Source organism: Sturnus vulgaris, chromosome 15 (genome assembly GCF_052056855.1).
Source record: "Sturnus vulgaris isolate bStuVul1 chromosome 15, bStuVul1.hap1, whole genome shotgun sequence".
NCBI classification, from domain to species: domain Eukaryota; kingdom Metazoa; phylum Chordata; class Aves; order Passeriformes; family Sturnidae; genus Sturnus; species Sturnus vulgaris.
In genome coordinates this window covers 12,414,205-12,475,152 of record NC_142257.1, presented here as the reverse complement: position 1 = coordinate 12,475,152, position 60,948 = coordinate 12,414,205, and the positions used below count along the sequence as shown (strand labels likewise).

Here is a 60,948-nt window from a genome sequence, read left to right as displayed (position 1 = left end):
AAAACTGTGAAACCATTTTCTGAGTCGGGTCAGCCCATCAACTCCTGATTGCAAAGATTTAAAGAATGGCAAGTACAGCTTGTGGACTCCTACCAAGAATAGAGTTAGCCCCTGACTTGCTTATAAAGAAACAGGGACACATAAATTCTTTCCCTCAGGGCTTGCAAGGCAGCAAGGCATGGTTTGTCCAATCTCAGAACTTGTCATGATAATGTTTGCAGCAGGCCAGCCCCATGGCTTTCCATTGTCACTCCCATTGAGAAGCAGGTTCCCTGGGGTTTCCAAGCTGCAGGGCTCCTGGCTGTTGTCACACCAAAGAAAAGAGCTTCGGGAAGAACTCAGAGAAGCGCAGCCAAAGCTCAGCATCCATACTAAATCTCTGAAACACTTATGTTCCATTTTCCTATTTGCATACACTGCCATGAAGAATCAGAACATGACATAATGCACTGAGCAGAGAATTCAGTCATTCCTCTGGTTAGAGATGGGCCTTTATTTTATTCTGAAGCAAAACTGACTTGGGGAAGATTCTGTCTTTGAACAGCCAGAGGGAGGTGACCTTGTAGAGAAAGTAGTAAAAGCTCTTGTTGAAACTTGTCAATTTTGGGTAATTAGGTGAGTAGCAATGAACACACCTTCAACCAAAGCGACAACCATCAGTGCTGACCTTGCCAGAGATGGAGAGCAAGCTGTATTCCACGGGCAGAGCTGCAGCTATTCCAGAGAATCTGCAACTGGATCTCCCCTCCTCAGCACACGTGCAAAGAACATCACAACTTTATTTTCACTTTTAAAGCACAAAATACATCAGAATTTAACTGTGTGGTGTTCATTTAAATTCTTTCAAATTATGGTGATTCCTAAGTCCAGGCACAGAAATATAGAAATGTTAAGTTTAAAAGTCTCACCGTTTCAGACTCTGGCTAAATTTGTTACAAATCTTCAACAGAACATGATATGAAGGAAGGAACTACATTTTCAGACACCTACACTGAGCTCTATCAAGTCAGGCAGTGTATAATGTAACAGGTTAGGCTGTCTATAATATGTAATTACTTGGCATTCTAATGAACACAGGAGCCTAGCGAGCTGACACTGCATTTCATGATCTCAGAGCACTGGTCAGTGTTCTTCTTTATCCTGTAGAATGTTTCCACATACTCAGAACGTCCCAGAAGTTCAACAAAATCTTCATCGTGAGTAATCACCAGAAGCTGAAAGTTGCGTTGATGTAAGCGGCTCTTTATTATCCTGCAAAAAGGTATCACTGAGTGTGTATTTACCTAGATCCCATGTTAGCACTAGAGAACTTGCAAATACATAGCACAAAAATACTTCAATATTGATAACGAATGACATGAAACATCAAGTAATCTAATGCTGATTACCCACTTTTTTACCCACATAAAAACCCCCTCAAATTATGTAAGAAATACCTTTTTCTTTTCCAGATAGAGAGGGAATCTAAAACTACTCACAACAAAGACATACCGTCTTAAAATATAATTCATTACTGCCAAATGGGTATTGAAAAATACCCATTGTTAAACACCACAAGGTTGACCTCACTTACTCTACCAGGGCATGTGCCAGAGACTCAATGTTTTCTCGATCAAGGTTGGTTGTAGGCTCGTCCAGGGCCAGAATGCCACAGTTGAGACAGAATGTTTCTGCTAGAGCAAGGCGAATGATGAGAGAAGCAAGCACCTGAGGGAAATGAAAAACCACAAAAATCTCAAGCTTCAAACTGTTTAAAGAGGATCTACATGTAATAACCTGTTTTTTAATGCCATTATAAACTGTGATTGAAGTTTACAGAACAATGTGCTGACAGCTCACAAAATGACCATAACTAACTAATTACTGAAAAACTACATTGAAACCTCTAGTTTGAATTCAAAGACTGACTCTGCAAAGAAGTACTCAAAATTCAGAAGACACTGGAACTAAGTATTCTAATCTTAGGTAAAGACGCTATGACATTGCCATTCACATTACCCCTACACTCTGCCCAAGCCCACCTCATTGCAGCAGGTGGAAATCTGTCTGCATATTAGTAAGTTTGAGTTACTGAATTCCTGACCTTTTACTAAAATAGAAGACAGTAGGATTTACCACCTTCTATGTTAGTTTTGCATCAACATGCATAATCATATTTACAAGATCTTCTGAACTACTAAAAACTACAGAACACTCAATGGAAACTGTGCTGCCAAAAACATTTTCCTATTATCATAACTGCTGACATCACATTCCATGATCAAAGAAGAATTCTCAGAATTTTAGCTAAGAAATTTGTTCAAGTTTCACTCTCATTTACATAGGACTCCAATGCAACATCCTAAACTACACTAGGAGAGGACACATTTAATAGATCAGACAGGTGGAAACAACCTTCAACATGTGTGGGTGTGGTTAACTGTGATGAACCTCTGACCACAGGTATTATCACAGCTGGTGTGTCATCAGGCCTCTTGGCCAGTGTGTGTTACTGAAGCTGAATGGGTAAACCACAGAGCTGTGAGCTGACAGCACAGGAGGAAATGCAATGCCTAGAAGTATAGCTAGCTGTGATATTGGTGACATGAACTGAAAGGTTATAGTCAGCAGCAGGTGAAAGCAGCATAACTTGGAGGAAGAGAAGTCCTATCAACTAAGAAGTAAATGCAGTTGCAAAAAGAAGACCAAGGGCTCAGAAAGAAGAAAAAAAAACGGGGAGCAATTCAACAGCTGAGGTAACCTCAGTGGTAACTAGGAAGAGACAAAATGGGAGGACTTGAACTTGAGGACAGAAGGAAGTCAAACCCTTCACTCCTGCAAGGCATCAGCCTAGTGCCCATCTGAAACAATGGGTTTTGGCAGCCCAAAGCAGGGTTCAGATGTCCAATCATATATTGTGTAACACCCAGACAGAGTGAAGCTGTACATAATAATAAATTAGAGTTGGAGCTGCCTGTTCTTTGATAACTTGACTTCTCTTCATTCGAGTCAGTTTTCAGAATCTGTGTTATTGTGTACTGAAGATGAAGAATCATTACCTTTTGCCCAGCACTACATCTTCCTCGCATATCCAGTGCTGTATCTCCCTTCACCATTACTACCCTGTAATTGTAATTTCTCCTTTTGTCAGTGGCAGAGACATTCTCATCTACATCAGAGCGAATTTCTATGTATTCAATATCTGAAAATGGGAAGGAGACAGCTCGTACATTATCAAAAATCCTGAAAAAGTTCATAGGATTAATGGGAGATGAGAGATATAATATGTAGTAACAACAAAAATTCCATCCAGAACTCCCAACGATAGATCTATCTTGCAAATTAACTTCTCCAAAATGGAAGGAATGAACTCATGCACTGTCCTGTGTCAAAGAAACCTAACCTTTGGAAACCACAGAAAAGTGAAAATTAACTCTATTTATCCTGCAAGTTACTATATAACGTGCAATAAAAAGATTATAGTGGTGAAGAACAGATATAGTCTTTAGAATGGAACCAGCTATTCCCTATCCTGAGAACAAACACTCTTCCAATATGCAGTGCTCAATATCAAATGGATACATAGGGGTAAAACTTTTAAAAAAAATTATTACATACCTTGTCCTCTGTAAATGCTTCGCCATAGGTCCCGAATTATTTTGTTAATTTCTTCCATTTTTATGCTATGAAATGTCATTATTGCTCTAAAAAACAACAGCAAAAAATGTAAATTGTTAGATATGCAACCATGGACTGCTACGGACTGCTAGAGGCTTTAAGGCAGGTGGCAGCTCCCTTTCCATTCCCTTTATACTTTCACTAAAAATATAGAAAATACTGTTTTAATTTATTTTGGACAGAGATGTACCTAAGGAGTAACAACATGCCATTACGTAAATAATTCTATGCCAACAGCTCGGTTTTAAGAAGTAGGAAAGTAATGACAACTTATATATTTGCAATCACTCAGTGGAGAATGACTTTACCTAACTTTTTAAGAGATTATGATTTATATGTGAGGTTTCTTTTCAGCCTGACACCAAGAAGATGAATCTGATGTTAGGCTTTCCAGAACAGGAGTGTTACTCCTTGGCACAGTCCATCAACAGGGCAAACAACAGCAGGAAAGAGAACATGAAGTCTCCTCAGAGCAGAGAATTACTATCAAGAATGTAATTTGTAATTACCTAAACAGACATTATGACAAGAACTACTTTTCAGCAGCAAGAGTAACACAGGATACCATTAATAATTTTTATTTCTCTGATTAACATAGCAGCATGACTTTAGTTCATTAACAGATGAAATCTTACAAAACACTCAGAAAAGGAGAGGACACTGCATTTCTAACTCGGCTTTTTACAGAAAAGCTACTCTGTAATGAAAAAAATGCTCACTCACTTTATGGCAATGTCTTTTTTCAAAAAATGTGGTGGAAATAAAATACCCTTCTGAAATGGACTTTTACATATGCTTTTTCTACCTTTGCTCTTCCACTTGTTCTGGGGAATACTGAGGTATCAACTCTAATAGGTTTCGTTAAGTAAAAATGAAGTGTTTTCAGCTATTTACTTAACCCCAAGAATGCATTCCTCATCAATATTTATCATAAATCTCTAAATAGAGTCAATAAAGATCTGATAGCATGGAAGACTCAAAATGTTGGTTTTCCCAGCCACAGATACAGCTTTGGCCATTAGAGTTAGCATTTTGTCTTGCTGATTATTCAGACGATTACCACTAAGTGATGCTTATCTATTTTTCTTGAAATTACAAGACTGTTTTCCTGTTTAGCCTTAAATAGAAACAATAGATGACTTGATACCATACCAAAAAATTCTAAAAAGGAAATTCTTGGAGTGCATTTCCATTTCAACTGAAAGGAAAGACACACCCTCCCAATAACTTGTATATCTCCACACAATAAATTCCGGATTAGCATACATTCTAATATTATGTTTACTTTATTTAATGCTATTATCAAACCAGCTTAGAACAGGGCTTCTCTAAAATGTCCTTTCAACTTGGAAAGTTCTCATTTATTTTGTTTCTCTTCTTGACCATTATATTGTATCCTCAACAACATACTCTTCCATGCTCCTTTTTCCAGCACTAGTAAACCTTTTCAAATAGAAGGCTAAAATTCCATAGTTTATTCAAGACTGCAGTGGTCAAAATGTTTCTCTTTCTCTCTCTTTTTTAATTCCTAATATTCATCTTTTTGCCACAGAGCACCAGTTTTCTATTTCCTGAAATGCATCCATTGATTCTAAAATCCTCTCCCACTGTCCATCAAGTTGTTCACTGCTATTCCATCATTATAACCAAACAAACAGGGTATTTAGGGAGACACGTTTTATTTTGTATACGGTTACCAATTTTGAGATGCTCTTCTTGCTCAGTCAATCCAAGACTAGCAAACAAGCTTCCAGAGGAAACAGAAACGAGAACAAATTTGCTACACTTTCCATCAAATGCCAGACATGTTTCTTATGATCTTATTTTCTTTAATATAAGCACAAAACCACCCACACTGGAAAAGGGCAAAAAACCCCCACTGCACTGTGATATTCTTTAAGACACATTCACCTGAAAAAATGCCATGGGAAACAAATCTACCTGGCATATCTTATGCATGTTAAGATATGACCACAAGACGCTAAAATATATTGCTACAGGAATTAAAGTAGAAGGGCTCAAGTTAAAAATGAAGGATTTAAACATCGATTTTACCTTTCCTTATCTCTCTCCTATTGCTGTACTGCAAATTTAAGTCCTAACACGTACAACCAAAAATTCCAAATAAGTATTTCAGAGAATTGGGAATTCAAACATCAGACTTATCTATAATTGTATTAAATTCCAATCATTACCATCAATGCATTTAACATATGTACATTATAGACACTAATTTACAAATTTCCTACATCATACCAGTGATGTGTAATTTCCAGTAGAGTTTCATTAATTTACTTAGGAAGTCTCACCTTATGTTTTCTTAATATTTAAACGCCAGAATTTATAAAGAGAAATTATCTCTCTCAAGAAATCATATCAATTTACTCTAAGTTACCCTGGAAGCCTGAAATTTAAAGCGGCTTTTGCATCAAGGTTATCAGTAGTAATAAGGATGAAAACATTTAAGAATCTCCCTCATTTGGCAATACTTACTTATCAAGAGCCTTGTAATAAAGGTCCAGATCTTTGTTCACCAGCTCTGTTGTTCTCATGACAATCATCATGTCCCTGTATTTTTCTTCTGCATCTTTGAATTGTGGCTCTTTAAGCTCTTTTCTAAAGCGAACAATCTCCTCCTCAAACCCATGCTGGCGGCCAAGTGCAATGTGATGGTTCCTTTTCAGAGATTCTATTTTTTCCTCCAAATGTTTTTGTTCACTGTGAAACCATAACTGATATTCAATAATTGAAAGTATTTTGTATTTAGTGCTTCAATTTTTTAATCAGGGTTTTAATTTTGAGTTTATGTTAAACAACAGTTCATTGTATCATATCTATAAAGTCCATAACAGTTAAAATTATAGTACTAATGCCACTGAAATGAAGACACTATTGAAATAAAAAGTTTTAAGTTTATTAAGAACATATTCTAATCACTATTCTGAGTAGAGAAGCAAGCTGTCAAGTTCAAATGCTAAAGCGCTCTATGTAGAACAAAAAAAAAAATTATAGAAAGATACTTAGTAAAGTAAAATTAATTATTGGGTAAGCTCTAGCATGTTAAATAAATATTTCACATGCAAGAACCAGCAAAGGGGTAATTACTTTTCTAAAGTGTTTATTATCTAAGCAATTATTACTAAACTACTGAAGTAAATATAAAATTTGCTGCTGGGAGCTAAGTGAGCAGACTGAAAACAAAAACTAAACACTCTCATCCAGAAGCATGAATTATTTAAATGTGGATTTCTCAGTAAACATCATGAAAAGGATTGGAACAGGTATGAGCAGGTATCTCTATTTTTAGCCAGAAGCAGTGTATAATTTCACTGAGTCATTTACACGGTCGTCATAGGGATATGAAACAAACAAAGGTGTGAAGGAGGAAGCGGTCCACATGAATGGGGCAAAAAGAGAATCAGGACACACTAAAACACAGTGACTACAACATTCCTATGTTCAATGAATTCTTGTGCAAAGCACACCATTCTGTTTTGAAGGTGCTTACCTTTTCATCTGGGGGACTTTCATTTCTCCCATCTCCTTCATAAGCTGTTTTATATTGTCTTCAACTTCTTTCAGCTCATCATTCCGCTTCCTCAAAGTGAGATTATCCTCCAGCCACCTTTCCTGTATCTAGCACCAGAGAAAGCAATAAATTGTATCATGTTTCAGTATGTTGGTTATCAATTACAATGTATCAGTTCTACACAACTCTGAAACATGCTGCAACCATAAAATAATTGACAACAACAAAAATTGTCGAAGTGAGAACTTTCCTTGCCCTAGAAATAGAGTATAATGGAAATCAGCAGTATTGTTTCATCTTTCAAACTGGAATAACACTTAGCAGTGTTTACTATCACAAGTGAACACAAGAGTGATTCTTTTTGAGAATATTAATGCATGTTTCAACCAGGACAAGTAGTTTTAACCAAGGATGAGATTTAACCAAGTTCCCTATCAGTTCTACAACAGTAGAGAGTAACTGAAGGGGTAGAATGGGGAAAGACATATTTCCTATAAGGAATGAAACATACACACAAGAATTTCAAGAACATGATCAATCTAGAGTAGCAAGCAACTTTTGGTACCTGCAGTTTGTACTTTACTTATAAATGCAGGTATCCTCCACTTAAAGATACTCCTGAGAATGCTGACTAGTATCCCACCAGGCTTAATTCTTAGAAATACCACATGATGATAGTTAGAGATAAATGGTTTTTAAATTTGCAATACAAATCTCAAGACTATTTTCAGCCTAATGCATGTACAGTAGCTATCCTTACTAATAACTGATCAAATAAACCAAGAAGAAGCTAATTTCACACCACTGCAGACATAGGCAGACAAACCAAAACTAGGAATTATTTCAAATGTGCCAAATATACTTTAAATAATATATCCACCTTTTGAGTGTCAATATCTTGTCGGGTCATTTCCATCTCTTTACTTATCTTTTCCTTTTGTTTCTCACAGGCAGCCAATTGAGAATTTACTTCATCAAGTTCAAACTGCTTTTGCTAAAAAAATATGAAGAAAATGGTATATGATTTAAAAACTAAAGTGCTTTTGATGCTAACTTTTTATTGACTGTTTTTTAGATTACCTTTCTATAGTCTTCTTTTCCTTCTTGAATATAGTTTTCAATTTCTTTCATGTACTTGTTTATATCTTTAACTTTCTCATTTATGCCATTCATCTGCAGAGAAAAGATTTCAAATGAAATACTGTCTTATGTCCAAGAAGAGATAGGCTCTGTATCAAAGATAATGCGTAACACTACCACCGAAGTACAATTCCTTATTGTAACTTCCTTTAGTTTTCTAATAAAGTTTTTAGCTTCTAAAATCCCAGTACTTCTTTTAAGCATGAAAATATTTCCCAAAATGAATGAGGGCCACTTAACCTAGGAATAACAAGTGTGTTTCTTGGCAAGGACAGGTGATGGTCATCCCTGCTGTTCCTCTTGGGTCTATTAGGAAGGGCTTTTGAATGCCATCAGCCACTAAATAGTCAAATGTCCCAAGAAGTCTTTTTTCAAGACTACCAAAGATTAATTACAATTGAGTTCATGTCCTGACTGACATCTCCTTTCCTTCCCTAAAAGCTCTATCAATCTATAGCATCTCCTGGAGTCACTGATGTTTCCTAAAAGCAAACTCAGTATGACAGCTTCCACCCAAGCCTGAAAAACAACATCTAATCCTATCTCACAGCTATGCTGAGAGGAAACAAACCTTCTCTTGTGTTTCTTTATTGCTTGCAGTCCTTTTATTCACTAGTTCCTCCTTTTCCTGCTGCAATTTGTCTAACATTGCATCCAAAGGAAGTACCTGCTCTTTAGCTTCCTGTAAAGTAGTTGGAAAAAGTAGATTTTCATATTCTGGTAAAGATCAGTAATTGTTCAAGCAGTAAAAAAAGTAATGTGGTTTCTTAATTCTTTTTTGTGTGTAATAAAACAAGGAAATGTGAAAATATGAAAATATGTATTTTAAACGTTCTGGAAATTCCCGAAGATACACAATAGCAACACATTTAAAAATCCATCCCATTGCCTAGGACTAGAGAAAATATTAAGTATGACAAAATTATTATTTTTTATTTCAAGGCCAGCAAAGCTAAGTGTTAAACAATTAAGAGTATTTCTAACCTTGATCTCTCTGCATAAGGACTGAACCTCAGTGGTTAACTCCACAGCCTGCTCCTCCAGCTGCCGCCGCCGCTGCATGCTGCTGACGATCTGCAGCTTCTCTGCTTTGAGTTCATTAAGTGTACTCTTCAGCTGCTGAATCTGGCTTTGCTGGTCCTGCTTGAGTTTTTGATTTAACTCAATTTTACCAGTAACTGCAGCCGAAAACAAACAGCCAATCTCTTATTAAAACCATTATTGCAATCCTTATGAAAATTCATCTCTAATTTAAGCTGTTACGACTCCAAAAACCAGTAACAATGAACTAGGAAAATACAACTATTTGAGAACATAAATAAAATAAACTAAAATTTTAATGGCAAGAATTTTGGAACATTACTTTTAGTATAAAAATGAAATAACAGGTTTGTAAGACCTACTTGTATCCCACAAGTGTTTTTTCTCTTGTTTTTCTTGGCTTACTTGAAGCACTGTTCTACTTAAATCGACGCCTAGCAGCTTAGCCTCCTGCTGAGCAATTTTTCGTTCAGCATCCCTAATATCAATCTGAAAGTACAAGAAAAAGTACCATTACTACTGTATTATTGTTTAACAATGTATTTTTTCACCTCTGGAATAGAAGAATAAGCCCAGGGCTTGAGGCACTCACGAGCTTCAAATTTACCTTCTCCTGTAGAGCAATGGCACATCATTAGCAGTGGGGTTATGTCAGCTGCTAGGAATTAGAATTCCTAACTGTAGATGGAATAAGTCAATAAGGATGCCTTTAACATCCCCAGCCCACATCAGGACAGTTCCATGTGCAATCTATCCCTGCAACACTGGCAGTGTTGGAGCCTCAGGAGTTGCTGACGTCTCCACCTTGTGAAATGCTCTTAGTCTCAGCCGGGCCCCAGGTTCCCTCATTGCTCCTCTGAAGGTTCTTCTCAGTCAACCAAAGATTTTGTGTTGGCAATAAAGGCATGAAAACTGCTCAAGACTGTCTCCTATGCCAGAATAATAAGAAGTGCAGGATTTCTCTTACCCTTTACCATATATTCAGATGGCACCAGAACCAGGAAACACATGTGAGATGCTGAGAATACAGTGACCTATAATGACTATGAGGACTGAAAACACTTTGGTGTACTTGTGGTTGTGCTCAGTTCTGGATTACACCTCTTTTTTCAGTTCATATAGCACAGAATTGAATCAAAACTCAAGGGACTCTGTGGTGCTCAAAAAAAACTTTCATAAATTGAAGTTTTCTTAGTACAAGTTCATCTATGTTATACTGCTTTCGGAAATATTGTAAAATACAAGCCTCAAAGTTCTGTCATATTACTGAATAACTACATATTTAAATGCAAGTGAGTATCTTAAAAATGTTACCAAAGCATACCTGATACCTTTCCATCAGAGTTATATCCTGTAAATGTGCTTTAGCACCTTCTTCCTCAGACAAAGCTGTCTGGAGGAGTGATTCCTGTTCTTCTATCTCACTCTTCAGGCCTGTTAAATCTCTGTTTGCATTCTGGATCTTGTTCCTCAGGTCTGGAATTTCCTTATCTTGGAGTTCAACTACAGTTCGCCTTAAATAAAATATAAATCCCTAAAATTCCCTTGGTCAGAAACAGGAGCATAAATTGCAGACACTCAAGATCACAAAATCCATGATATGATTTAGTAGTGGAGGACTAAATTTAACTAAAATAGTATCTCCTTAACCTTGCCCACATTTAACTAAGCTTATGTTACACACCCAGCTAAGATAATAAATCTCTCATTTCAGGTGAGATTATACAAACAAGCAAACAAAATCTCTTTTGGTTTTTAACTTACAGCAAGTGCTCAGAAGGTACAAAACACTAAACAAGAGTGCCCTCTTGTGAACAAAAGCTCAACCCTCATATATTCTCCAATTCTCCTAAAATACTGATCCCAACAATGACATTTTGAAATTAATTCATCAGCCCTAGAATAAAGCCTCCTTGATGTCTGCATAGTTTTTTATAATCAAAACCCAAGCATTTGAAAGAATACAGCCTGTAACAATATGGTTTCCTTAGTACTTTACCGCAGTGGTTTAAGACTCATCATTTCATCACGTTTTTTCTCTTTTCTTTTAAGCTCAGACTCTGTTGACTTCAGTTTGTCTGGGGCAAGGCGCAGTTTAGACTGCAGATCACTAATGACATCTTGCAGTTCAGCCTCTGTCTGAAAAACTCTTTGGCAAACTGGACAAGACTGGTTCTCCTCTGTCAGTTGTGTAATGAACTGTGAATAAACTGCAGTGGCTCCAGCAAGCACAGCTGAGTGAAAAACAAAGAGAAGACTTACATTGAATAAACACTGCATAATCACCTAAATTAGTATTTCAGGGGAAAAGGTAAAACTATACATTAATTTACCTCGCTGCTTGGAACTTTTTTCAATTTCATCTTGAAGTCTGCTCAGGTCACCGTCAAAATCCTGACTTCCACAAACATCAAAAAGTTTTGCTTCATGATAGGACAACTGGGCTTCTTTTTTTTTTAGCTCATTACTGGCATAAGTTTTATCATATTCTACTGATGCCAGTTGCTTGCTGAAATATTAATGCAAAAACTCTTTTATTACCCAAACACAAAGATTAAGACTGTTTAAGCAAAACCAAAGACCATGGGGTAATCTGAAATTGGAATTACAAAACTATTCACCAGTTCCTCTTCATTGATTTTTCAGACAATCTAGAGCATTAACTTTTTATTCATCCAAGTACAGCGTGTTTAATTTTAAATCCCTTTTGTTTTCTAGATTATTACTGATGAGAAAATTCCTACGCTTTCTGTTTTATATAATATTTTTATAATCCAGTGAAGCCAGGAACAAGTAATCACACATGAATTTGTGATGTAGTCACTAACCAGTCTGTGACTTATAAGAAAGTCAGATGACCAGCACTTTCGAGCCCCAGATACATTCATTCAACTAGAATTAGTACAAACAACTGAGGATGCTCCAGATCACTGTTTTGCTATCTGCTTTTAGTGCTGCCTTTGACACACTACAAATGTTGTGATTTTATTAACCAGCACAAACTATCAGCTCTATATCACAGGAACTCTGCAGGATGTTTTCTCTGATTTTGCAGATACCTAAATAAACACTAATGAATTAAAGTAAAAAGTATTTTGAACATATTAAACTTTCTAACACTTGAATTCATAATTACATAAAAACTTGTGGAGAAATAATCGATTAAATTAATACCTACTTAAGATTTGCAAGAGTATCCCTTGTCTGATTAATCTTTTTATTTTTACCATGAAGCCAGTCTTCAAGCTGTTTTCTATTGGGAAAGTATCCCAGCAGTGATGTTAGCTCCTCAGAATGTCTTGACTTTACTTTTCTAATCTGATCTTCTTTCTCTGCCTGGGGAAATGAAGCATTTTAAATTAAATTTTCCTATCTTCAGGTTTATAACTGTCAATGCATTTATTAATAGCTAATAGCTATTTAATAACAGCATTTATTAATAGCTAATTTAGTAATAGCTTATATGAAGTCAGACAGAACCTCTACATCTGATTGTTGATAAACACCTGAAAAATACACAAATGTTGGAGGGACTGTATCAATTTCATATCCCTCTCTTATGAGATACTGATAAAAAAATTACTTTGTCTTTCTTCAGCATCTCCATCTGGGTAATTGTTGTGGTGTGCAGATTCAACTGCTCCATCTCTTGATCCAGCCGCCTAAGAGCTTTGTCCAGATTTATTTTCTCATTTTGCAGAGTCTGTACTTCCTGTTCCAGTGTTTCTGCATTGATGCTCCTCTCAGCCTTCTCCAGCTCATGTTCCTATACAAAAATTAAAAGCCCAGAAGACACAAATAATTAAAAAATCAATAAACTTCTAGCTAAAGAAACAGAAGACACCTCTTCAGCTGCCTGGCAGGAGCATCAGTAGCTTTACAGGAAAGACACAAGATTTGTAAAGAATACATGCAAAAGGACAAAGGCTGTGACATCGGTGTGGGGCAAGGAAAGCTCCAGGCAGATACTGGATGCAGTCCTGGAAGTACTGCCCCAACTTGCTCATGGTTTTACCAGAAGCTCACTCATACTTAGTTTGATTTTCTGCATATTAGTATCTATTGTATATTAAATTTGGAATTACCCTAGTGAGGAGGCTAGAAAAAACAGTCAACCAGAATTCACACTCTGGTAACAAACATAAAATTTTTGGCTACAAAGGCATAATCAGCTGTTCAGTTGGAACATAAAATGTTTGTAACTTAACTTGCCTGTGAGATGGATTAGTTGGTTATGACTGTCTTATCTGAAGTAATCTCCAAAAATGTAGGTAGTATGGAACTTTCAATTCAAAGTCCCTGGACCAATAATTTCAGAGCAGCCAATCTCCTAATTGCCAGTTGTGCTATTACCCTGTTTACAACTCACCAAGCAGAAACAGCACATTCTATGTGTGGACTATACAAAAACAAGGTAGTGGACAGACCCTGCCCCAAAGGGTGCACTATCTGAACAGACAAAACATATAGGGTATTAAAAGGGCAGAAACACATCTGAAAGAGTAAACATCAAGTGGGGGGGTTATGGGTTTTGGTATATTTTTTTAATGATAAAGCCACAAATTTTTGCTTCAAGCTTCTATAATTTCTTCAATTACACACTAACTTACCATCTTGCCAATCTCCTCATCCAACTCACTAATCCTGTCTGAAAACCCCTCCAACTGCTGCAATTCACATTTTACATTCTTCAGCTCTGCTTGTTTCTTTTTCTGGATGTCTGATTTCAGGTCAATGGTACTTTCTAATCCAGTTTTCTTGTCTCTTATTTCATCTACCTGTTTTTGTTTCATTGCTTCTTTCTGAGCAAATTCTCTCTGAAAGAAGATCAGTAATAATATATTCATTATTTTTTCACGGGAAAATATTTTAAAATACTTTTTCACACTAGTGTGCCAATATACCACAGTAAAACATTGTAATAACTGAGAAAACAACTTGTCCAAAATTATCTGCTGAAATGTTTTTAATAGGAAAACGCAGATGCATCATACCAGTAGTGTACTGTGACACCAACTCTATTTTGAACATAACTTCAACAAAAAGTTGTTTATTTTTATACCAGTTGCCCACTGTAATTCTTCCTCAGGTTTTTGAGCTTATCAGTGATCCACCTGCATGAAGACTGCTAGAAAAACCTCTCTGATAAACTGCCTGTTCAATAGCCTTGATGATCATTCCTAATTCCAATACTAACTTCCATGGAAAAATGAAGACGACACATGAGCAAGAATTCTAGAAAAGCCAGCTTCAGTTCCCCTCCATCAATACTTTCTTCTCAGCACCATAAAGATCCATATGGGCCAATAAAACACCAAAGGCCACACAAACTACACTACTTAAACAACAAAATTCTTACCATCACATGATCTGCTGCTTCTGTATCTCTCTCCTGTCTGTCCTTCACCAACCTGCAAAAACTAGCAATGTGCCTTTCAGTTAAAGGTGCTCGCTCAAACCCATCTAATTCCAGCTGAGCTGCCAGAGACTGAATTAAGGAATCCCTGGTCACAATGTGCTCTTGGTGACGATCTGCCTGCAGTTGAAGACGACCTCCACGAAAAGAAAATGTGACATAAATGTTGAAAAGCTGAGGCAGAAGACACACTTAGGATTCAAAGAAAGTTGAAAGCCTTTGAAACATTCAGGTATTTTTGAACAACACAAAAAGCTACAGAATTAAAAAAAGCTCTAGGTAGAGACTGCTATTTCAGGTAGCTGAATTTTTATTAATGAAATAAATCAATAATTCAAAAGCAAGCCCCTAAAATCACTAAAAATATTATTCTCATAAAAAAAGGAAGCCTGAACATGTTTGATGTAAGCATATATTCTGTGACTCAACTACTACAGCTTTCCTGAAATTCCCATAATTGATCAAAGAAAGGATACAAAATTGAAAGAGCATTACCTTCAAGCCCTCCAACTTGTCCCCAGCCCCCATGCGAAACATGGAGAATACTGGGCATTCAGCTTTCATGCTTTTTCTCTGTTATATGACAAAATGTACTGCATGCTATAATTATAGCTCAGAAAAAATGCACATTAGAAACTCCTGGAGAAAAAACACCAAAACTCATCCACCAGCAAAATTCTCACACCCCACTGTGAAGCTTAACCTGAACTAATACACATTTTTAGGAGTTTTGTCCAATTCAGAACAGTTAAATTATAAGTAGTTCCATTTCAGACCTTAATTTCATTAGAAAACATACAAGACTATAAATGAAGTTTAAAATACCTCGTTCAATAAGCAGCTCTGATTTCTCACTGTTAAACCTCTGGCACTCTTTAGTGGCTCTATCTAAATCACGCTTACAGTCCAACAATCTCTTCTCCTTCTCCTTCACTATTCTCTGGTGGTTCTGGTATCTATCCATTAGTTGTTCATCTGTTCCTTGAAAAACCTGTACACCACATACAAATTTATAAATCAATTACTGATGTTTTAAAAATGTATAGTTTTTACCACAACAGAATTAAAGGAATAAGAGTTTAACACCTAACATGCAGAATTTCTGTAACAAGAAATACAGGGGGAAAATCTGCAACAAGCAAAATTGGAAAACTGTTTTTATTAGATTGATAAAGTAAAATAATCTAAGTTTTTTGTCATAAAGGCAACCTTTTCAATTTTCTGTTGCAAATCTTGATTATCTTTTTCCATCTGCCGCTTCCTGCTCTCGAGGGCCTTAACATCATTGTCCAATCTCATCAATTTTGTGAGATTCTGTTCAACTACTGCCAGAGAGGTCTGCAAAAGAATTTGGTAAGTAAAATATCCCATCAGTTCATGAGCCCCATATTCAATTATTTTAAGTGCAAAACCTCCAGTTTCATTAAATATGTTTTAAAAATAGGGAACATTAAGTTTTAGTTTGGTTTTTGTTTTAGTTACAGCTTAAAAGGGTTCTAGATACCAGCTAAATTTGAGAGATTTTAAACCGACAAAAACCCAGTGCTGCTATGAGAATTCTGTTCTTAACCCTTCAATGACTGTTTACAGATTAGAGCAGCATCTGCCAGGTGAGTTGAGACATGCTTGATTCTGATGCATACATACATACGGATTACATACAAAAGTGCAAGATTTTAACTAAGACATTCATCCAGCTTTCACTTCTTTTATTGTTTCGTATTAAAGTATAACATAATCCTCATGGAAATTACCTTTAGAGGCTCAAGCTGGTTCTCAATTGACATTACATTCTCCTTAGAAGCAGCCAGCAGAGCTTCTCTGTTGCTGAGATGATCCTGGATTTCCTGTGCTTTCTCTTTATTCTGTTTTAGATATTTCAGTTCTGTCTGACACTCTTTTACTTTCAAGCTTTGTTTCAGTCGTACCTGACGCAGAGCTTCAAGTGCTTTGATATACCTTTAAAAAAAAAGCAAAATTTAAGCTGCTTTGGCAATATGGCAATACTGATGTATGAAACGGTGTCTTAGATATTTTTATTAATACTTCTATGAGAAGACATTTTTTACTTAGTTTTTATTTAATTACAGAAAAGGGGAAAACCTTGTTGCTGAAAAGATCTCATCAAATTTTTGTTTCAGGGCCTTCCCTTCACTTAACGGCCAGTTGGATTCTTCTTGGTGACAGAAAATGACATTGTTAAGAACAGATTTGGAAACACCAAGGGCGCTGATCATCTCCCGATCTATTTCAGCACACTTGGAACTCAGACTGACCTTCTCGCCATGCCTACAGAGATAAAGAAAATCCCCAAAGAAGTTATTGGCAAGTTCTTCAAAAAGTGAACTGTATTTTAACAGTATAACCTCATTCTAACACACCCACTCAAAAATTTATCAAACAACAAGTTTTAAGCACGTATTTACCGTGCTCAACAAAGGTACTTAACACTGCCAATTCCTAAGTCAGACCGTCTCACGGAGTAGAACTCTGAGGAACCACCAGAGGGGGCAGGAGAGCTCCTGAGTAAAAGGAATATAGTTAAACAGTGGAGACGGGAGTTAAATAGGGGCCAAAAACGATCTGAAACTGAAAATGGTACTAAAGGAAGTAAAGCCTATATATTCCACACAATGATACTTTCAAACTGTATCCTACAATCATGGAATCATGGAATGATTTGGGTTGAAAACGTCCATACCGCCAATCTTATCATTCCCTCTGCCACGAGCAGGGATGCTACTCAAAGACCCAGGTTGCTCCAAGCCCCATCCTGGCCTTGAACACATCCAGAAATGGGGCAGCCACAGATTCTCTGGGCAACCTGTGCCAGTGCCTCACCACCCTTATTACTAATAAAGTTTTCAAATCAATGCAAGTATTAACACCATGGCTATCAGATGTGGGATTTTTCAATCACCTAACAGATAAAGTAATGAAACTACACATCATTATAATCTAAAAGCACTAGTAGCTATGTCAAGGAGGACATTATGTAATTTTCTCTTATTTGATGCATAAAAATATATCAAATCCAAACCTATATTCATGACAAAATAAGAAGAAACACTTGACAACTTACTTTGTTCTAGTAATGACAGATTCCAGTGTTTTAAATTCTGGAGTCTTGCCTTTCTGGGTACAGACCATGGAGCGCTGGACAGCTATGAGCTCCCCATTGACATCTCGAAACTGTAACCGAATCTGAGCTCTAACGTCAGTTTCATTGGCAACCTTTGGTAGAAGCAAAAAAATAAAAAACAGAATGAGAGAAATTCCTCTCAAGGTCCAAAGGAATATGTGCCTCTGCAGCTGTGGGGTATGTTCTAATCACCCCCAGCTCTCTGCTTTTCCTCACTTCAGCTCAAGGCCGGCTATGACTTTAGAACCCCTGTTTCCTTCACAGAGTGCAGTGGAATATTTTACTTAGGAGTAAACACAGACGACATCTAGTCACTATGATTTACCTTTGGATCATGAACAAATGTTTTTCCTTTGGTGCCAGGAGGAAAATCACCAGTGCATATATATTTAAGACATTCAATGATAGTCTAAGAAAACGGAAATAAGAATATAGTTATAAAGACAAATTTAGAGTAACCAAGATGGAGTACAGGCAAATCCACAGTAACAGCCCAAACATTTACAAATTAGTTAGATATGTAAAGAGAGAGAAATAACATTTTAATTTTTGAGTACCATTAAAATACAATACTTTGCAAAAGCAGTTTTAATTAGGATCTGGATAAATTTCCTATGAAAAAATATCAAGCAGTGTTCTGCAAATTCCAGGCATGAAAGTAGATTTCTAATAACACTAAACAACACAATATTTATTAGCAAACAGCATTACTTTTGCAGTATTATTAATACCTTTCTGTAGAAATTATTATTCACATGTTAAAGCCTTTGAGACCTATTTACAGTTCAAATCCAAACATTGAGTGAACATTACCGTTTTTCCTGCACCATTTGGTCCCACCAGAATAGTTAATGGATTAAAGAAAGTGATAATTTGTTTGTCTTTATCTTCTACCCCAAAACTCCTCACTCCGAGGATACTCATTTTTTCAATCCTCGACATTTCTGCTGAACAACTTATATTCCAAAGTCACAGGTGTAAACACTGTAAATCCTGTAAAACAAAGTTTTGTGAAAAATACCAGTAGGCAGAAATCACAATAGATTACTGAAAGCTGACTAAACACCTAAACAAGGACAACATATGATACATATATTTACAAACACAACTAAGGTTCTTCAGTTACTGCACAGGTACAAAACATATGAAAGCAAAACCTTATTTGTTCCAAACTGAGAAATTAATCAACCCCAAGCTAAGTGCCATACCATTAAAATAAACACAGTGCCCCCAAATAACCCTTTATTCCACTTCACAAACACTATGCACGTGCTTTCAGAATGCCCCAAACACAAGAGAAGCCTCAATATTTTTCCCTTTGATAACCCACTGTTGTACGGCAACACCTAACACCATGCAAGCTTTGCCAATGCCTGTTTCTCACAGGCATATCCAGCACCACCTTGTCCTAATTCCTGCTAATTCCGAGCCTTCCCACGCCATGGGGCGGGCACAGACCACTGGGCTGTGCACGGGTGGAAGCTGCCCCGGGCACTGGAGGGGTCTGGGGGAGGCAACTTCGAACCACTGCAAATACGTCCGTGTGGTGTGTGTATGGATGGGTACTCCGGGGGTGCTCCACGGGGCCGATGGCTCGGGCTCGTGCCTCCCGCTGCTCCTTGGGGGAGCTCGGCCGGGGAAAGGGCATTTCCTGGCGGGGCAGAGATGGTGGCGGGGCTTTCCCGCCCGGAGCTCCGCGCGACGCCGGGGGCGGACGTTTTCCAGGGAGACGCTCTAGGGCAACCGTTCCCCTACCCGACGCCCCAGCGTCAGCCGATTCAGCCGAGCTGAGTCCGCCACAATACCACGCCACCGGCCCGGCCGTCCCCTTTTCCCCCGCCCGTGCGCTCACTTCCAGACGCCGCCGTCGCCGCTGCCGTCCTGCGCCCCGGCAGCCCCCGCGCCCCGGAAGCTCCGCCCCGGCCATGGTGGCCCCGCCTGCCGCGCTCGCACCGCCCCCCCAGGCCGCCTGGGGCTCGGGGCCGGCAGAGTTCCGTTAGGGTACGTGCGGCACGTCCGGGCTGCCGTGTCCTGTAAAGGCTCAGAAGGGGATGCTTTAGCTTTGAGGCAGTATCGTGGTTTAAACCCATCTGGAAATCACAGAGTGAGTTGGAAGGGACCCACAAGAGTCATCGAGTCCAATTCCTGGCCCTGGCTCAGCACCATTCTCAAGAGTCGCACCAACTGCCCGAGAGCCTTGTAGAAATGCCTCTTCAGCGCTGTCAGGCTTGATGCTGTGACCACATCCCTGGGGAGCCTGTTCAGTGCCCAACCACCCTCTGGGTGAAGAGCCTTTTCCTGATACCCAACCTAAACCTCCCCTCACAGAACTTCAGGCCATTCCCTCAAGTCCTATCATTGGTCACCACAGAAAAGAGATTGGTATCTGCCGCTGTACCCTGCTGCAAGATCTCCTCTTAGTCTCGTCCAGGCTGAATAGACCAAGTACCCTCAGCCGCTCCTCATACGGCTTCTTCTCCAGACCCTTCCTCATCCTCATTGTCCTCTTTTGAACACTCTCTAATAGCTTTAATGTCTGTCTTATATTGTGGTGATGAGGCACCACATAGCCACTGGCTCCTCCCCTCCAACCTCGGTGGAATGGGAAGAAGAATCAACTCTAAAACTTGCAGGTTGAGATAAGAGTAGTTTAATAATAGAAAACAAAGTAAAATACAACAATAATGGTAATAATAATAATGAAAATAAATAGGGAAAAAACCCAAAATAACCGATGCCCAATAAAATTGCTCACCAATGCCAGACCCTTTCCAAGTAACTCCTCCAGTTCATCTAACTGGGCATAATGTTCCATGGTGTGGAATATGCCTTTGGCCAGTTTGGGTCACCTGTCCTGGCTGTGTTCCTTCACTGTTTCTTTTCTGTACTTCCTCATCGGCAGACCACGAGACACCAAAAAAAATCCTTGACTTAGGATACAACAGCTAAGAAAAAAGCAAAATATCAGTATACTATCAACATTGTTCTCATTCTGAATCCAAAACACAGCACCATACCAAATACTGAGAAGAAATTAACTCCACCTCAGCTGAAACCAAGACAGGCAGTTTTAGGGCCTGCAGGAAAGTTCCAGATGATCAGAGGTAGGAAAGGGGATCACTCTCTTTGGGTAGTCAAGTTCATTTCTCTTTAGGGCCAACAGAGTTTCTTGCCCCCTTGTACCAGTCTTCTTCCACATCTTCTTCCTCTTTGCTCCCTACCCTCTATTTATCATCCAGTTAGAAAAAAAGTCCAAGCCAGAGGACTGCCCCTTCCTCCTGCTTCTCTGGAGCTTTGCTATCCTACTCCTGAGGACCAGGAGTCCCTCCAGAACTAAGCATAGAGTCAAGCTGTACGTGCCATGCACACCCTTACCTTGACCCAGCAGCCGCTGGCCAGCTGGAAGACATCTCAGGTTCACTGTACAAGCTGACAGCACGGTGAATCTAATTTATCTACACTTTCAGCCAATTCCAAAATTGATTGATAAATTGCCAGTATACTTTAGTGCTTACTGTATTTTCTCCATGAAGGCAAAAAACACCAATAGTTCTTGTGTCAGATGAAGTTCATGGTTAGGTAACAGAGGCAAACTTTGGAAAACAGCCCTTTGTGCTCAATCTCAGCATCATCTGTAATTAAAATGAGTAACAGAGATGATAGGTGAAGTAAGTCTGGACCTTACCAGAAGCTGGTATCCAGCAGGTGTTTTGTGGCCAACAGTTCAGGCATTCACTACAGTTGTACTCTGGTGATAATTCTACCTTTTATGAGTGCAAAAAAGGTTCACAAAATGTGCTATGGCCACTTCAGATTTTGAGGCAAGAAGAAATTAGTGTCCATATTGGCTGAACTGCCTGGAAAAATATTGCCAAAGTTCACACCCTTCTTTGAGAAGCCAGTACAACTCCTCTGGAGAGATGACACCAGATTATACGCCATTTGTGTGTCACCTCCTGCCCTATAGCTGCCTCGATATGACTCAGTTGTTCAGCAGCACAATGCTTTCTCTACAGCAACATGTTTCCACATTGCTTTTAGATGATGCATGGATCATACCCTGATTCTGTAGGCAGTCTCACTTCTGGAATATTCTGCGAAAATTGATGATTAGGAGACAGTTTTTGGCACTGTTTCTGATAAGAGTTTTCTCTTTCACACACTATTTTCCCACCAGTAAGAAATCCATTCTCTAAATAATGTGTATGTTTATGCTGCTGTGGGATGGTTTAGTGAGAATTATATCTTCATTTGTGATTGTTCTACCTTGACCAGCACTGTTATCAGCTTTTCAGAGTCTATAAATCTATGAATATGAGTGTGAACATGAAAGGCTGAGGAGCAGAAGGAACAACTTCTTCCCTGCAACATTATTATCATGTCATCCCTTCTAGAAATCTGTCAATCTCTTCGGAACTTAGGTAGAAGAACAAAAGCGGTTACATACTTTCACCTTTCCAGTCTAATCTACTATAAGAGAAGTCAAATGCTGATTTCTGCAGAGGAATGGAAGTATACCTTCTGTTATTTCTATATGCTCTTCTAAGAGCCCAACATTTTCATCTTGTGAAACCTCTTGTGTTTCTTTGGCCCTGGCCTCACAACAGAATGTTTCCTAAGCTTAGTATTAAAATCTTTATCAGGAGCTTTTTCAGTTAGGATCAAAATACCTTTTCAAGATGGTTGTTTAACTCGTAGTTATGCTTTTCTTGCGGAATTTTAGGACAAGAATTTTAAAACTATATTTAAAAACTTAGTTAAGCAGTATTTTGAACAAAAACAGATCTGCCATGAAATTATGTGTTGAGAAACTGATAATTCGATGTGTACAAGGTCTTTTTCTGGGCCTCTCAAGCAGATAGCTACGGAAAACCAGATAACTCTTCTCACATCGTTGAATGCTTTGTCCAATTTTTGCTGGAAAATGGTAACCTTTTAATGAGTGAGTGTTACCCTCTCATAAGCCCTTGCCAGTCATCTGAAAGTAGGTTTCAGCCATTTTTAAATACTTCGATTTTTTTTCGGTAGATTTTTTCTACTTACGTTAAGGTACAAGGTTTTACCTCGTGCCAGAACAGCTAATTCCAGTCAATAATACCTGTCATGCTTTCACTGCTGGGATGTCAATTAAATCTATGCCTTTTCGATCCATGTGTTCTATGCTGAATTTCCCCAAACAGTGAGGGTGAGGGAGGAATGGTAAAGAATCAAAACTGGTTAAGTAGCATTAGGGTCTGTCTAAGAAGTTACTGGTATTTTTTACTCAGTCTCAAACTGCAGTTCATCTCAGAAAATCCCACTGAACAAAGGATGGCATATTACTGAGTGGGATGTAAAAACTTACATGGCTTTTCAGATCTCCCTCTCTCTGATTATGTGTTGCAAAAGTAAGAATAGAACCACATAAAGATCTGTGTTATAGGAGGAATGCTCCTATTTCCTGTGATGAGTTTTTGATATAATGTAAGAAAATGACATCTCTTATCCACAAAGGTATTTTCCCCTTACTTGATGTCAGAAGGAAGGAAACCCCCAACTGGTCCCCAGTGGGGCATCCCACAGTGCCTATGATAACTCACACTATGGTCTTGTGCCTTTTCCTATATGAGAAAACTTTCCCTTTCATCTAATATTCAAGGTATATATAGGCAGACTATGGTGCATAAACCAAACATAACTTTCCTTGAACCCAAAATGCTGTTGCTCTGTATCTTCTTGGTGAGTTGCTGCTTACCTGGCTCAATGGGAGGTGCAGTGGAAGAATTTCAAGCAAACCTCAGGGCTCTAGTGGCTCTACCAAACAAAGAGGTGGGTCATTATCTCTTTTTCTTCATTTCCTACAGTTCTTTTGATGGAAATAAAAAATGAAGTCTGGGTTACTTTCAGCTCTAGTTTGTATGACTGTGTTTTGTTTGTTAAAGTTGAGATGCTCAAGGCACTGCTTGTAATTGTTTCCCCAAAGGAAGTTCAGAAATAGAAAACCTGATGAAGATGATATGTAGTTTGAGATGTTTAACAAATGTGGCAGTCACTTAGAGGAGAAATATCTTCTAACAGTATATTCTTTTAAAAAATTTTAGATCTTTCTTCCAGTACCCAAGGGGAAATTTCAGGTAAGACTTTCAAACTTTATTCTGCTGTTGTTAATTATTTGTAAAATTATAATGCTTGGTTAGATTTAGACTTTCTTAGACTACCAAAAAAAGACCAAATCTCACTAAAAGGGAATACGTATACTAATTTTTCATGGGCAGTTCTGTAAAATTCAGTGAAGCTATGGGAATAAAAAACCAATTCTGTGACCAAGGTCTCTGAGACTGGTTGTATTCCTGCTCAGGGCAATTTCAGGAGTTCTTGAAGAGAGATTATTTCTGAGGCTGTTTTCAACATAACTGCTTGAGGTGCAGACCCTGAACATCACCTGCGGTCGTTTAGAACCGAAGGTGGGTGAATAGGGTTACTGCTTGAGGTGCTAAAATATTCTTACCTTTTGGCAAACAAACAAGTTGAGTGTTATAAAGCACCATGAAGTTTGTGTCTGAAGGAAGCAATTTGTTGGCACAAGTAAGTTATTGCCCATAACTCTGTTTATCCGTGGTTTCAATTTGTGGTCTGGAGATTTCTCAAGTTCTGTGAACTGGAAAAAAGTTAATGAAATATTAAGAACAGCTAGCCTGTTGTTTTAGAGGAAAAAAAACCGTTTAGAGCTTGCAGCTTTAAAGAAGATAGACAGATGGGTACAGTGCTTCTGTCCTGCGTGGGAGATATAGCTGGGAGAGGGAGTTGGCAGATCTAACATCCTTGGGCTACTCAGTGTGGTTTTGATAAAACTGCAACCCCAGTGGGTTTTAGTCTGCCTTTACAATTCTTTTCTCTATTTTCCTTTATAACAATTTTTTAAATGTGTTTCCTTTCTCTCCCACTTTAGATTTTTTATTGAACCCCAGAAAACATAGGAAAGAAGTATCTTTTTCTGTATTTGCACAGAATTTCTGTTTCTGCTATGCATGCAAATAATTATTTAATTTACTGAAATATAAAAATTAACTAATTTGGCAGAATATAATTTTGTTGCTATTTGATTTTTTTTTAGTGCAGTCATGTTCCTTGTCAACTTGAAAGAACCGTAGAAGGACTGAAAATTTCCTTTAAGAATATTCCAGCAAGAACCCATATTTCTCTGATGGAGGTAAACATGTATCACATAACATCAACCTTAAAGAAAACACATACAGTAAGTATGAGTTTCTCATTAATTATTTATAGTCATATAATCATGGAATGGTTTGGGTTGGAAGGGACCTTGAAGCTCATCTAGTTCCAACTCCCCTGGCTGGATTATGGACACCTAGGTAAAAATACGAAATTATGTGAATGTACCACTCACTTGTTTTCAAAATATGAAATTAATCATCTCAGCATCCTGGCCGACTAAAGTCAACTGCAAAATTTTAATGCCATCCCTGCATACCCTTAGTTTTGCGGTGTTGAGCATTATGGCTGCTGCTCAGCATTGGTTTTACAGGAACTACTTGTATTCATAGAGTCTGGATGGAAGTTAGTTTCCTAAAAGATACATCACCTCTAGACAAATCCTGGGACTTGTCATTAGCCAGAACACTAGTAAGAAACAGCCCTAAACCACATCTCAGTAAGAAAAGTCAGCCAGGAGGAAGTATTCCTGATACTCAAATGTCTTCTCTCTGTTCATTCATGCAGATCTGCCTTTCCTTCTAATTAAACACCCCCTTGAACAACCACCAACACCTTCTCGGCAATATGTTCTTATTTCCTCCATTATTTTGACTATTACCTTTTGCTATTTTTTGCAATTATCATTATTATAGCAACCCGAGAACAACATATCCTGTCCGATGAGATACCTGCCCCAACAGACAGCCCTGAAGCACTTCACGAGATACTTCCAGGAGGTGCATGAGAACTGCTGGGAGTCCTGATGACAGGTGTTGGCACCCCAGATACTTGGAGACAACTCTTATCCAATACTAGAGCTGGTTCTGATGGAAGACAGAGCACCACAGAGACACCACAACATTAACATTATATGCATGTTTCATATACGAACTATCAGATATTTATGTCTCATTGCAATTATTAATGTATTTATTTAATTTATAGAGAGCTTTTTTTTATTTGTACCCTAATATTCAAAGTGATCATGAATAAAGTAACTTAAAATATTATACATTAAATAATAATATATACATATAATAATATAACTATATATATTATTATATTGTGAAGGTTGTGCACTATAACAACTGGAGTATAAGTGAAGGCTATATGAGTGAAATCAAGGAATATACAAATTAAGAGTCAGATCCACTGCTGTGCTCTTCTGCAGGCACTTACAAAATTGTCAAATATTTATCACCTGAAGGCAGGAATAAAAAGGAGAGAAGGCTGTCTTATAAATATAAGCATAATTAAGTTTGAGAACAATGTGTTTCCCTGTAATTCTACAACATAATTTCAGTGTGATATACATGCATGATACACATTCTTTATTTAATTAATATATTTAGTGTGCAAGCAGATCATATTTAATTTGCTATTACTCCAAATTTATTTTCAACCATGGTATCTTCAAATTTTATAGTAGAGTCAGGAATTAGTGTTGTTGGCTCAGTGACAAGCCAAAACAAAATCCTGAGCAGGTCTCTAAGTTATTGCCATAGAAATACAGTGATAATTATCAAACAGATAACAGTGGTGGTAGCAAAGGTTGTCTAATTTAGGCTGGATTGGTTTGTTTGTTTTTTTTCCTCAGGACTGCCTAAACCTGTATTTTTTATGAAGTGAAGAATGTGATTACAAGTCACTTTTCCTAAATAAAAATACATTTTTCTAGAACCTGAAGTGTCAGAGGAAAACAAAATGTTTGCTAGTGTGTCGAAGCATTTCTTGAATTCCAAATGAAAGGCAGTTGATTCACTTAGCTGGCTTTTGAGGCATGAAGCATTTTGAAGATCTGCCCAGCTAGATATTGTGTAACTTTTAAGTGAAAATACTTGGCATAGATGTGTTCTTGGGAAGTTGTAGCCCATCTCTACTGAAATGAACAATAGGATTAAGTAACGGAGTATGGTTATGTCCAAGGAACTATCCAGTTTGTGATGATTGTAGCAGATAGACGAGATTTTAAAAGAAATGAAAGGGTGCACATCAAAAATATCTTGGTGACTGAGAAAAGCCAGTATGAATCCAGACACTGGTATTAGCAGTGTGACAGTGGCTAATCCAGTCAGTGTTGAAACTAATAAATCTTCTCCAGAGCAAGCAAAGAGAGTGGGAAAGAGGAAACTTGAAGAATACTGTCCCACAAGACCATGCCAACACCGTTAGTCACTGCTGGAGGTTTAGCAAGAGCAGACAAGAACAAAACAATGAACTTTGTATAAGCAAACATAAGAAGGCACCTCTCTAAACAGGGCCCTTCTGACTCAGCTCCCAAGGAATCAAAAATGCATCCAGAGAAACACAGGAAGCTGGGAAACCTGTCTCATTCAGAGGAGATATTAAAGTACTTCATCATCAGCTCTCACAAGTAACTGTAAATGATGCACAGCTGCTAAAACTGGGACAAGGCTGGGAAATATTACTTTTTTTCTAGTGTTTTATGTTTCACTCCAGCTTTCTGCATAAAACTGAAAAGTAGGAACAAAGGCAGCACTTTACCACAAAGTTTGCAGAAATTCTATAGTCTTAATCAAAACCCCTTTCAACCAGCCATTGCTGAGTTACTGTAATATTAACACAGGTCATGCTAAGAATTCATCTTTCCCTCCAAAACATGCTAAAAGTGTGAGCTATAATGTGCTGTACCAGCACTGGGGAAAATACTGCTCACTCACACCAACCTAAACCTCACAAGATAAGCGTAGAGAAATGCTACTAAGTTCTTAAATGACCAGACTGGAGTTTAATAACCTAATTAAGCAGAAGAGATCTCTAATTACAATTATGCAACTTTGCATAAGCTCAGCTTATAATTTAAAGCACATTCTTTCACTATTCCAACTCATTACCTTGCAGTGGGTCCATCCACACAGCAAAATCTATTTTCTTTCCATTTCTTCCATTTCTTCTGGAAATGTTTTGTTTCCTGCATTAGCACAGGCTAACAGAGTTTGGAGCATCTGGAATTCTTGCTCTATGCTCTTCAGGAATAGCAGTGCTGGAATTTAGAATCCTTGGGAGCATTCTAAAGTAGCCTGAGTGGCAGCACACTAAAGTAGCATGTTTGGCAGCACACTAATGGGTGGATTTTTAGTGTGCTGCCAAACATGGTGTATTTTCCATTTACCATGCTGTCAACCTATGGAAAAGTCATTTCAAAAGAGAAAAGAAAGGTGGTCTTTCAAATCGTAGTCGTCCAGGCACATGAAAAAGGTTTTTAGGAGCTCCAGCAGGGAAGGCTGCACACACAAGAGCAGAGAAAGTTGCAAAACTGGCTTATACAAGTTTTAAAATTCGCATGCAATATAAACAATGCTGTTTACCCTGTGAGTGAAGAGGAAAAGCTTTTAAGACTTTCATTTTCAGGATGTATAAGAAAAAAATCCACCCAAACTAGGTAGAGTCTGTTCTCGGGAAGGTCTCGCAAAGGGCACCGGCCGCTGAGGCAGGCTCCTGCTGCAGGGTGTGATGCGGGGGGAACTAAAACACAGTGCGTCGCTGCGACCATAAAAATCAGAAAACAAAGAAACACAACACTTAAGGACAAGTACTGTGTGGTTTAGGCTGAAAAAATCATAATCACAAGTTTCTGGGCTCCTACAAGTTTCATTTTCTGGTGAGGAAAGCTAAAGGATTTTAGAAAACAGAAGAGATGCTAAAGCTACCGGAAGGAAGTCCTAAGATCTGAAGTGATAAGCCTCCCACTACTGTTCTTCTGCCTTGGCACTTCAGGGAGATAGATGACAATGGATTAGGGGTTTTTTTAAACATTTCACTATTCTGGCTACCATTCTACTGGCATTTCCCATGGTGCTTAAAAACTTTCTAATACAGTCTGGACCAGCCAGCAGTTGTACCTTTGCTCCAGCCCAGGGCAGAAAGCGAGCAGCAGATGACATCCACATTTTGTCTGAGTCTTGAGCAACACTTCCCTTCCTTGTCTTTTCTCTTCCGCCTTTATTTTTCACTCTAGGAAGTATCTCATTTTGTGCAACAGCTCAGCCAAGCTGCTCTTAGAATAAGATCTGGCAGGTCCCTGCCGACAGCAATGTCCAGTGTTAAAAGGGAGCTGTGAAAAAACCGGCCAGATATTGCATATGTTGTTTCCAGAAAGCAGTCACTCCCACGGACTGTCACAGAACTGTAAATAAAATTCCTCCCAACAGCCTATTTCCCAGGAAAAGGTTTTATTTCATGTAATTTATGTCAAAACCAGTCTTCACTAAATTTCACAATTTCTCTGGCTTCTAACTGGCCTTTAAAGAATCATCAGGGCAGTTTTGGGACAGAGATTCTCCAGGAGCAGCGCTATTTGGGTGCAAGAGCTAAGTCCAGGCATTTATCTTTGCTGTCCTTTGTAGGAAGCAGGAATTCTGCTCACTGCTAGACCATCCAGACATGCATGCGTACCTTGCTGCCTCAGCCACCCTCACAAGGGGCACATACTGCTGGAAGGCAGCAAAAAGCTAAAGAATCAATCATTAAATATGGTGACTATGACTCCTTCCTAATGACCTGCTTTTTGCACTCACCTGGGTTCTCTCCATTACTGTCTGTTAGAAGTGAGAGTATCATTAAAGGTTAAAACAGGTTCTACAACCCCAGGAGATTGGATGAGTTTGAGGATAAGAAAATTTGTCAGGAAAAGATAAAACTCTATTTCAAATGGTTTGCTTTAAGCTAAGTTCCCAGCACAAAATATTGAAACATAACCACATTAGAAAGCATTCCAGAACATCTCTGCAGAAGTTGTTTCCTGGTTTCCAGAAATTCCCATTTTCTTGAGTCTGGCATGCTACAGAGGCACAAGATTACTGCACCACAGCAGTGCTGCATTTTTCACTCACACCAGTAAAGAAACCTTACCTAAACATTGTAACTTCACATGCATCTTCATGAAAGAGCAAAACCAGCTCCTACAAAGAATTGCAGCTCAGTTCTTACAAGGCATTCACTGAGTCTATCAACCTAATGCAGGTACATACCTGCAGGAATCATCACCATTTCTTGACTCAAAGAAGCCCTTGCCTGGGATGATGCCAGCTGGCATCAGCAGCACCTTGCACAGCCTTTATGTTTTCATACTCAGCATCATCTGATTATTTTCTTAAATAATATTCCTAAACCAGCTCCAATGCGAACATTTATCACATCCTGACTCCCACCCAAATGCTTTTTTCATTAGTATCAAATGTCATTAATTAACTGACTAATGAGATTATTTATGCACTTCACTTCCATCTCCTGATCATTCCAAACTGAAATAGAAACACTTTGGATAAATCCAGCAGTGTGGATTTCCACTTGCTGCTTGTTACTCTAATCTCCAGAGCTTTTTCTGAAATATTTTCTTTGCTTAATATTATTCCTATTCCTACCAATTCTATTTGTGTTTGTGGTACCAGATCACACAAATTCCAGAACTGTAAGTACGAGAGATTACAGTATTGAGGTCAGGATCTGTTGCTTACATTGCCCTATTTTTTTCTTACATCCTCCTCCAACTTCTTAACCTTGCATTCATGTTAAAAATAAAACCCCAAACCATCTGTACAATAATGAACCTCTCGGGAGATGGGACTATGATTTGTGTAGGAGCATCGAGCCAGCTTAGAGAGCAAAAAAGGCACTTGAGTAGTTCTGTTACCTCAAGCGAAATAGGGAAAAAATGAAGGAAAAGAGGAAAAGGAAAAATCCCTGCATTGAAAAGTACAGTGATTTTGGAATATGTCAGAAGAAGAGAGAGTGGTAAAACAGCAAGCAGTGAAGGACCAATCTTGTTCCGTTGGAGCTGGGAAAAGTTAAAAGACTAGCTCATGTTACTGTTACATTTAACAAAAAATACCCATGAATTCTTCAGAACTGGGAATTATCTCCTGCAGACTAAGTTTATCAAGGGGAAAAGAACAGTCATAGAGGTCATACGAAGTTCTGGGACAGTGCTGGGATTCTGCAGAAGTGGCCACAAATACCAAATGCAAGAGAGGGAAGAAAAGAAAAAGTCTGAAACAAAATCTGCTGACGGTTGCGCCGGCCAGGAATGGAATTGGAGACAGATGTGCTCTCTGTGCTAAGCATCCCCAGAGTAGGGAGGTCTGAGGTGGGGGACACAGCAGTGTCCAGCAACACCAAGGGCAATCCTTCGCAGTGGGGACAGGAAACACCATGCTCCAGTGGATGGGTCAACTGTCGGCTAAGGAAAAGGTGAAAAAGTGAGGTTTTCCAACAAACCTTGAGATAAAACTGAGTTGCCCGCAGAGGTCTCTAATGGTGGGGCTGAACACCAGCCTGGCTGGCAAGTGCAGCCCAGGTACCAGCCAAAAGGGAGAGGAGGCTTTGCCTGCAAACGGGTATGAGTTTGAAGGAGACCAAAAGAAACAAGCTGTGAAACACCAAAAACACAGTGAGCCAAAAGTGGGCATCAGTCTTTTCAGTTTTATGGCTTACAAATCTAGTCCAAGGGCAACTGCTAGTGAGAGGCAGGTTCTTTGCCTTTGCATCTCCCAGAGATGCAGAGTCCACAGAATCACGGAGTTGTTTGAATTGAAAGGAGCCTTAAGGCCATCTAGTTCCAAACCCTTGCCATGAGCAGGGACACCTTCCACTAGACCACGTTGCTCAGACCCCCACCCAAGCTCGGTCTTGCACTTCCAGGGATGAGGCTTTTCCACGTAATCTGTACCAGTGTTTTACTCCCTCATTGTAAAAAGTTTCTTCCTTATTACGTGCCACATTCCTGCAAAGATGTGATCCTCAGAGCTGTGTGATGAGAAAGTTCTACAAATAAGCATGAAGTGTGGAAAAAACCCTCATCTTGTTAGACAACAAACGGATAGAGCAAAGCAGGCAGCAGCCAGCTTGCAGGTTAGCTTGAGCTAAGCCACATAACCACTACTGAGTTTTGACTTCCCCAATTCAAAGTATTCAGATACTGAGATGCTTACTCTGAAATGCTGTGGCATCAGACCCCATGAGTGGAGCCAGCGGATCTGCTTCTGCCCGGCAGACGCAGGGCTGCACTGCAGCCACCACAGTTGTTGCCTTCTATTCTGTAAAATAAGATCATATGTTTCAAAAAGAAGTAAAAAAGGAGCTTTTCCAGCCTCCAGGAAAGAGAGAAACAAAGGTCATTGGCTGATTTGGCCAAGTAACACACCACAATGCCTTCAATGATTGAAGACCTTAGACTGGACCCTCACAAACCTGGTAGGCTTCCCCTTTCTCAGGTCCTGGCCAGAGAATGGGGTGGAAAGGGGACCACTGTCCTGATACAAAATCAACTGACTGTTCTCATGAGGTCCAGGCTGATGCACTCAAGACAGCCTGCATCCTTCCTTCCCATGCAAAAAAGGGCCACTTTGCTGTGCCCATCCCCTGGGCCACCCTGATGCTTCAGGGCAGTGGCTTGTCCTGCTGCAAATTAATTAACTCTTACAGAGTACCTGCATTTTGTCAAAATTTTGCCACCAATATTGCACAAGTGCTGTAATTTTTCCTTTCTAGGCAATGGGGCACATATTTTCCATGGGGTTGTGTTGGGGCTTTTTCTTACACCAGTCTTTTTCCTATTGTCTAGCAGTGATCACACTCCATGAACAAAGAAGCTTTGATATCTACAGAACTGCTGTGGAGATGGCATCTGCTTGGTCATGCTTTGGGTCATTCTATGCTTTACTCATTTTCAAGTTGAAAAGCCACTCCTTATATATTTACTACCTACTTTCCATGGAAAAGCTGATTGGGTAAGGAGGCTGTCCCAAGGCTAAACACCAAATTTACTGGAACCTTTCTCTTCCAGAAAGTCTCAATGAATGGCGCTTTTTTTTTCTTTTAAATTTTTTTTAACCAGTTTTAAAATTCAACCTAAGCAGTTATCTCCATGTAGAGACCATAAAATGGTAGAGGACTGGTCCACAGCCACTTCCAGGTTCTCTGAGCACATCAGCAGGATGAAGACCCATCTCTACCTTCTCTTGCTGGCTGCAGGCACCTCTGCTGCTCCCCAGATGAGCAGCATGGCTGAATTACTGACACTACTACAGCAAATGTGTGAGGTGATGACAAAGGACATTCAGGTAAATTAAATTTCCATTTTTCTAATCTAAAATTTAATATACTGAATCCTCTTGTTCATGAACATTTAACTTTTTTTGAAAGCAAAAAGACCTATGTTTTTATCTATTATATTTTTATCAGTGTTAATGAAGAAGATGTTTGAAAGGCTGAATTAATGTGTTACTTTTTTCAGAATCTGAGGATTGAAACTCCCAACAATATAGCTGTAAGTAAAAGTTTTTTAAAATAAAAGTAACTTTTTTGGTTAATTTCTTCACTAGAAATTTAGTTCTTAAATTGTCTCCTAAAATACTCTGTTTGTATTTATGAGCAATTACTTTCAGTGTAGTTATAATAAGATATAAAATTAATTCTAAGATATAAAGTGTTGTTAGATAAAAAACATTATTAAAACCAATCAAATTATGAGTCAAAAAAAGATGCTGTAATATAAAAGGACACTAACTGTACTTGTTCTATGTTTTTGTAAATCTCCTGCAGAACACACACATATAGAATGATTTTCCGAATCAGTTTTTTGAATGAGAAACAGCTAAAAAGGAAACGACACATTCATTCATGCTTCCTGCTTGTATGTCTGAAAAATCCTTCTGTTTAGTCTACTTCATTTAGTCAGCTTCTAGAAGTGGCTTTTTATATCCTTACCCTCAGGGAATTAAATAGTTGTATTACCTCATCTTCTCTGAATGATGATGTTAATGCCCCCTGAACAGGACACCATGACTGGGTGTCTGTCTTAAAGATCAAACTCCTCTTTATGCATTTTCCATCTTCTTTTGCATCTCCGATAAATTTCTCCTACCCCCTCTCAGATTTTCTTTTTCAGATTAACTTTAAATTACTCCTTCATCATGCAGACATGAGGCTTTTCTCTTTGCTGTGCATCTACTGGAATCTTGATTTCCACAGACCACCGTCCAGCACAGAGTTCTTCTGCTAACAGTGTGGACAGATAGCTATTTGTGGGAATGTTATCTGACTCACTGATTTATTGAAGGAGCAGAATAATTCCCATTTTCGCCCCCAACTAGCTACAGGAGGGTGGGGGTTTCCATCCCATTCCAACCCAATCCAGCCCATTCCTTGCAATTTAGATGTAAAGTTCCCAGCTCTGTCACTTCTCTATGGATTTTGTCTGGAGAAGCTCTCTTCCTAGGCTGAGGCTTTAGCTCTGAAGTTCTGACCCAGAATCAGCAGTGCCCAGGGGTGGCAGCTCACTTATCCTTTGTCCTGATGAGGTCCCTGGTGGTGCCACCACAACGCACTGTGCCAGTGCCCAGCTCTCCTTCAAGGGCAAGAGGTGCTCTCACCTGTTGTTTGGGTCCAGAAGTGACAGCGACTTCCTCCATGTCTCTGCATTTGTTGTTTGTCAGTGGCAGAAGTATGTGGTTTCCCAAGCAAGGCTGTGGGAAAAAATGATCTTATTCATCGTGCAGCATACAGGAATGACTAACAGGGAATACACATTGGTAAAGAACATCATGGTTGCAATGCTGACCTTCAGCAGTTGCTTGCATTTCTTCCAATCTTCAGTGATTAGGTTTTTCTTCAGTTTTCGCCACTTTCTTCTCCCATAACATCTAAATCTGTTCCTGCCACTGATAGTCGTATCTTCTCCTTCTTTGTAAGTTTAGCTGATCTCTTTCAAAATGACTCCACACTGGCGAGTGTGACCATCATCCATCACTCTTTGCTTGGCTTCCATCCCACATCCCTTCTCCCCCTTCTGGTGGCCTTGTCCAGACCACAAAGTCTTGGAGGCCAAAGCCAGTGACTGCTTTGTGGCAAAGGACCAGTATGGCCACCTTTGAGACAGGACAAGGGCCAGGAAATGAGAGGGTGACCGCTGTCCCCATCTCTCCTGGCACACAGGTGTCAGATGTCACATGGGTTAATGTTTGGAGAAGCCTTAAGTTCATTTATTTTCTTTCTCTTGCGTTGGAGAGACAGGAGCAGATGTGAGAAATCAAACCGGTCTTCACATTGCTTCAGAAGAGGCAGGGCTGAGTCTTTAGACAATGACATATTTCATCTGGACATTACAAGACACACCAGCAGATACTGTTCTTTGCCAGGTTTCTTTCTGCAGAGTAAATAAATGTTTACAGCAGATAAGCACACTTGCCTAAGTTGTTTGCATACTTAAGCCCAAACGTCAGTAAGAATGAATTTGCCACCCAGGCAGCTGGGCAAAACTCACAACGCTTTTTAAGAAACTCATTGTAGCTTGTGGTTATGAATACTTGTATCTCAATTTTTCTTTTTCTTTCATGTTAGGATGTGAATTGTATCAGCACAATATTCGAAGGAACAGAACAGCTGAAAAATAATCCAGCTATGAAAAAATTCAGTGCTTTTTTCCAGAATTTTGAAAGACTGAAGCAATGGCTCATGCCAAACCTAGCAAAAGAGGTAGGAATTTATTTGCTGTCTGCCAGAGATCATGCAGCAGAGATGTAACAAAATAAGATCTATAATTCACAAGTGTGTCTTTACATCTACAAAAGAGAGTAATTTCTGTACAAGATTTTTTTTTGGTACATGGAAGAAAAAATCCTGGCATTAATTCATGTTCATATCCTTCCCTTGTGTTAATATTCAGCTCGATCCACCTCTAAAACAGGGATTCATATGTGTGATAAGCAAATTTTTTTAAAGTATCATTTATAAAATTATTTTGAGATTAAAAGCTCTAAATAATGATTAAATATTAAGCAATTTCATTTTCTTGATTCATTTTTCAGGGGAAATGTGATACAGAAAGAAGGAGCACAACAATATTTATAAAAAAGCTGATGACATTCATCCGAAAAGTATTAAAAAACACAAGAGTGGAGTGTTAAAAGTTTCTAAAATTATTGTAAATTTATATGAGCTGTAAAATCTTTCCTTGTTTAAGAAGTGTTCCTCCTTTGCATTAAAATTCGGTAGGGCACACCTTCAGTTTCAGTAGTACTGCACTGGTTCGTGTATGGCATCTCAAAGTATTTGGTGGCAAAATAGCATTTGTATTTTGAGATGAATATTTAAATGCTTGATAAACCAAATCATGCAGGAGATTATAGAAGGACCTGACTAGGCTGTGTCTCTCAGAGGTAATTTCTGAGTCACGGGGAGACTGAATAGGGGTGGGTGTGAACAGAAGCAGCCGGCTTACAATGCACCACTCACCCAACCATCACCTGGCCCCACAGGCCTTGCTGTGTGATCAACACCGAGGGACAGATGATACAGGATGTGAATATATCCCCTTTGCCATTTTTGAAACCAGACTGGGCCAGTGCAGGGGAGGGACGGCAATATGGGACAGTCAGAATACCCTTCTAACTTTGAAAGTTTAAGGTCAGATTTCTACTGGAATGTTTTACTGCTCTCACATAACCTCCTTATTCCATAAGCACTGAGAAACACATCCTGAGATTTTACTCTACCTGCAGCTTTGGTAGATCAGTATAAATTCGACAGCTAAATATTTGTAAGGATCTGAACACATAGTACTTAGAGAATTAATGGGTTTTTAATAATGTTAATAGGAGTGTTTAGATCAGTACAAATTTATTTATATAGTGTCAATTAAATTATGTTATATTTTATAGACAAAAGGGGTTTTAAAAATATATTTATTCAGTGTTTTTACTACTTTTAATTAAGTGAATAATTTTTCGTCTCTGCCTTTCTCCCCCCCCTTTCCCCCCAAATTTCTTCCAAGCTATTCCCACACTTCAGGAAATCTTATCAGTCAGGGATTGAATTAGGTCTTTGAGGTGGGTGAGCAAATGTATTGCTGAAAGCTATTTCTAATGATGCATGAATTAAAAACCAGAGAGCCCATTAAGGTACCCACCTCTGTAACAGAGCTGAGCTCACATGTTCTCTCTAGCTCCCTGGATGACGTTTGCATTTTTTTTCTATGAATATCCCAGCATAAATTAATTTCTTTATTATATATATATATATATAAAATAAAGAAATGAGAACAAAACTGAGAAGAGATTTTTGGTCAGAGTGAGAGGTGGCTTCCACCAGTGACTTTCTGATTATAGGAGAAGCTTCTTCCAAAATCTACCAATTCTGACACGGTGAAAAAAAAGCTGAGCAGATGAGCAAGGCACTTGTCACAGTGTTGCCAAGAGTTTGATTTAATGTGTTCCAGACTCCTGTGTCAGACATGTCCCGATACAATATGTCAGCGTCCCTGCTCCTTTTCAAAGGGCATCCTCGGGAACACCTGGGGAAAGACAGGCGATAATTCTGTGAGAACAGAACAAATATGCAGAAGCAAAACATTTTTTTGCCACATGCTGATTTTCCCAGTGTTTTCTAGAGTTATCCAACTTTTATGAAGGAAAAATACAGTTTTTCACAGTATTGCTCCATAAGATGGGCAAAGCAGGAACAATTCTCGGTGAAACAAGTGTTAATCAGCAAAATTATTATTTATAAGTTGTTTGTGCAGACGTTGATTTGTCAGACGCTTTACTCTGCTCCAGCTCAATCCTCAAAGCAAAATAGCCTCCGCACAGGTGGCGGCAGTGGGGGGCTGACGCCAGGTGGCAACAGGAGACCAGAAATGCTCGATACATCTGCCGGGAGAGCTTTTGGCCAGGAAAAATCTTAGATAGGGATTTCCTTCCTTCTGGTGCACAGAGCTCCTTCGTTCGATTCAAGTCCCGCATTTCGCAGTGATTGCGATTCCTGAGATGAGCCCAAGTCCCCTTCGTGCTCAGCACATCTCCACAGCAATCTTTGCCCCCAGTGACACGCAGAGGAACGCAATCTCTGTGAGACATAATCCGCCGGGCTCATCCGTATGAACCCTTTGCCTCGGTTTTCACTGGAGCAGGAAGGAGGCGATAGCCCAAAAGTCCTTGCCTAAAGAACAAGACATCAGCAGAGCGGTTTTAACCCTGGGTGCGGCTACATACAAGTTAAATCCAGGCAGGCAGTTGCTCACAGGGAAGTTCCCTGGACAGGTTTCCCTGGATTCAGAGTGTGCACTTTGAGAGGTGCCAAAAGGCAGAGAAAAAGGAATGGGCTGATTTGGCTGATTTCCACAGCGGGGCGTGGAAAACACCTAGGAATGGTGAGGAGAAACGAGTGCGCAAACGCTGAAAAGGGCATGATGAAACTACCCACGAGAAGAAACTGAACCACATTGCTAGCACGATTCAGCAGGGCGAGCTCAGGGTCAGCAAAAAAAAAAAAAAAAAAAAAAAAAAAAAAGAACTTTAGAACTCTAAAGATACTGGGAGCTCTGTCTGGGTCGCTGTACCCCCAAATCACTGCAGACACCTGCCCTCCGACCCACATGGATCCTGCTTCAGGGGAGAACTGCTTCAGCTGCACTTTAATATTACCTATGACTTTATGTAGAAAGTTCAAAAGAATAATCTCTTCTACTATGCCTAGAGGAAAAAAAACATATAGATAATACAAATACGTACTGAATTAGGTATAATAATGTCTTGTATTTTAAGTGTAATATATATTTTAGTGTATGCCAATATTCCGGGGGACTCTCGACTATATTTTAAAAATATAATACATAATAAATAAGATACCCATTATATAACTGATATACAATATTTTATGTAATTTTTCTATTATATATATAAATCATCTTTTCTAGCATGGCCAGTGAAAACAGCATACTCTTAACGTGAAAAAACACTAACTTCAATTAACCTTTAATACTTCCCTTTCACACTTTAATTGGCCCGGCGAGCAGCATTACCCATCCCAGAGAGCAATTCTGGTTTCCTTCTCCGTGCTCGACGAGGGGTTATCGGATCGAGCGGGTGTCTGAGCCCCCTTGGGGGATCAGGGCAGGAGCAGCCCGGTGCCCTGGGGGGGTTTTCCCGGCGCGGCCGGGGATTCCAGGCAGGGCGGCTGGAATTTCCGACCGTCCCTGCCCCTGACTCATGCCCCGGCCCCGGCCCCGGCCCCGGATCCGGCCCCAGCCCCAGCTCCGGCGCACGAGCGCCTTCCTGCGGCCGCGGCCGCTCCCGGCAGCGCCGATTCCCGGAAGCCGCTACCGCCGCCGCTGCTCCCGCAGGAAACCGAAACTGGGCACGGCGGGACGAGGGGGAGGGAAATGGGATGGGAGGGGAGGAGGGGAACAAGGATGAGCAAGGGGAGAGTAGCGAAATAAGTAAATAAATAAGCACAAACAACTGTGACACGAAAATTAAGGGGGAAAAGAGGGGGAAGGATTAAAGAAAAAAGAGGGCGCAAAAAAGGGAGGGCAAAAAGGGGGGGGGAAAGAAGAGACGACGAAAGAAACAGAGGCAACGAAAAAGGCAAAACAAGGAGGGACATAAAAAAGGGGGACACGAAAAGGGGAGACATAAAGATGGACGCAAAAAAGGATACAAAGAAAAAGTGGTGCACACAAAAAAAGCGGACACAAAAAAAGAAGTGGAGAGACAAACTCAAAAAAAAAAGGGAGGGGACAGTAAAACACCTCTGATCTGAGATTTCAACCACAGCTGGTGAGTTGGTGGCTGGAAGTCTCCATTGAGACTGCAGAAGATGTTAAAAAAATAATAATAAAAAAAATTAAATCTTTCTTTATTTCAGAAAAAAATCACTCATATCAAACAGGGTAAGGCAATGAGTTTGAACAAGGAATCGTGTGGGACAGCTGTTCCCTTCCCCAGGGTCCCCCTCGCTGGGTGATGCTCAAGGGGTCCCCCCATTCCTTGGTTGGGAAAAGGTTGCAAGAAGTCCTTCCCTCATTGCAGATCCACTACTGTCCCTCAGCAGTGGGTCAGCTGAGTCACAGTTCTCTCTTCCAGCATCCAGCTGGATGTGTCACTTGGCTTTTCCTTTCTTCTTGGGGGGACACAACCAGTACAGCACCCCCTTTGAGAGCATTAAAAAACCAAGAGCCAGAAGCGACAGCTGTGACTGCTCTGACCCTAGCAGACAGGACAGAGGTACCATACCTACCTCAGGCAGGTGTCTTTCAAGCACCAAATCTGAGTCTTGCTTATGTAAATTGTGGTATTATACATTATGGCTGCAGTTCTCCGTCATAGTCTGTCTGGGCAGAGATGTTTGCAGTTGGCATCAAGGTTAAAAGCCAATCAATAATTAAAATATAGGGAATGCAATTGAGATTTTAGCACATGATTTTTACTCTTTGCTATGGTCCTAAAGATCCTCAATGCCACCATGGTTTCCCTCAGCACTGGGACCAGCAGCCCACCTCAGGTGATGCAGCAGTGTTCACTTGCAGTCTATCGCAGAAGGGAACAAATCATCTTCCCACTGCATCTTGCCTCCACTTCCCGTCCCTCAGCTCCTCACGGTACTAGGTGACTGGCCCAGGCATCCATAACTTCTGTTTAGGCACCCTCTTTGCACAAGGACAGGACAGACTATTTCAAACAAAGGAGGCATTATGGATGTTCTTTCCAAGATGAAGCAGAGGTGAAACACTCACAGGTCAATGCACTTCCAGCTGACTTTTCCTGGAGGGTGGGAGTCCATCCCCAGGATCTCCCTGCCTCCTGATTGCAGGCACACTGGCCTGTTCCAGCTACTGGACGACAGCAGCAGGGTGCAGGCAGGGGGTGGGCAGAAGATGGGGAGTGGCCTCGATGAGCCCCCAGAAGGCTCCTACCTACCCCTGAGAAGGGCTGGAGGCCCAGCACCACAGTGCCACAGGCACTGGCCTGTCCTTCCCTTCTGACAGCTAGGAAGTTTGGCACCTTTTCCAATCAGTCCAGAATGGAGCAAACTTTCCAAGCCAGGAGCCAGATGAAAGGCACAGCCAGCCTTTCCCACCATGTGCTTCTTGTCCCTTTGGCTTGACTCCTGCTCTGCAGATGGCTAGTTGGGCAGAAGGTCCATTCCCACTCTCAGATGGATACTCTAAGAGCAAATAAAAGAACTTGAAGACACAACTCACCTTTTTTCTACTGATATCAGCCCTAGCTTCACTGGTAGGACTCTAGCAGTCTCAAGTGCACGGATTCCCATTTCATTTGGGGGGTTAATGGCCAGGATGCCAGGGCACCCTGGGTCAGCCCAGCCCTGTGACTGTCCCACACCTGCTCCACTGTGCCCTGGGTGAAGACTCATGTGCACCAGGAGACTCCAAAGTCTCTTCAGCCTTTTTCAGGGAGCTCAAGCTGCTGCAGGTCTGCACCCTTGTCAGCAAAATTCTCAGAGCTGCCAGGTGCCTGCAGCTCACAGGACTTCCCTCAGCTAATTGTTCATGACATGTCTGTGTCCTCCTTCAAGTTGGAAAGTAAGGCACATGGGAAGTCCACAAGTGAAGTTTTTTGCAATTTCCTTTATTCCCACCAAAACAAGCACAGAATTTCTTTTTGGTTTAATTAAAAAGTTTGCTGTGCTATCACTGGGAAGAACTGGAATGATTTTGAGTCTTGAGAGAGGTCTTTCCAATTCCAGGAAACTGTTAATGGCCTATCCCAGGATATATTTGTTGTAGCCTGCGGAGCAGAGCACTTGCTGGGATTACATCATGCCAGCTGGGCAGGGTTTCAACATTTCTGACATTCATTCTTCTGCATGTGCTTCAACAGGAGTTCCTTTCTGTAAAATAGGCATTTATAAGAAATTGAAACAGCTTTCAGCCAGCCCTGCACCCCCACAGCTTCTGACCCAGAAGCAGCTAGTTTTGGTTGTCTGCCGTGGCAGCTTTTAAGGCTGATACACCATTTCTGCTCCTGAAAATAAATCACTCTGCATTAACTCCTCGCAGCCTGGAAAGCCCTTGGGAGGAAAAGGCATTTCCTGCCCACAAATGACCTCTGTCACCAACTGTGAGAGCAGTTGGGTGCTCCTTAGTGGGGAACCATGACCATGCTGAGATTATACAAAGAGCTCTGCACCCATTTTCTATGTCCTGCTCCAAAAAGGAAGGTTTGTTTCTGAGTTGATGAGGAAGGGGGACAGAGGCAGGTGGCGGGGGGGAGGGGTTGGGGGGGCGGGGACGGTTGGGGGTGCGGGGGAGAATTATAAAGGATTTGAATTAGAGCAGGTTTCTCTTAAAGCAGGTAGAAAAGAGGAACAAACAAATCTTCACAGAGTGGGATCTGGAAGAGTTGTTGAGGCTGGTGGGAATGGAAAGGTTCTTATGCAGAGTTGGAAGGAAGCAACCAGGGCCATGTGGAAAGAGATAAGAGTCTCCCTCTCACCATCCTCTGACTCTCCCCCTCCACAAACCCCTGCTCCATCCTGTGGTTGTGTACTCCCTCCACACAAATACTGCCTGGGAATGCAGAGCCTCCCTGGGCTCACTACCAAGTCACCAGAGGCAACTTTCTGTGGCAGCCGCCAACCCCATCTCTTCCTGTCTCCACCTCCCCATCTGCCATTGTCAGAGCACAGATTCCCCACTGTGGACCTTCTCCCCAGGCTGGATTCACAGGGGAAGGGAAAATCTTCAAAGCCAAGACTGTCATGAGCACTTGGTATAATGCTCAAGTTCTTTCCTCCCAAGACATCTTAGAAATTTAGAACCTGAGGCTCACCTGGAGCTGAATGAGGCTTTTAAGTCTGTACCCACATCAGCAAGCATGTCTGCACTGAAGTGTGCAGACACATTTTCTGCCCTTCACTCTCCAGCTTCTCAAAGTGTTTCTGGATGTTCAGAGCCTCAGGTTCACCCCTGGCACACAGGGTTGTATATTAACCAAAATTTCCTTCATATAGCACAGGATCAGAGCCATCCATCAGAGCTGCTTTAGCAAGAAGATCGACGATGCCAGAGAAAAGACACCCATGTTTGAGCCTCTATATCCGATTCATAACCCTCCCTCCTTAGAGGCCATGCCAGGAGCTCCATGGCTGATGTCATCCAGATCACATTTTTTGCATCACTTAAATTACAGTCTTCCTAGGAACTCCTTATCTCAGGACACTGGTTGACAGGGAGAGGTACTTGTTATAGGATAACAAACACAACTTGCTGGAGGATGTTTGGGATTGAATTTGGTTTTAAAAGAGATACTATTAAATATTACTTCTGCGTTCAGCAATCCTAGACTTGGGATCCCCCTAGATCAAGTAAATGTGGCATGTCAGTGATCTGCTTCTCTGTGTCTCAGTTTACCAATAAAACAAGGGAATTGGAAATTCATGGAGGGAATATGAAAAAGGTGTCCAAGGTAAGACACCTGTGAAGTAAAGCTGGAGCAAGGCTATGATTCTGCAGAGAATACAGATGTTGACATTATGGAAATTCTTGGGTGATTAACTGGGTGGAGCAGAAGGGCTTTATGGCCAACCATTTATGGACTCCCTGAGATTATTCCTTCATTATACTTTTATACAAGACAAATTTAAGTGCATATTCTTGCTACTTTAGGTAAGCTGCTGAAAGGGTGGTTGGTGTAATGGGATAAATGAGAGGAAGGAATCAGTTTAATATGGAGAAGGTTTTGTAAGTGCAGTGTAAGGGAGTCTGACACTCAATAACATTGTGGAGACACAAGTTGTTATTTCCTTGTTTCAGCAGAAAGATAGCAAAAAAGCAAACAAACATAAGGCATCTCAGGCTGGGCAGGTCTTGCTCCATGGAAACATGCTGTGCAGATATGGGACAGGACACAGATTGAAAGGCCAGTTAGGTTTCATTAAGTAGGATCTGTCTGAGTTTAAACCTGAGGAAAGAAGATGAGATTGAGGGGTTGGGCTGTTAACTTTCCTTCATGCATTTTTATTCTAGTTCTATTTATTTGGTGTCTGATGTCAATTCCTGACAAGATACAGACCAAAAAGCCAAAAAGGGTCTCAAAATACTGAAGTCATGGATCAAAAAAAGTTACTCTTCAAAATTCAGTCATTTAAAGTGTTTGATACATTTGGTGTGTGCAGACCTTGGCCAATGAAACCAGGAAGCTCAGAATTCATTTTTTCTTAAGATAGGTGAGTGGTGAAAGCAAACCATGGGAGGTTGTAGTTCAAAAGCAATTAGCATAATCTTTTTTTGTCAATATTTAGGTTGTATAAGAGGTGGTGCGAATATTTTTGTAGATGACATTTACACTGAAACATCAAATATCTTGTCTTCTCTTTTTCAGGCTATGTTTATGTTAGCTTCTATTTGTCTAGTAATATCTCGTATTTCTCTTTCTTTGATTATTTGCTAATTTATCTAATATGTTGAATCTTTACCTATGAAATCTCGGTGGTGAATGGTGCCTCCCTCAGCACAAAGACCCGACTGGAATATCCTACCACAAGTTAAGTGCGTCAAGCAGACAAAAAAATATTAGTTAAGAGAAAGCATGGGACTCCAGAGGGTGTTTCTCTGCAGTTAAAACCAGGCTGGGGCTTTTCCTTCATCTTTATATTAAAAGAAGAAAACTTGCCGGAGCAGGCAGTCAGTGTGGTGGTGTCACACTTCTGTCTCAGCTGCCCATGCATCTTTGTACCTCTCTCCCAATATAAATTCCTGTTGCATATGACTACAAACCTTCCTTGAAATTATGGAAGTAATTAAAAACGCTCTAATATTCTGCTGAATGGAATGCACCTTGAAGACATTGGATGAAAATCGAATCCCCTTGTCATACAGTTACAGTGGACTGAAGAGAAATCCTAATGGTTTCAGTAGCCTTCTGTCATGATACCATTTCCCTTCCTCAGGCTTCATCCAAGAGGGATAAGAGGGGATAATACCATTTGTCATATCATAGAATCACAGAATCCCAGGGTGTTTTGGACTGGAAGGGACCTTAAAGGTGCCAACACCTTGCAATAAGACCAGATTGCTTCAAGCCCCGTCCAACATATCTTCGAACACTTCCAGGGACAGAGCATCCTCTCTGGGCAACCTGTTGCAGGGCATCACCACCCGCACAGGGAAGAATTTATTTTTAATATCTAATCTGAACCTATCCTTCTCTCAAGCATGAAGCCATTTCCACTTGTCCTGCCACTGGTCTGCTGAGGCTAGGTGGGTACCTAGCACACGCTGGTCCCTGCTTTAGGTGCACCATGATATGCACCAGAATTGTTTTGGCGACCCACCATCTCTCCTAGAGAAGGGGGCTAGATCACTCTGAGGAACGGAGGCTGGATGCCTTAGGGGGACGGGGACTGGGTCCCTCCATGAGAAGGGACTGGATGCCTCTGTGGAACAGGGACTAGGTCACTCCATGGGCTAGAGACTGGATTCTTCGGTGGGACAGGGGCTGGATCCCTCCGCGGTTTGCTGCTGAATCCGTCCATAGGACGGTGCTGGATTCCGCGGAGGGAGCGAGGGCGGGAGGCGGGGCGGGGCCGGGGCTCGCAGCGGGGGAGCCGCTCCCCCCCGAGCCTCTGGTGCTACAACAGCGTGATTTCCCCGAAGTGATGCTGCGGCGGCCGCCAATGGCGGGCGCGTCCACCCCTCGCAGAGGCGCGGATTGGCCGGGCGGCGGCCGGGCCCGGGCGCGGGGAATCCCGGAGCTGCCGCGTTATACCCGTGGGTGCGGCCGGCGGCAGCCAGAACCCGGCGGCGGGCGGCGGGCGGCGGGTGTGCGTCAGCCGGGGAGCCCACAGCTCGGCACTGCACGACACAGCGAGGTGGGTCATGGTGCAACTCCTCTCCTCTCCTCTCCTCTCCTCTCCTCTCCTCTCCTCTCCTCTCCTCTCCTCTCCTCTCCTCTCATCCTATCCCACCATTAGCCCCCCCACTTTGCGCAGCACGGAAGTTTCAGGACAAGGCACCCCGCAGGATCCATGGGAGCGGTGCTGGAGGCATGGCGCGACTCTGCTCGTCAAGAGGCGGCAGCGCCGGCCTCTGTCGTGCGGAGGAGTTTTGGAGGCGGAACGGGCGTATCGCTCCGGCAGCCGTCGGGGTGGGCACCGCGCATCCCTTCTGCGGGCAGCGGCCGCGGTGCAGCGCACAAGCCCTGGGAGGGGACAGGCTTCGGCGGGCTGTCCCTGCGCACCCACGGGGCCGGGTACGGCTCCACTCCGCCGATTAGCCCCGGGCAGAGCGGGCGGCCCGAGCCCCACTGCTCGGGGCTGCCCTTGGCAAACCCTGGCCGGGGCGGGCACTTTCCAGGACCTCGTCCCGTCCCCGCGGAGCGGATTGCTGGTGAAAGTTAGAAACGTGTTCTTTCGGCAATCTTGGCCTGTTTGTCTTGGAAAAACACCGCAAACAGGAAATTATTTGTGCAAAGGAAACGCCAGCAGGGCCGGTCCTTGCGGCGGCAGCGCCGGGCACCGTTTCTCGGGACGGGTCGTGGTGGAATTTGGGATCGCACCTGAAGCAGGACCGCTGCCCCCTACCTTGCGCATCTTAATTAATAGTAAACTTTTAAGTAGAGGATTGTGCAGTCGGTGCCTCTCCGTGGCTGTAGATCGGGGAACACCCGCACCCAGTGGCGGTGCTGGCGGGAGGATCCCTCCCACAACGGGGCTCGGAACCGGGCTCCTCGCGGCCTAACCGGTCCCATGCAGAGCTCCCCACACAGCACGGGCTGAACACCCATGCTGCCATCGACGTCTTTGCCGAATTCCAAACCTGAGCCCTGTTTTGAAGCTAAGACAGGTGGAGCAGGAAGCATTTCCCTCCAGGAGCAGGTGAGGGGCGCTGAATGAGAGTTAAGACTCTGGAAAAGTAGTTCTCGGTCGCATTAGTGGTGATGCTGAGCACAGAAGGTATGGGAGGAGCGACACTGTAGAGTGGTTGAAATAGTAATCAGGGTTTGTCTGACCTGTTTGTTACTTCTTTCACAGCCAATATGCCAGTGTCAAGAATGCGCATGAGGCCCTGGTTGGAAATGCAGATTGATTCCAATCAAATACCAGGACTGATATGGATTAACAAGGTGAGGCTGCTTTGTACTATTATCATCATTATTAGTACTACTTGTGTATCATTAACAATCCTTGTTCTTAAATGGCACTAAACACAAGTCAAGATCATAAAGGAAAAGACATAGAAAAAACTTGACAGCATTATGTTTAAAAAGCAGCAGTTTTTGTTTGCAGAAAAGGTAACTCTGGTTGGTACACAGTGGAGTAGTTCCATTTTTCCCTCAGAAAATTCCCAGGAAGGGAATGAATGATAAATTGCAATGAAAACATTCTGAGTATGTTGGAGAATGAATAAACCTTCAAAATCTCTTTTAACTCCTGCTGTTCATTGAGCCAAGTCACCTCCTGTCCCAGATAAGCAGCTGCTATTATACTCCAGTTGCTTCAATTTTTAAGATTCAGCCCAAAGGAAATGTTGTATTTTTCGGTCTGTAAGGCCGAAAGGTCTGTCACCAGGGTGTAGCACAGGTCGAGATCACTGAGCTTATTGAAGCAAGTCTCTGAAGTTTCCATATCCATCCCAAGAGGATATTTAAGCTACATTTTTTGTACGATTGCTGCAGGATCTTATGGGCAACTTAAAAAAGGATTCTCTGACAAAGCGTATCTAGAAAAAATGCTGTAATTTGTGACATACTAATAGATTAGATGTGATGTATTGAAATTATTCTAGGATAACGTTAATAATATTGCTCACTTCTACTGTACTGTAGCACCTTTGGGTTTTTTCCCAGTTTCAGAAACCATAAAAAGCCTTAAATGCCATGAACAAAATAGATGGAACAATGGCTATTTAATTAAAATATAGATTAAATAGCCACTGTAGTTATATGCCAATAGCTATAACCCCCGTGCTCTAAAACATAGAACAGGGTGGGTTATAACATTTCTGAGCTGCAATTGAGAACTTGATTAAATCCATCATTCCAAACTGGCATGTGATGTTTCTTTTGTAATTTAAATCTCTATTGGTTTAATTTCAGGATAAGAGGATATTTCAAATTCCATGGAAACATGCAGCTAAGCATGGCTGGGACATGGAGAAGGATGCCTGCCTTTTCCGGAGTTGGGCCATTCATACAGGTGTGTGCTGGATTAACATTCCCATCAGTCATATGACTGTCTTATACAAGGCATTTTTTTGCCTTGACTTACACTGGTAGTTAGACTAACTAGTAGTGTATATATCAGAAAATAGAATGTTGGTATCTTTTGGTGGGAAAAGCCAGCACTGGAAAGTCTAAAATACACAACCCATCTCTTATACCTACCTTTATAGGAAGGTATAAAGAAGGTGAGAAAGATCCTGATCCAAAAACCTGGAAAGCAAATTTCCGCTGTGCCATGAATTCCCTGCCTGACATCGAAGAAGTGAAGGATAAAAGCATCAACAGGGGCTCCAGTGCTGTCAGGGTTTACAGGATGCTGCCACCCTTGACAAAGCATCAGAAGAAAGGTAAACCCTTGGCAATCCAGCCAAAGTTACACTGGTAAACAGCACTTAAATGTCCTGCTCTATATAAGCAGGGCTAACAGACCTGTTGGTAGTAGCACTGGTGCTACTAGGCTTGCTCACTGATTATTGCTAGGAACAGCTTGTACAAACAATTAATTTTATCCCAAATTCCTTAAACATGCCTAAAGGCAGCATCAAGGGGTCATGGGGACTGGCTGGTGCTGTGGTAGTTGAGCTTGCTGAGCAGGTTTCAAGGCTGCAAGAGCTCACACTTGCCTAAAATGTACAACCTTTTCTCACATTCGTCTTATTTTATTTCACAGAAAGGAAGTCAAAGTCTTCAAGAGAAGTAAGAAACAGGAGCAAGAGAAAGGTATGTGTCGGTAGAGGCAGCTGAAGAAGCTAGAGTTTTTGGTGGTTTTCTTTCTTAACTTTTTTTCGTATGGGGACCTGTGTGTACTGACACAAGTCTTTCATGCTTTATCCTTGTTTTCATAGTGTTATGAAGAGACAAGGCTGAAAGAGCCGGCAGAAAGCTTAACCAACCCTCCTTTGCCAGATGACCACAGTGGCTACACCATTCACAACTATGCAGGGCAGGAAGTGGAGGTGGAGAGCACAGCCATCACCTTAGGTGAGACACTTGGGTTTAGGTCTGAGCAGAGTGGAAAGTGCTGTTTGTGCTAAACCCACGGTCAGAGATGAGTCTTGGGGCTGGGGCAGCTGCAGCGTCAGACTGGCAGGGAGGAAACAGAGGTGGTTTTCTCTCTCCTGTGAGTACCAGCTCCTGGTGCATCCCACAGACCTGTCCTCCTGCAAGGTGAGCGGCTCCCTGACTGATTGGAGGCCAGCAATGCAAGTCACCATGGCTGACAGCACCAACGACCTCTACCAGCTCCAGGTGTCTCCCCTGGCTTCATCCTCTGAAGGTGGGTATTTCTTTTTTCCTACCCCAGTCTTTCATTGGTCTGCTGGAAGCAAGCTGGAGGCAAGGCATCAGGATGAAGTAGTGCCTGGACCAACAGGAGAAACATGAGCTGTTTTGTAAAAAAATTATAGATTGGGGAATTTGGAATTACCAAACCAGCCAGGGTGGAGAAGGGAAGAGCTGGCACATGCCATCTGCCCATGGGTGAAAAGCTCTGAAATTCCACCTGCTCCAGCAGAGATGGTGGAGGTAGCCATGCTTTCCACTGGGGAAATAAATAATTAACATACATATACCAGAGTGGTTCTTCACTTGGGGTGCAAATCATCTTCCTCCTGTCATCTTCCACAGCAAGTGGGCTCTGCTCTATTGAGTCCTGAGGAGGCATCAGAGCTGGCTGGAGCTCTGCACCTCAACATGCCGTTGTTGAAGAGCATCAGAGGTGAAGGGCTGTTAGGAGTCTCGCGTGGGCATGAATAAAAAGTAGTCCTGTTGTGTGACAAGAGAATATGAAGCAGGTTCTGTGGTGAAGAAGCAGATGTATGAGGCCTAAAAGTTGACATCTATGTTTTCTTGTTTTTTTTTATGTGCTTACAAAACAGTCACAGATGAAGATGAGGAGGAGATAAATCCAGATATTTTTAAGGTAAAACCAGCCCTTCTGGTCAGAGTAAAATTGGCCAAAGTTGGTGTTTGTACCAACAGAGGAAGGGAAGCAGGTATCTGATCCAGTCTCCTATGAGCTGAATATACACTTTCTTAATGAGGAAGCCTGAAAAATTAAATATAAAGAGAAAGCTCCTTTGCAAACATGAACTGGAAAGAACACACCCATGGAAATATTTACCCTTCATGTGAAAGTCAGAGGAAGTTACTGAGTACTGCTAGGAGTAGAGGTTCATAGAATCATTAAGGTTGAAAAAGATCTCTAACACATCAAGTCCAACCATCAGCCCAGCACCACCACCATGTTCATTAAGGCATGTCCTCAAGTGCCATATCCTCATGTTTTTGAAAACTTCCAGGGATGATTACTCCACCGCTTCACTGGAGAGCCTGTGCCAATGCTTGACAATCCTTTCCATGAAAATTTCTTCCATAATATCCAATATAAACTTCCCCTGCACAACTTGAGGCCATTTCCTTGATCTCAGGTTCTTGTATTAGGGTCTGCAAAGATCCTCTAGACTTCTCTATTTTGCCCTTCCCTCTACCTCTGACATGTTTAGCTCCTAATCTGCATGTCCAGACATGTCACATTCATCCCACTGATAAGATAGGAAAAGATGTTCTAGCCCTTGCTGTTTTGCATGAACTTTTTTTTTTAACTGTAACAAAACAAGTTTTATATAATGTAGCATGACAAAATAGAACTTGATCTTGTTGTTTACCTGTTTTCTAATTAAGGGCAATTAATCAAACATTGCACCCACAGCAGTAAGGAGCAGTTTTTACCATCTTCTTCTCTTCCAGCTGCTTGGACCAGCCCAAGACTGGCACAACACCAGCATTGGGGGGAAAGGCTTTCTCACCAATGAATCAGGCACCCAGACCTTGTGCAGCACCTACAGCTACAAGGAGCAGGATGTGGACATTAACACGACATCAGGTACAGGCTCCTGGGCTATCCCTGACAGTCAAGGCCACAGGATGATGCAGATAAGGCACTAATTGGGAGGCAGCAAAGGAAATGGAGGAATTCACCATCCTCGTGCTCTGAGATTTCCAAGCAGCCTACTGGAAAGCTGTAAGGAATTTGTTCATAAAAAGGAAAAGTCAAAAACACCTCAAATAAGCAAATCCTACAGATTTCAGGGTTATACATGTGTAAATTAGGTCAGCTTTCAGGAACTCTTTGGAATATAACTGAAGAATTTTCTCTAGCAATAGTTTAAATGAAACGGCTAAAAAAAAGTGTTTGATGTATTTTAGAAAAAGAATAAGCTAAAGTATTTACTCTCATTTATCTTTCAATGTTTGATACTTATTTTTAATATATCTATAGACTATTTTACTCTTGCTGCATTAATTCAGTGTCCGTTCTCTGTTCCTTTTATCTAGGAGAGCTGGATTTCAGGTTCTTTGACCAGAAAAGCAGCCTAGACTTCTCCTGGCTGGATACAGTGAGGCCAACCATGCAAGTCATTCCCTGTGGATTGTAAACCCTTGCTCCCTCCAACCACAAACTGCTCTTGGATAGAAATATCAAGAAGTGTGGAAAGAATGGAAGACATTTTTTGTTACTGACTGAAGGAAGAAAGTGACTTTTCTATTCAGGTTCAGTTGTAGGCCTGGAAAGGTTAGCATGAAAAACACCATTATCAACGTAAAAAAGGAACCCCACCTTGCTAGCAGGACTCTGGCGCTGAAGGTGCTCAGCTGCAGCTCCTACCTTATTGCTCTGGAGGTGAAGCTTTTGCTGGAAGGTGCTACTGTGCTGTGGAGTCTGACCTGGTGGGGTACCAGAAGCCTAGGGAGCAAGTTACCATCCTCCCCATGTGTGGCGTGATGAGCACTTTACCCACAGAGTAGTTAGAGGAGACACTGCAGATAAGTCTCTGACTTACTACTTTTGGTTGCTTCTTACCCGTGCAACACTGGTGACATTGAGCTTAACAACTGTCATGACACTTTTGCAGAAAAATTTCACTAATGGGCTCTCTTCTTTGATTTACTCCATCATATAGTTCATCTTTCAGACCTTTCAAACTCTGTAAATAGACCATTTAAATGTGAAAATTCAGCTTAGGCTTTGCTTCCACCTTGTCCAATCCCCAGGTGCACTCATAGGATGTTCTCTGCCGTAGGCATGCCATATCCCTTTCCTCGTATGAGTTCAAGAGCTGCTGCATGAAACAATTTTGCACTGATAGGGGCAGAGCTCTTTATTTTTACCATGCCTTTTGCAAATTTCTTCTGGCACTCTGTGGGGATTCCTCCAGTACTGCACACAAGCTGTAACATCCCACAGATCCTCTGGATCAGTATGTGCTGGATGGAAATGGTTCTATTGTGTGTGTGTGTAATAGATAGGAATCAAATCACTAAGCTGTAACAGACTATTTTCTTGTACATTTTATTTTTGTATATAAAGTGTTGTATATTTGTTTTAATAAAATGTTTTATATAGTACATGTTTACTTTTTCTCATGGAAGAGCTCTGAGGATGCATTCCAGCTCCCTTGAAAATACCCAAACAGCTGTGCTGTTGAAAGAGAGACAGTTGGAGGGGTTTTTTCATGACTCATGAAAGGACAGAGAGTTTAGTTTGCTCTCATTTTCGACCCCTCACCCTCTTCCAAGTGCAGCTGATGGATGGAAGCCTACATGTAAGGCAAGGGAAGCCCTGGTGCTGTGCATTGTGGGGTAGTTGGTTTGTATTTGTCATCATCTGCAATACAGACCTGACTCAGAGCCAGGTTACAGGCTACACTAAAAAATCCTGTACAACAAGTCCTGCTATGGTCGTTCTTATCAGCAATAGCATTGACTTCTGGGATTAGATAAACAGGGAAGCCCTAGTTAAGTACCTCAGGTTTGCCTAAAAAGAAAGCACAGGCACAATTCAGAAGGCAACGGAAAAGCAAGCTGGTTTTCCCCTGAATGTTTGATTCATTTTCTATACTTCATGCTGTAAAGGTCCAATGTTATTGCATCATGTATGGCTGGATACAAGTGAGGCTGGGGCAGTGTGTGAGAGTCACAGCCACTGATACTGCCTGGAAAACCCCTGTGCTGTGCTGGCCTTTGGTGAATAACTTCATTTTCTGGGCCAGAGCCAAGGACAGTATTGGGCTGCAGGAGAGGAAGGCCCAGCCCAAAGGGCTGGAACAAAGAGGACATTTCCTACTGCCTTGGGCACAGGCTTTGCTGCACCCTGACCTGCAGGGCAGGGACAGATGAGAGGTTTACTGAGGGAAGAGGGAAAATTGATTACCAGGTCATGGATCTCAAATCCAGCACAGTAAAGTAGAGGGGCAGCCTGGGGAGGGAGAGGCTGGGCGGGGTCCCTTCGCCCTGTTAATCATTAACCAGCCCTCCCTGCCACAGCCTGAGGCAGGCAAGCCTAGGAATCACCTTGGGCAGAGAGCAGCTTCTGATGACTTCATACTGGCCCTGCAGGGGTGGAAGCTAGAAGTGTGGGGACTGTGCTGTCCCCTTCGCTGGCAGAGTATATGGCCTGAAGGTCCACATGTTGGAAATTTCCTCCAGCTGGGAATCCTTGAGTACCTGAGCTGCCTTAAATCACACACACCTAGAATTCTGCAGATCTAGAGCAGGAACGTTTGGTGCACAAGAAAAGAAATCACCCACCAGATTCTCAGTCTTCAAGTATTTAAAGTGAGCTTATAAAAGAGACAGAGAGCAACTTTTAACTCTTAAACTTTTAACAGTGACAGGACAAGGGCGTATGACTACAGGGTAAGGTTGGACTGAATAGATACTGGAAGAAATTCTTGACTCTGGAGGGTCATGAGGCCCCGGCACAGGCTGTCCATAGAAGCTGTGACTGCTCCATCCCTGGAAGCGTTCAAGGCCGGATTGAGAAGGGCTTGGAGCAACCTGGTCTAGTGGAAGGTGTTCATGTCCATGAAGGCTGGAGAAAAACAAGCTTTAAGGTCCCTTCCAGCTCAAACCATTTGATGATTCTATGATTCCATGACCAGATTTGTGTCCTGGTCATCTGCAGCAGCAGCTTCTACCAGGGAAAGAATGTGGGGCTGCAGGGCCTAGAGCTACCTCTAGCCCTGGGGCAGGACACCAGCTCAGCATCACCAACACATGGAGGAAATCAGTTTTAAGAATCCTTGCAAATTTACCATACATTAGGGGAGGGGCCAGGAGAGAGATGGGAAACTTTCTGTGATGCAAAAATTGGTAAAAATAAGGTAGAGATTAATTCACCCATTCATGCATTAAAGGGGGCATGCTTTTCACAGATACGCTCACATGCAAAGAACCCCCAGCATTGAAATGTTCACAGAAAAAAGGTTAGACCAAGATTTGGAAATAGAAGAAAGCAGCAGCAAGTGCCTCACTCTCTGGGACCAGAGATGTGCTCCAAGACAATTTTATCAGGATGTTGGAAATGTTTTCACTTGTTACCTGCCAAGGTACCTGCATGTCTGACTGCATGTTGGGTATTTTACCAGTGAAAAGTGGTGAAGTCCTGTGACAGAATTTGGTACTTATTTAGCTATTGAAGCATCTGGATGGATAAATTTCACTCCAGGTATATATTGTCAGTTTTGTTGTTTTGAATTCTTTGGGAGGGGAAGAAAAACAGAGTGCTGCTCTCCAGCTCAGAAGTGGGGTGACTTAGGGGCTGCTACACTGACCTGATGCCTGACTGGCATCCTCCATCACCTCCAGCACAGGTGAGACTTTCAGAAGCAACAGACTAAAGAGACTTTTAGGCTACTTGTACATAGACGAGCATCATCAGTTCTTTAGGATAAACTCTCTGCACAGGTTATGTGATAGAAACGGTTTTAGACCTTGACACTGGATTTTTCTGAACTTGCCTATCCTAATCAAGCTCTTCATAAATCCTGTAAATGTCTGTTGGAATAAGAGTTGTTTTCACCTGTCATATGCACACAGCTAAATTCAACTGGGAAGTATTCACATCGAAGGAGAGCAGGTCCTTGGGGAGAGCTGCTCAGCCCTTTCAAACCCAGCCAAAGCAATTAAGGAGAATTCCTATAGGCAGGGCTCAAAGGGCAAGCAGCTCTTGTGCTATGAACCTTGCATGACAGAGAAAAAGATCTAAAGGCAGTGCAGCTGTTGTAAAAATAGAAGGAACTTCTCTGAGGTGGAAAACAAAAAGGAGTCGTTGTGTAATCGCTGGTCATTTAGGAAATGAATGGAGCTACTGCTGCAGGCTTGGAAGGCTACTCCAGCAAAGGCTTTCTATCACCTACCCCTTTCTTACACAATCACTGGCTGCAGGTCACTTGTAAGCCTTGAAACCATTCAAAAACAAACTAAAAAAAATCCCTTTATTTTGCTTTAAGAGCCTTGGACCATCAACAGGACAAAACTTCTTGAAAATAACATGACAGTCTCAGAAACACTCCTGTATGTAGGAAAGCTCTGCAGCATCTCAAGCACAGATTTTGCCCTGCAGCATTCTGCATTAAGGTGGAAGAAGCTGCTGGTTCATGCCAGCAGAGGTTTTCAGTGCTGCAGAGGCAGGATCTCACACATATGGTAAGAGAAGCTTTTCCCAGGAAAAACCTGGGACCTGTAAACAAGGAGTTGTTGCTTTTCCCCCAGTCTTTGTCCAAATGGATTCTTAGTGAGTGGCGCAACAGTGTCTGGAGAAGCCTCTGGGTCTTGGCTGCCCAGAGCAGTGGCACTTCGTGTAAGCTTTGCCTGCCAGACAGCGGAGCCTGCAGTTATCCTTTCACCTATTTGTTGTGGTGATTGAATCCTGATAATCACACACATTTCTAGGCAGTCATACAATTTACAATCTCATACCTGGAATGGATAGCAGTGCTTCGGGCCACAGGTATGAATTTATAACTGCAAAAAAAGAGTGGGATATTCATTTGTGGTGCAAAGGCAAACTATTGCTTAGAAGCAACCAAATGTATTGGACTAAAAACACTTCTCTGAGGTCAAGGATCATTCCTCCTCTCCAGTTCCACAAGGTCACAATTTCCCCCGTATTTATAAAAACACAACAAGGAAAACAGAAACTTTCTCAGGGCAAAAACCTTGCTCAGAGACTTGGGAGGGCCAAGGAAAGAAGTGTTATATGTAGAAAAGTTAGTGTTAGAGCTTACATGGGGAAACATCTTCCTTAGAAAGGGAAATAGGGGGGAAAGCCACATTTTGATGGACCAATTGTATCTAAGTTGTGTTTTCCTTTTCACCAATTGCTTCAGTCCACTGCCCATACCCTCTCCCACCACAGTGCTGCACTTCAGAGTTGCTTTTTCTCCCACATTTTTCTATCCCCTTCAATATTTCTCTCCCCCTTAACTCATTCCTGTTCCTCTCCAGCCCTTCTAAGTGCAAAAAAACCCCAAGGCAGTAATAAAAGCAACAATAAAAGCACATGGGTGCAGCAGCATGGTGCAGGTAGTTCCAGTTACTTGCACTATGTCATTCCCCACTAACCTTTGGTCTCATTTTTCCTGATAAGGTCAGGATGTGAATTCAGCCAGCATGGTTCCCTGCCATGCACTCTGTCCTGGCACAGCTTCCCCAGAGAAGGGAGGAGCTGGGAAGGGATGGGAAATCTTCCCATGGCCCTTTCCAAAGTTCCAACAAGAGCATGGCATGCACTGCCATTAGCTGAGCTCTCAAAGGCACATTAACCCGAGCCATCAGAAGTCATAAATTGCATAAAACCTAGAAAATCTGCTCATCCTGCTGGATTTGGTCACCAACCGGATATGAGCAGAAATGGATGTCACATACAGTATGAAGGATTCAGGGTTGCCAGGCATGAACATTCTCAACCCACTGATTGACTTGCTGACCATGGTGGAAGGGCAGTGCTGGATCACAGGCAGCATGACAGGAAGATGGGGTAGCTGGAGGATCTGTAGCCACAGGGCTCAGAGATAAGGAGGGCCAGGGATTAGGCAAGGAGCATATCAGATGACCCATCCAATCAAAACCTCTATGCCAGAAGTTACCAGGATCTATCTCTGCATGAACACCAAGGCAGTTGCCATCCATTCTGGTGTATGAGGCTGGAAATTTAAGTCAAGAAAAACATATGGATGAAACAAGCACTGGGAAACAGCAGAAGATATCCAGGAATAAGGAATTTGATCTGCAAGGAAAACAGGACAGCAAATCCAGCCTCTCTCCCTGCTTTTTGGCAGCTGACACAAACAGTGCAGCTTTCCTCAGCCTTTTTAACTTCAGAGTTATCTACTCCCTTCATTTTGCTCATGATTTATACAGAAACCTCACCATGAAGCCTTTGAAGACACAGGCAGTCAGTACCCAGCGAGATGGGTCAGGTGGGATGAGGGGTGAGATGCTGTCGTGCAGCCAACACAGCATAGACAGGCATCTCACAGATCGCCAGTGTCTCCCAGCTGCCACAAACCAGTAGGGAGGAAATGTTGAGTAGGTGGTCCACCAGGTTGCCAGGGCACCCAGCTCCTGGGCCAAAACACAAGCAGCAAAACATGTTACCACATGAGCATCCTGAGCTGTAATGAGATGGTGGGTTCTCAGCTGTCACAGATGAGCTCACCACCTATTTTGCAGTAATAGTGTCACACTTCAACAAGGACTCCTTCCTATTGTGCTTGTTCCCCATAACACAACACGCTGTAGGCACGTGGTCACAACATCAAAGCTGGGGCAAGCCAAGATGTGTCCAGCATCTTGTGGGGACCTTCCAGGGGAATTCAGCTTCAATAGCATTACATGACAGCCTGAGCAGAAACAGCTGCCTCCCAGCCACAGACAGAGGGAATGTTCACTCTATTTGTATGGATCAATGGTTGAAAACACAAAAACAAGGGAGTGGTAAAAGGCAGGTTCTCAAAGGGAGGAGGAAGAGGAAGGGTCTGAGGAACTTTGGGCAAACAGAAAATTGCTGGAGGTTTTGCTTCTTTCAAAGCAGAGGTGGTTTGGCATTGATAACACAGAGAATGAAGGACGGAAAACAGCATAAGAATACTGGCCCTAATTCAAATTGAATTGAGCACAAGCATTACACGTCAGCTGTTTATGAGCAGGGCTATTAAATAACAACAGCCAGGTGAACCACAGCTTATCCACTAAATATGCCCAGTTCCAATATCTTCATTGCAAGAATATGTTTCACTGAGTTTGTTCTTTCATCAGCTTTGTACTACAAAGATTTCACCAGCAGTCTTCAGGCAGCAGAAACTAAATGAGAAGACAAGTCCAGACAGGTACAACTTTGTTTTCACCAGTTTTATTGCTTCAGAAAGCAGACAGAGCAGAGAGCAGAGTGGGGACTGTGCTGGCCTGCTCCAGCCTTGTGGCTAGTTCTTAGAATATCTTTAACAATTCTGGAGAGAAATGGCATAGATTACTAGTGGTGATATTTAAAATCAGCAAGTGAACAATGTTAGACATCTACATTTCACGCATAAATAATAATTCTGTGTTATATCCAGCAGCTGCCATTCCTACCCAGGGCAATCCTTCACCATCACATTTGGAGGAGCATTACTGTGATTTCTTCTGCATAGCCTATTTCACCCCATGCTTCTGTAAGCTTCCAAACAGGCTTCCCACAGAGAAACATGAGGAGCTTTGCTGGAAACAAAGGCTGAACCCCTCAATCTCATCCCTAATGAAGAGCTCAGCTCACTTCCCTCTAATATTTTACTCACGTTAAACAGGTAACAAATATTCTACCTAATCAGCATCCTGAGAGAAGCAGTTCACCAAGGTATTTTGATTACAACACACACGCCTTTAGGTAGCAGGAACATCCACGGGTTAAAGAGTGGGAACAGCCCTTGACCTGCTCACAGGTATGAGGAAGCCTCGAAATAACATTTTTCTGGGTTCCACAGCAGGGTGACATATCCTTCCACCACCAAGGAGTACAGCCGGGCTGAGTGGGTGTCCTGCCAAGGCAGTGTGTCCAGGATCATGAATGACTGCTCTGACAGCTTTTGCAGGGACTAAAATGTTCTGGAGAAAAAGAGGCTCTGGACAGAACTTCATTGCTATCTACAACTCTCTGACAGGAGGGTGGAGCCAGGTGGGGATCAGCCTCTTCTCTCAGGTAGTAAGTGATAGGACAACAGGAAATGGCCTGAAGTTGTGTCAGAGGAGGTTTAGATTGGATATTAGGAACAATTTCTTCATGGAAAATTGTGGAGGCTGAAAGCCCTGCAGAGAAAGAGCCCGCCTCTCTCCCATGGAGGGAATGCCCTTATGCACTCCCTTCTCATAATGGTTATAATGTTTCCCCTAGCATGCCTGTTTCATGTAAAATGTTTGTAGCCTATTGATCCTTCCCCCTTTGTACTGCCCCTGTGCCCTCAGATGATTCGTTAGTTGTTCTACCCCGACCCCTGGCTCTCCTATATCAACCCTGCTCCCTCTGCCCCTTGGAGCCATTTCGTCCCTGGACCCTTCGAGAAGGAATAAACTCCTCCTTGGATCACCACACGTGGCTCCCGTCCCTCCCTCCACCATCGGCAGAAGCGGGGCTCTCACAAAAGAGCTGAAATCCCTCTCCTCCCGAGAGCGGGAACGTGCCTGTAACCACCAGGCCGTCTTTCTAAGGACGCTTCTCTGGAAGGTCGCGGCACCAGCGCACCCCGCGCCCACCGGCTCCTTCCCGCTGGTGCCGTGCCGCCGCTCCGCGCCGCGATAGAAAATGTTGCTGAGAGGAAATGTCGAATTTATCTTTACAAATGACCTGTGGATCTGCTGGTGGATAAGGCTAACACTGAGAGATAAAAGAAACAATGGGATGGATTCCACTGGTTGATGAATGGAGAAAGATATTTGCCTTTACAAACAAACTGTAGGGCTGCTGATAAATGAAACTGGATATCGAAAGATGAAAGAAGCAACGGGGGGAAACTATGAATTCAATAAGAATTAAAAATTAAAAGGGAGGGTTATACATTAGAGGGGAATTTCAGGTATCAGGCGTTCCGGGAAGTCTGTACCTCAGCCAATGGGGAAAGAGAGAAGGAAATGCGGCCTGGAAAATATAAAGGAGGCTGCTTCCTCCAAAAATTTGAGAGATCCCTGGGTAATGTCCCATGGCCTCTCCCTTTATTCGAATAAAGCAAAAAGGACTTCTCTGTCTCCTTTTTGGACATAAACCTCTGGTGTTTGTGGATTAATTTTCCTGACATTGCCAAGCCCTGGAATGGGCTGCCCAGGGCAGTAGTGGAGTCACCATCTCTGGAGGGATTTAAAAGACATGTATATGTGGCACTTGGGGATATAGTTTAGTGGTGGGCCTGGCAGTGCTAGGGGAATGGTTGGACTTGATGATCTCAGAGGGTTTTCCAACTTAAATGATTCTGGGGTTCTGTAGCTTCTTCATGCCCCACAGTGGCATGGAGGTAGGACCCTGCTGGGGTCAGGGGAGCTGCATATGGCTGATACTTGACCATTGCCAGTGCCAAGACTGGAGCACCAATGCTGTGCTGCATCAACACATCCCATGGAACCTTACAGATCCAAGTCGAGATAAAATTTCTGTATTTCAGGGGAAACAGCTGATTGCCCTGGGGAAGGTTCTTTTGAAGAGGAGCAACTTGCTCCCTAAGCCATGTTTGAAAGCTAAGGATTCATATTAGAGCAGAGGTGTTTTAGAAATTAGGAGGTATCTGCAGAAGCGTTGGAAGCCACCAGGGTGGTGAGTGGCAGGGGCTGCACTCCCATCTCCCACAGCCTCGGCTGGAAGGAACCACCCCATCATCACCATGACCTATTCATATGGCCTTTGTAAAGATAAGGAGGAAGCTGCTCCTCCGGTTTGCTTCTTTTTGCTTTCAGAGAAGGACCTGGTGAGACATGAATGTGAGGATCCAGGCATTGCCCTTACCACAGCACTGTCCTCAAAGTGGAGAGGATGTGCGGGAAACCC

The 60,948-nt window shown here is 41.8% G+C and overlaps 2 protein-coding genes and 1 long non-coding RNA gene across 7 annotated transcripts; 1 reads left to right on the top strand and 2 right to left on the bottom strand.

Moving 5' to 3' along the window:
• Nucleotides 1-759: 759 nt before the first annotated feature.
• On the bottom strand, nucleotides 760-19,864 carry RAD50 (RAD50 double strand break repair protein). 3 transcript variants are annotated; one of them, XM_014877338.2, is made up of 26 exons: nucleotides 19,778-19,864; nucleotides 18,739-18,918; nucleotides 18,251-18,334; nucleotides 17,866-18,017; nucleotides 16,887-17,072; nucleotides 16,538-16,742; nucleotides 15,993-16,121; nucleotides 15,609-15,774; nucleotides 14,727-14,920; nucleotides 13,978-14,184; nucleotides 12,951-13,133; nucleotides 12,546-12,703; nucleotides 11,701-11,876; nucleotides 11,367-11,601; nucleotides 10,692-10,881; nucleotides 9,730-9,856; nucleotides 9,311-9,504; nucleotides 8,898-9,008; nucleotides 8,267-8,359; nucleotides 8,067-8,180; nucleotides 7,166-7,293; nucleotides 6,151-6,375; nucleotides 3,598-3,683; nucleotides 3,039-3,181; nucleotides 1,574-1,707; nucleotides 760-1,251 (listed from the first exon to the last, which is right to left on the bottom strand). In XM_014877338.2, exons 2-26 carry the CDS (start codon nucleotides 18,865-18,867, stop codon nucleotides 1,065-1,067), a joined length of 3,936 nt encoding a protein of 1,311 aa, XP_014732824.2. In that variant the 5' UTR covers nucleotides 18,868-18,918; nucleotides 19,778-19,864; the 3' UTR covers nucleotides 760-1,064. The 3 variants fall into 3 exon arrangements, with proteins under 3 accessions (XP_014732824.2, XP_088029908.1, XP_088029907.1); XM_088173782.1 differs by having other exon boundaries at nucleotides 1,579-1,707; XM_088173781.1 differs by lacking the exon at nucleotides 8,067-8,180.
• Nucleotides 19,865-20,559: 695 nt separating this feature from the next.
• Nucleotides 20,560-32,009, bottom strand: LOC106853861 (uncharacterized). The gene is made up of 4 exons (XR_015806997.1): nucleotides 25,809-32,009; nucleotides 24,413-24,562; nucleotides 23,660-23,770; nucleotides 20,560-21,557 (listed from the first exon to the last, which is right to left on the bottom strand). It is a non-coding gene; the product is annotated as an uncharacterized LOC106853861 (long non-coding RNA).
• A 13,581-nt stretch (nucleotides 32,010-45,590) lies between these two features.
• On the top strand, nucleotides 45,591-52,505 carry IRF1 (interferon regulatory factor 1). 3 transcript variants are annotated; one of them, XM_088173780.1, is made up of 10 exons: nucleotides 45,591-45,747; nucleotides 46,909-47,000; nucleotides 47,973-48,072; nucleotides 48,269-48,445; nucleotides 48,769-48,818; nucleotides 48,944-49,079; nucleotides 49,249-49,374; nucleotides 49,976-50,019; nucleotides 50,847-50,982; nucleotides 51,435-52,505. In XM_088173780.1, the coding sequence occupies exons 2-10, from the start codon at nucleotides 46,914-46,916 to the stop codon at nucleotides 51,533-51,535; spliced, it is 957 nt and encodes a 318-aa protein (XP_088029906.1). In that variant the 5' UTR covers nucleotides 45,591-45,747; nucleotides 46,909-46,913; the 3' UTR covers nucleotides 51,536-52,505. The 3 variants fall into 3 exon arrangements, with proteins under 3 accessions (XP_088029906.1, XP_088029905.1, XP_088029904.1); XM_088173778.1 differs by lacking the exon at nucleotides 45,591-45,747 and adding an exon at nucleotides 46,612-46,752; XM_088173779.1 differs by lacking the exon at nucleotides 48,269-48,445 and having other exon boundaries at nucleotides 45,613-45,747.
• Nucleotides 52,506-60,948: the final 8,443 nt, after the last annotated feature.

Bases quoted from the DNA above. Each gene is read 5' to 3' on its own strand.
- RAD50 (XM_014877338.2), bottom strand. From the start codon at position 18,867: ATGTCGAGGATTGAAAAAATGAGTATCCTCGGAGTGAGGAGTTTTGGG. The intron at 9,857-10,691 runs GTATGCTTTGGT...TTGTACTTTCAG, and splicing joins CTCTGATGGAAAGGTATCAG to ATTGATATTAGGGATGCTGA. The intron at 8,360-8,897 runs GTTTGTTTCCTC...TTTTCTCTGCAG, and splicing joins ATAAAGAAACACAAGAGAAG to ATGAATGGCATAAATGAGAA.
- IRF1 (XM_088173780.1), top strand. From the start codon at position 46,914: ATGCCAGTGTCAAGAATGCGCATGAGGCCCTGGTTGGAAATGCAGATT. The intron at 48,819-48,943 runs GTATGTGTCGGT...TTGTTTTCATAG, and splicing joins GAAACAGGAGCAAGAGAAAG to TGTTATGAAGAGACAAGGCT. The intron at 50,983-51,434 runs GTACAGGCTCCT...CCTTTTATCTAG, and splicing joins GGACATTAACACGACATCAG to GAGAGCTGGATTTCAGGTTC.